General features: G+C 43.1%; 3 protein-coding genes and 1 pseudogene across 5 annotated transcripts in view; 3 read left to right on the top strand and 1 right to left on the bottom strand.

Moving 5' to 3' along the window:
• Positions 1-6,350, bottom strand: part of LOC106592868 (nectin-1) — a 25,426-nt gene extending 19,076 nt beyond the window's left edge. Inside the window, exons 1-4 of the mRNA XM_045707607.1 lie at positions 6,219-6,350; positions 5,453-5,525; positions 4,159-4,500; positions 3,665-3,970 (exon numbers count right to left, since the gene is read on the bottom strand). Coding sequence (XP_045563563.1) covers positions 3,665-3,970; positions 4,159-4,500; positions 5,453-5,507 — 703 coding nt within the window. The 5' untranslated portion in view covers positions 5,508-5,525; positions 6,219-6,350. The remainder of the gene's footprint in view (positions 1-3,664; positions 3,971-4,158; positions 4,501-5,452; positions 5,526-6,218) is intronic.
• Positions 6,351-16,003: 9,653 nt separating this feature from the next.
• Positions 16,004-46,346, top strand: LOC106586643 (nectin-3-like). Of its 3 annotated transcripts, XM_045707604.1 has the most exons (9): positions 16,004-16,225; positions 16,529-16,601; positions 17,129-17,476; positions 21,324-21,629; positions 23,909-24,011; positions 24,224-24,378; positions 31,057-31,159; positions 31,281-31,379; positions 45,221-46,346. In XM_045707604.1, exons 2-8 carry the CDS (start codon positions 16,547-16,549, stop codon positions 31,327-31,329), a joined length of 1,119 nt encoding a protein of 372 aa, XP_045563560.1. In that variant the 5' UTR covers positions 16,004-16,225; positions 16,529-16,546; the 3' UTR covers positions 31,330-31,379; positions 45,221-46,346. The 3 variants fall into 3 exon arrangements, with proteins under 3 accessions (XP_045563560.1, XP_045563561.1, XP_045563562.1); XM_045707605.1 differs by lacking the exon at positions 16,529-16,601 and having other exon boundaries at positions 16,008-16,225; XM_045707606.1 differs by lacking the exons at positions 16,004-16,225; positions 16,529-16,601; positions 17,129-17,476 and adding an exon at positions 20,850-21,069.
• Positions 39,863-44,805, top strand: LOC123730519 (uncharacterized protein K02A2.6-like; annotated as a pseudogene).
• Positions 45,908-48,249, top strand: pvrl1 (Poliovirus receptor-related protein 1). The gene is made up of 3 exons (NM_001146661.1): positions 45,908-46,616; positions 46,920-46,992; positions 47,560-48,249. Exons 2-3 carry the CDS (start codon positions 46,938-46,940, stop codon positions 48,006-48,008), a joined length of 504 nt encoding a protein of 167 aa, NP_001140133.1. The 5' UTR covers positions 45,908-46,616; positions 46,920-46,937; the 3' UTR covers positions 48,009-48,249.
• Positions 48,250-72,089: the final 23,840 nt, after the last annotated feature.

Genomic DNA, 72,089 nt, shown 5'->3' with positions numbered 1-72,089 from the left:
GGAGATGTGGGGGACAGGGAGTTGCTGGCTGTGGTAAAAGCCCTGAAGGTGTGGAGACATTGGCTTGAGGGGGTGCGTCACCCTTTTCTCATCTGGACCGACCACCGTAACCTGGAGTACATCCGGGCGGCGAGGAGATTGAACCCTTGTCAAGCCAGGTGGGCGATGTTCTTTATGAGATTCAGTTCACAATCTCATACATCCCAGGTTCCCGGTACACTAAGGCCGACGCACTGTCTCATCTCCATGACCCTGAGGAACGGTCCGCCGAGTCCACCCCCATACTTCCAGCCTCCTGCCTGGTGGAACCAGTGGTATGGGAGGTGGATGCGGATATCGAGCGGGCGTTACGGGCGGAACCCACTCCTCCTCAGTGTCCCGTGGGTCGTAAGTACGTTCCGCTCGGTGTCCACGATCGATTGATTCGGTGGGTGCACACGCTACCCTCCTCGGGTCACCCGGGGATTGAGCATACGGTGCGTGGTCTTAGTGGGAAATACTGGTGGCCCACCTTGGTGAGGGACGTGAGGCGCTATGTCTCCTCCTGTTCGGTGTGCGCCCAGAGTAAGGCTCCTAGGCATTTGCCTAGAGGGAAATTACAGCCCCTCCCGGTTCCACAGCGACCATGGTCCCACCTGGCGGTGGATTTCCTCACTGATCTCCCGCCGTCTCAGGGCAACACCGCGATCCTGGTCGTTGTGGACCAGTTCTCTAAGTCCTGCCATCTGCTCCCTTTACCCGGTCTTCCTACAGCCCGGCAGACCACCGAAGCAATATTCACCCACGTTTTCCGGCACTACGGGGTGCCTGAGGACATTGTTTCGGATCGAGGTCCCCAGTTCACGTCCCGGGTGTGGCGTGCATTTATGGAGCGACTGGGGGTCTCAGTCAGTTTGACCTCAGGTTTTCACCCCGAAAGTAATGGGCAGGATGAGAGGATAAACCAGGATGTGGGCAGGTTTCTGCGGTCCTACTGCCGGGACCGGCCAGGGGAGTGGGCGAGGTTCGTGCCGTGGGCCGAGCTAGCTCAGAACTCTCTTCGCCACTCCTCGACCAATCTGTCACCTTTTCAATGTGTGTTGGGTTATCAGCCAGTCCTGGGGCCCTGGCATCAGAGCCAGACGGAGGCCCCTGCGGTGGAAGACTGCGTCCAGCGCTCAAGGGAAACCTGGAACGCCGTTAAGGAGTCACTGGAACGGGCCAGGGGACAACAAAAAAAGAGCGCGGACCGTCGCCGCAGTGAGGCCCCAGTGTTTGCCCCAGGGGAGAGAGTCTGGCTCTCAACCCGGAACCTGCCCCTCCGCCTGCCCTGCCGGAAACTGGGTCCGCAGTTTGTAGGGCCATTTAAAGTCCTGAGGAGAATAAACGAGGTTCGTTACAGGTTACAACTTCCTTCTTATTATCGTATTAACCCCTCGTTTCATGTGTCTCTCCTCAGGCCGGTGGTAGCTGGTCTGCTGCAGGAAGATGAGGTGCTGGAGGTCCCTCCGCCCCCCCTGGACATCGAGGGGCCCCCGGCGTATACAGTCCAGTCCATCTTGGACTCCAGGCGCCGGGTGAGGCGTCTGCAGTACCTCTTGGACTGGGAGGGGTACGGCCCGGAGGAGAGATGCTGGGTACCGGTGGGGGACATATTGGACCCTACGCTCATCCAGGACTTCCACCACCTCCATCCGGCTCGCCCTGCGCCTCGTCCTCCGGGGCGTCCTCGAGGCTGGCGTCGGCGCGCTGCGGGAGCCGCGCGTCAGGGGGGTACTGTCACGACACTTACGGAAGGTGGCGCCCCTCGGCGGTCATCGTCGCCAGCCTACTAGCTGCCATCGATTTATGTTTCACGTTCTGTTAGGCCTAGATTAGTTGCGCACCTATTTTGTGTTAGTTGTTAGTGGGGAAGGGTATTTAGGCTAGCTAGTTAAGTTTGTTGTTTGTGCTGGATTGTTCGTTTGTCAGGGTGTGTTTTTGTTATGAGGTTCTGTATTTTGCCTTTTGGAGTTAAGTTATTCGTTTTGGGCTGCGTCCCTGGTTACGTTCTTTTAAGGGTGGTGCGTTTCTTTCTGCACACCTTGCACTCCATACCTTTTGCATATTTTCCGTGTGGATATTTTATTAAATTCATTCACGGAATCATTCTGTCTCCTGCGCCTGACTCCACAAGCCACCCATTGTGACAATTCCCTGTATATAACTCCACATTGATCTGGTACTGGTACTCCCTGTATATAGCTCCACATTGATCTGCTACTGGTACTCCCTGTATATAGCTTCATTATTGTGTGTATTATTTTATTCCTCTTTTGTTAGTTACTATTTCATTTATTTTTTTAACTCAGCATCGTTAGGAAAGGATCGTAAGCAAGCTCTTCACTGTAAAATCTACACCAATTGTGATAGTGTCACATTCTTCTTTGTCAGACGATAAAGAGAAATCATTGTCGAACCAATACGCAGCGAGATCGTATGTACTCATCTTCTTTATTAGGGAAAAGAAGGGAAACCAAAATAAACACGTACACAAAACACAATGACGAATAATAGTCTGGTAAGGCACAAGGCTATACACAGAACAATCTCTCATAATCTCCAAACACATACCTAATTATAGGACTCTCAATCAGAGGCAACTAGGAAACACCTGGCTCCAATTGAGAGTCCAACACCCAATACCTAAACATAGAAATACTAAACTAGAAAGAACATAGAAATACAAAAACATAGAACATAACCCAAAACCCGGAAATAATAAATCAAACACCCTTCTAAACAAACCACCACCCCGAACCACATAAAACAAATACCCTCTGCCACGTCCTGACCAAACTACAATAAGAAATAACCCCTATTACTGGTCAGGACGTGACAGATAGGCGCATGTGATAAGCAACATTCTATTTGATTAGAGAGAGAGAGAGAGAGAGAGAGAGAGAGAGAGAGAGAGAGACATTGAGTGAGAGCGATTGAAAGAGAGAGAGAGGTGGTTACAGTTACGGCAGGTATAGAATATAAATAGACCTACACTCACACACCCATACCAAGACAGATATATTACACCTATAACAATGACAATACAGTCTCTAAGCAGTGGGAAGGGATGGAACTTTCATCCACATATGAGGCAAAATTCTAAGAATTCTGTTATTTGTCAACCTGGTCTACTTTCATTTCTGTTTGATAGATTACTTGTAGTAGAGGAGCAGTACAATGAAAGTCTTGTAAAGGTCCATACCACTCTGTGCCTCAGAACTATGTTTAAGCTAAAGAAAATAACAGTTGTTACGGGCTAGATCAAAGGCTTTCCTCGGTTGAAAGGGTTTTACATGGAACCCAAAAGGTTTCGACCTAGAACCAAAAAGGGTTCTACCTGGAACTAATAGGGGGTTATTCAAAGGGTTCTCCTATGGGGCCTGCCGAAAAAAAAATGTGGTTCTAGGATAGCACCTTATTTTCTAAGAGTGTATAGACAGACATGGACTTGTTAGAAGGGCTACTAGGCTACAGCCAGTGAAGACAGAAACACTCTATACATACAGTGGATGTCTATGGTGTATGACATTGATAGTGGAGTATACATTTACAGTGGATGCCGAAAGTGTAGGAGAGTGGTAGTAGAATATATTTACATTGTCTGTCTATAGTGTAGGAAAGTAGTAGTGGAGTATATACTTACAGTGGATGTCTAAGTTGTAGTTGTAGCTCCTTTCTGTTGCCAGGGCAGACTGGTTGACCACACACTGGACCTGCTGCTGATTGGCTGCTCTGGTCGGTACCCCGAGCAGGTGGCTGAGTACTGTGGTGGTGCCGTTGGCGTGCTGGGTGGAGTTAGTCACTGTCCTCAACAAACTGCCCAATGTACCTGTCTTCCACTTTACATCTGCCTGTGGCTTGGCACCAGCAGCCATACAGGTTGCCAAGACAACCTCATTCTCCCCAGTGACAGGAGGAATATCAACTGTCACATTCACCACTGGAGGAACTATGACCAGAAAACAAACCAACAGAGAATAGAAAACATGAACAAGTCACTAATTATAAATGTGGAACTATACATGAAACAGCATTCACAGCCCAGTGATTATGGGAGAGGAATGTTTCTGGAAAAGTGGTGTATATATTCCCAAGTTATTTAACACTCGACCATTAGGGGAAATATATAGTTCTTACCAAGCACAGTCAGTGGTATCTCTGTAGTGTATGTTCCACTGGGGAAAACATTGAAGATACATGTGAAGGTGCCTTCATCCAACAGTCTGACAGATGTTATTCTAATAGATCCAAGGTTTTCTGATGGGTTCCCAATAAACTGGACTCTACCTTTTAATCCATTTGGTGCAACAAAGTCAGTAACCCCATTTGGATAAATATGCATCAAATTATGTTTTTCATCCTGAGTACTTTTCAGAAATGTTATCTGTTTAAGCTCCTGTGTTCTCTCTATCAGTCTGCAGGATAAATCCACATCCTCCCCCTGTACCACAGTCCTGCGTCCTCCAATCACATGTGTACCTGAAGAGAAAACACAAGCCAAAAAAAACAGTCCAAAAGATACCAGTAGAATAGATGTTTATGAACTCTAATAAACAGAGATGTTACATAAACACACAGATAAGACCATTATTAGTAGTTAGCTGTGATTATGAAATAAGTTATCCTATTCATGCTGAAATGTGGTTGGGCAGCCACAATCAGAGGAGATGGCTAAAGCACATACTGATCTGGGTCCAGTCTAGGCTGAAACTACTTAGTGAATATGTTATTAGAATAATAAGCCAAAGGCCCTGAATCTGTTCTTACACTTAATCAAGAGTCAGATATTCAAGACATTCCTAGATACTTGTGCCTGTTTACCATGTATCATAACTACTGAGTTAAAAACATAGTAAACACACTGAGTTAAAAACATAGTAAACACACTGAGTTAAAAACATAGTAAACATGCTGAGTTAAAAACATAGTAAACACACTGAGTTAAAAACATAGTAAACATACTGAGTTAAAAACATAGTAAACATACTGAGTTAAAAACATAGTAAACATACTGAGTTAAAAACATAGTAAACATACTGAGTTAAAAACATAGTAAACATACTGAGTTAAAAACATAGTAAACATACTGAGTTAAAAACATAGTAAACATACTGAGTTAAAAACATAGTAAACATACTGAGTTAAAAACATAGTAAACATTCTGAGTTAAAAACATAGTAAACATACTGAGTTAAAAACATAGTAAACATACTGAGTTAAAAACATAGTAAACATACTGAGTTAAAAACATAGTAAACATACTGAGCTGATGTGTGTGCCTTATTGTACCCTAAAAGGACAAGGACTACAGTTGAATGGTGGGATTGTGTGTTTGGTGGGTGTTATTGTTTTGCCTTGTGTCAATAAGAAAAAAGAGACAAAAACATGAGCTCAATAGTATGACATTTTATGACATCAATTGGAAACCTACTTTCTGTATCCCTCTGGATCATGAGTAGAATCACACAACACAGCTTCCGTAACATGCTTTGCTCTTCTCATTGCTAGGATCACAGGGGAAATGTAATTATGGAATTATATTACATTTTAAAATTGGTGATTTGTAAAAATGAGGACCTATTCATTGTTTATGTAAGACAGTTATGTAGGCTGAGCTGTATGTCAAATAATGTTGTATGCAATAATATGTATTCAAGCATTGGTCTGCAATCATCACACTTTGATGGAGACTATGCACATCTTGCAATGTAGCCCAAATAACTTCCGGCGCCGACAGAGATGGCCGCCTTGCTTCGCGTTCCTAGGAAACTATGCAGTATTTGGTTTTTTTATGTGCTATTTCTTACATTGTTACCCCAGGTAATCTTAGGTTTTATTACATACAGTTGGGAGGAACTATTGCATATAAGAGCAACGTCAAATCTTGCCTATGCCGTTCGACCATCACTCATTTCTATAATTTTATGTACATATTCATATTCATTCCTATACACTTGTGAGTATAAGGTAGTTGTTGTGAAATTGTTAGGTTATATTACTTGTTAGATATTACTGCATGGTTGGAACTAGAAGCACAAGCATTCCGCTACACTTGCATTAACACCTGCTAACCATGTGTATGTGACAAATACATTTGATTTGATTTGACCTTTTCACAAAAATAAACAACCATTCCTACATTGGTCAGTAATAATGGAACTAAACATTTGTATCTGTAAATGTAATAGACCACTAACCTTTGATGAATGGAAGCTCCTCTGCTGTAATAGCTGTGACATTTGTTTTTGACGTTTGTGCCGACAGAAAAATGTCCTCCTGCTGTAGGAAAACACTAATTCAGTAAGCCACAGCAGCTATAACACAATGGGGTGGATCATGGATGAGACAGTCTCCAACCCACTTGCTGACTCCTGGCTTTTCATAGGCTTCCTCTTTGAAAGGCTCTACCACCTTATACTGGTTATGAAACATACACATTGTTCTCATTACAAAATAAACAAGAATGATGGGACAAAATTATGTATTTTCTTTAAGAAAAACAAAGTTAAAAACAGCAACAGGCCAGAATCTGTATGACTTAGACCCCCCACTCTGATGATACACTATATACACTACCGTTCAAAAGTTTGGGGTCACTTAGAAATGTCCTTGTTTTCCATGAAAACACACATGAAATGAGTTGCAACATGAATAGGAAATATAGTCAAGACACTGACAAGGTTATAAATAATGATTTTTAATTGAACAAATAATTGTGTACTTCAAACTTGGCTTTTGTCAAAGAATCCTCCATTTGCAGCAATTACAGCCTTGCAGACCTTTGTCATTCTAGTTGTCAATTTGTTGAGGTAATCTGAAGAGATTTCACCCCATGCTTCCTGAAGCACCTCCCACAAGTTGGATTGGCTTGATGGGCACTTCTTACATACCATACGGTCAAGCTGCTCCCACAACAGCTCAATAGGTTTGAGATCCAGTGACTGTGCTGGCCACTCCATTATAGACAGAATATCAGCTGACTGCTTCTTCCTTAAATAGTTATTGCATAGTTTGCAGCTTCGCTTTGGGTCATTGTCCTGTTGTAGGAGGAAGTTTGCTCCAATGAAGCACCGTCCACAGGTTATGGCATGGCGTTACAAAACGGAGTGATAGCCTTCCTTCAAGATCCATTTTACCCTGTCCAAATCTCCCACTTTACCACCACCAAAGCACCCCCAGACCATCACATTGCCTCCACCATGCTTGACAGATGGCGTCAAGCTCTCCTCCAGCATCTTTTCATTTGGTCTGCGTCTCACGAATGTTCTTCTTTGTGATCGGAACACCTCAAACTTAGATATGTCTGTCCATAACAGTTTTTTCCAATATTCCTCTGTCCAGTGTCTGTGCTCCTTTGCCCATCTTAATCTTTTCTTTTTATTGGCCAGTCTGAGATATGGCTTTTCTTTGCAACTCTGCCTGAAAGGCCAGCATCCCGGAATCGCCTCTTCACTGTTGATGTTGAGACAAGTGTTTTGCGGGTACTGTTTAATGAAGCTGCCAGTTGAGGACTTGTGAGGCGATTGTTTCTCAAACTAGACACTCTAATGTACTTGTCCTCTTGCTCAGTTGTGCACCAGGGCCTCCCACTCCTCTTTATTTTCTGGTTAGAGACAGTTTGGGCTGTTCTGTGAAGGGAGTAGCACACAGCGTTGTACGAGATCTTCAGTTTCTTGGCAATTTCTCGCATGGAATAGCCTTCATTTCTCAGAACAAGAATAGACTGTCGAGTTTCAGAAGAAAGTTAATTTTTTCTGTTCCTTTTGAGCCTGTAATCGAACACACAAATGCTGATGCTGCAGACACTCAGCTTGTCTAAAGAAGGCCAAATATATTGCTTCTCTAATCAGCACAACAGTTTCCAGCTGTGCTAACATAATTGCAAAAGGGTTTTCTAATGATCAATTAGCATTTTAAAATGATAAACTTGCATTAGCTAACACAACATGCCATTGATGGTTGCTGGTGATGGTTGCTGGTAATGGGCCTCTGTACGCCTATGTAGATATTCCAATAAACAAATCAGCCGTTTCCAGCTACAATAGTCATTTACATTAACAATGTTTACACTGTATTTCTGATCAATTTTATGTTATTTTAATGGACAAAAATGTACTTTTCTTTTAAAACAAGGAGATTTCTGGATGACCCCAAACTTTTGAACGGTAGTGTACATATTACCTCAACAGCCCAAACTGACTAACCAGTGGCCCTACACATTGACTCTGTACCGGTACCCCCTGTATATAGCCTCTCTACTGATATTTTACTGCTGCTCTTTAATTATTTGTTATTTACATTTTTTACTTATCTATTTTTTACTCAACACTTATTTTTAATAAACTGCATTGTTGGTTAAGGGCTTGTAAGTAAGCATTTCACTGTAAGGTCTACACCTTTTGTATTCGGCGCATGATTGACAATACACACAGTATTTCAACACACTCATAGTTCTTACCAAGCACAGTCAGAGGTATCTCTGTATTGTATGCTCCACTGGGGATAACATTGAAGATACATGTGAAGGTGCCTTCATCCAACTATCTGACAGCTGTTATTCGAATTGATCCAAGTTTTTATTGATGAGTTCCCAATAAACTGGATTCTACCTTTTAATCCATTTGGTACAACAAAGTCAGTAACCCCATTTGGATAAATATGCATCAAATTATGTTTTTCATCCTGAGTACTTTTCAGCCATGTTATCTGATCAAGCTCCTGTGTTCTCTCTATCAGTCTGCAGGATAAATCCACATCCTCCCCCTGTACCACAGTCCTGCGTCCTCCAATCACCTGTGTACCTGAAGAGAAAACAAAAGCCAAAAAAACTGTCCAAAAGATACCAGTAGAATAGATGCTTATGAACTCTAATAAACAGAGATGTTACATAAACACACAGACAAGGCCATTATTAGTATTTAGCTGTGATTATGAAATATGTTATCCAATTCATGCTTAAATGTGGTTGGGCAGCCACAATCAGAGGAGATGGCTAAAGCACATACTGATCTGGGTCCAGTCTCGGCTGAAACTACTTAGTGAATATGTTATTAGAATAATAAGCCAAAGGCCCTGAATCTGTTCTTACACTTAATCAAGAGTCAGATATTCAAGACACATAACTACTGAGTTAAAAACATAGTAAACATGCTGAGTTAAAAACATAGTAAACATACTGAGTTAAAAACATAGTAAACATGCTGAGTTAAAAACATAGTAAACATGCTGAGTTAAAAACATAGTAAACATACTGAATTAAAACATAGTAAACACACTGAGCTGATGTGTGTGCCTTATTGTACCCTAAAAGGACAAGGACTACAGTTGAATGGTGGGATTGTGTGTTTGGTGGGTGTTATTGTCTTGCCTTGTGTCAATAAGAAAAAAGAGACAAAACATGATCTCAATAGTATGACATTTTATGACATCAATTGGAAACCTACTTTCTGTATCCCTCTGGATCATGAGTAGAATCACAGAGCACAGCTTCCGTAACATATGGGAAAGGTAATTATGTAATTATATTACTTTTTGAGATTGCCATTTTAAAATAATGAGGACCTATTAATTGTTTATGTAAAACAGTTATGGAGGCTAAGCTATATGTAAAATAATGTTGAATGCAATGCAATCTTTGATGTAGACTATGCACATCTGTCACGTCCTGACCAATATTTAGGTATTAGTTGTATTATATTTGGTCAGGACGTGGAAGAGGTATATTTGTTTTGTATTATGGGGTTTTGTGTGTGGTGTAGTGGGGTGTGTTAGTGGTTGGTATAGGTTCTAGGGTTGTTTTTCTATGTATAGTTAATTGGGGTTGGACTCCCAATTGAAGGCAGGTGTGTTGAGTTGCCTTTGATTGGGAGTCCTATATAGTAGGGTGTGTTTGTCTTTGTGTTTCGTGGGTAGTTGTTTTTTTGCACTGCTAGGTATAGCCTGCGATACTGTCCTTCGTTGTTCTTTCTTGTTTTTTGTGTATGCTGCTTTATATCTAATTAAAAGATGAGCATCCCCATTCCTGCTGTGTATTGGTCCTCCCTTCAACACAGGAATATTTGTGACAACATCTTGCAATGTAGCCCAAACCTTTTCACAACAGGCCAGATTCTGTATGCCTTGCTACCCCTCTATCTAATAATACACTATATATACAAAAGTATGTGACACCCCTTCAAATTAGTAGTTTCAGCTATTTCAGCAATGTAGCCCAAACCTTTTCACAAAAATAAACAAACAGGCTTATATTGGTCAGTAATAATGGAACAAAACAGATGCATCTGTAATTTAATAGACCACTAACCTTTGATGAATGTAAGTTTCTCTGCAGAAATAGTCGAGACATTTGTTTTTTGACGTTTGTGCTGACAGAAACATGTCCTCCTACAATTAAACAGGACATAAAGCAAAATATCAACAGTTAGTAAATAATAGTAAATTAATAGTTAATTATATATATTTAAAAATATAGTCTGTATTATTAAATTCTGAAGATGAATTTGATCGTGATCTTCACGATGGCAGTGCAGCATAGGCAAGATGCAGTAGATGGAATAGAATAGAAGTATATACAGTTGAAGTCGGAAGTTTACACACACTTAGGTTGGAGTCATTTAAACTTGTTTTTCAACCACTCCACAGATATCTTGCTAACAAACTATAGTTTTGGCAAGTCGGTTAAGACATCTAATTTTTGCATGACACAAGTAATTTTTCCAACAATTGTTTATAGACAGATTATTTCCCTTATAATGCACTGTATCACAATTCCAGTGGGTCAGACGTTTAAGTAAACAAAGTGCCTTTAAACAGCTTGGAAAACTCTTGAAAATTATGTCATGGCTTCAAAAGCTTCTGATAGGCTAATTGACATAATTTGACTCAATTGGAGGTGTTACTGTGGATGTATTTCAAGGCCTACCTTCAAACTCAGTGCCTCTTTGCTTGACATTGGGGGAAAAACTAAAGAAATCAGCCAATTGTAGACCTCCAAGTCTGGTTCATCCTTGGGAGAAATTTCCAAATGCCTGAAGGTACCACGTTCATCTGTACAAACAATAGTACGCAAGTATAATCACCATGGGACCACGCAGCCATCATATCGCTCAGGAAGGAGACACGTTCTGTCTCCTAGAGATGAACGTACTTTGGTGCGAAGAGTGCAAATCAATCCCAGAACAACAGCAAAGGACCTTGTGAAGATGCTGGAGGAAAAAATATATATCCACAGTAAAAATGAGTCCTATATCGACATAACCTGAGAGGCCGCTCAGCAACGAAGAAGCCACTGCTCCAAAACCACCATAAAAAAGCCAGACTACGGTTTGCACCTGCACATGGGGATGAAGATCGTATTTTTTTGGAGAAATGTCCTCTGGTCTGTTGAAACAAAAATAGAACTGTTTGGCCATAATGACCATCGTTATGTTTGGAGGAAAAAGGGGGAGGCTTGCAAGCTGAAGAACACCATCCCAACCGTGAAGCACGGGGGTGGCAGCATCATGTTGTGGGGGTGCTTTAATGCAAGAGGGACTGGTACACTTCACAAAACAGATGGCATCATGAGGCAGGAAAATTTTGTGGATATATTGAAGCAACATCTCAAGACATCAGTCAGGAAGTTAAATCTTGGTCGCAAATGGGTCTTCCAAATGGACAATGACCCCAAGCATACTTCCAAAGTTGTGGCAAAATGGCTTAAGGACAACAAAGTCAAGGTATTGGAGTGGCCATCACAAAGCCCTGACCTCAATCCCATAGAACATTTGTAGGCAGAACTGAAAAGCGAGTGTGAGCAAGGAGGCCTACAAACCTGACTCAGTTACACCAACTCTGTCAGGAGGAATGGGCCAAAATTCACCCAATTTATTGTGGGAAGCTTGTGGAAGGCTACCCGAAAGGATTGACCCAAGTTAAACAATTTAAAGGCAATGCTACCAAATAGTAATTGAGTGTATGTAAACTTCTGACCCACTGGTAATGTGATGAAAGAAATAAAAGCTGAATTAAATCATTCTCTCTACTATTATTGTGACATTTCACATTCTTAAAATGAAGTGATCATCCTAACTGACCTAAAGCAGGAATTTTTTTCTAGGATTAAATGCCAGGAATTGTGAAAAACGGAGTTTAAATGTATTTGGCTAAGGTGTATGTATACTTCCAACTTCAACTGTACATATGGGATGAGTAGTGTAGGATATGTACACATTATTAAAGTGTCGTTATTTCACAGTCTGATGGTCTTGAGATAGAATCTTTTTTTCAGTCTCTCGGTCCCAGCTTTGTTGCACCTGTACTGACCTCGCCTTCTGGATGATAGCGGGGTGAACAGGCAGTAGCTTGGGTGGTTGTTGTCCTTGATGATCTTCTTGGCCTTCCTGTGACATCGGGGCTGTAGATGTCCTGGAGGGCAGGTAGTTTGCCCCCAGTGATACATGTGCAGACCGCCTTGCACTTAAGGGCGGTGCGGTTGCCGTACCAGGCGGTGATACAGCCCGAGATGTCTGAGAACAATGGCGCCGACCTCAACCTTACAGCCAATGCACCTTGCCTTACCTTGCCAAGATGCGGGTGCCGCTACCAATCTTTTAGGCTGTGAGGGAGAAGCGGTTGAAATTGAGTCCCCACTGCTGTAGATCCTGTCACTACACACCATCAGAGATAAGACTTCAATGACAGGCTGTCTGGTATACAAAGCACCCTGCCTACACCCCTCAGAGGCAGAGTATTTTCAACTTTTCCTTGATGAGGAATTGGTGGAGAGTGTGGTGCAGGAAACCAACAGGTATTTCCGTTATCATATTACAGAAAAACCCAAGGTATTGTCTCAATGTTCAGAAAGCCTTTAGCCTACTAAATATGCATATTTGTTTGCAGGTATTCTCATGAACTGAAAGAGAAGACTGGCCTTGGCGTAAAATGGTAGCTCTTACCATCAGTGAAATGTATACCTTTTTGCTCACGGTGCTGCTGAAGGAGCTAGTGAAGAAGGGCTCTGTGAGGGACTACTGGACCACTGACCCCATGCTGCAGACCCCTTTTTTTCCCCAACGCTTTTCTCCCAGTACCACTTTCTTGTCTTGCTGAGAGCGCTCCACTTTGTGAACAACGCCACTGCCAACCTCGCCAACCCCATTCACAAAATGAGGAATGTCCTGGGCAGCTTGACCAGGGCATTTGGAAGACTGTGGATCACAAGGACTTGTGCATTAATAAGCCTCTCATTTCTTGGAAGGGAGGCTTGCATTCTGCCTATACATCCCTTCAAAGCACCACAGATTTGGAGTCAAGTTCTTTATTTTACGTAACAATCTGACAGGATGTGTACAGGACCTGATCATCTACACCAGCACCAGCACAAATATAATGCATGTTGAGGGTCTTGGCATATCTGGATCAGTTGTGATCATCATGCTACAGCCTTAGCTCGGAAAGGGGTACACTGCTACAGTAGCCCTACCCTTTTCCTGTACCTTTTTGAGGGAGAACACAGGGGCCTGTGGCACAGTGAGATCCAACAGGAAGGGAATGACAATATTTTTTTTTTTAAATAGCAAGGGGGAGGTGGAGTTCCAAATCAACGGGAAGATAATGGCAGTGAAATGTCACGACAAGCGCAATGTCCTTGTTCTGTCCACTGTGTTCACCTCCAAAATGTAGGACACAGGAAAACTGGACTATGTCACCGGAGGTAGGAAAATAAAGCCAGACTGTGTCTTGAAGTACAACGAGAAGATGGGAGCAGTTGACAAAGTGGACATGCAGAACAGTTTTGTTGAGGGTGCCAGAAAGTCCTTTAAATGGTACAAGAAGCAATTTTTCCAGCTAAGAGACATATTGTAGGTCTCTTCAACGGCCACATTGTTCAACGGCAGGTCACAGGACAGGTGATCTTATACCAGAAGTACAGGATAAACCACACCACACTTCTCGTTGTCCGTCTACTGCCTCTGACAATCCTCTACACCTCACTGGACACCACTTTCCAAGTGATGTCCCTCAGACCACCCTGCAAGAAAAAAGCACAAGGAGGCATTGCAAGGTCTGTCTAACATCTACCCGATGACAGAAACAAAGGAAGATGACCAAGTACAGGTGTGAGTCATGTAACACAGCCTTGTGTGCAGTTCCTTGCTTATTGCAAATACCACACCCTGAAGCACTACTGTGGAAAGTAGGCTTATAACGGCTGGTACAATAAATATAATTGTAAAATGTATTGAAATGTTTGACTTGGGGTGTTTGATGGGGGGGGATTGGGGAAATGTTCCCAAACAATTGAAAATGAACGTGTCACATTCTTCTTCGTCAGATGATAAAGAAAAATCATTGTCGGACCAAAACGCAGTGGGGTTATGTGCACTCATCTTCCTTTATTTAATTGGCAAAGAAGAAAAACCCAAAATAAACACGTACACAAAACACAATGACGAATAACAGGCCGGTAAAGCATTAAGGCTATACCTAGCACAATCTCCTACAAACTACCAACACAAACACATACCTATATATAGGACTCTCTATCAGAGGCAACTAGGAAACACCTGCCTCCAATTGAGAGTCCAACACCCAATGACCTAAACAAAGAAATACTAATACTAGAATGAACATAGAAATACAAAACATATAACATAGCCGAAAACCCGGAAATAATAATTCAAACACCCTTCTAAACAACCATCCACCCCAAACCACATAAAACAGATACCCCCTGCCACGTCCTGACCAAACTACAATACAAATAACCCCTATTACTGGTCAGGACGTGACAACATGATTGTTTACCTGAAATGAAATGCTTTTTTTGACTCCTGGGCTCTATTTCTGAAATAAATCAAATCAAATTTCACCTTACAGTGAAATGCTTACTTACAAGCCCTTTACCAACAATCCAGTAAAAAAAAATGTTCAGAGTAATAAATAGATAAGTAAAAAATGAAAATAACAAATAATTAAAGAGCAGCAGTAAAATATCAGTAGAGAGGCTATATACAGGGTTACGGGTACAGAGTCAATTTGCGGGGCCACAGGTTAGTCAAGGTAATTGAGGTAATATGTACACTACTGTTCAAAAGATTGAGGTCACTTAAAATAATAAAATAACATAAAATTGATCAGAAATACAGTGTAGACATTGTTAATGTTGTAAGTAAATGACTATTGTAGCTGGAAACGGCTGGTTTTTGTATGGAATATCTGCATAGGCGTACAGAGGCCCATTATCAGCAACCATCACTCCTGTGTTCCAATGGCACGTTGTGTTAGCTAATGCAAGTTTATCATTTTAAAAGGCTAATTGATCATTAGAAAACCCTTTTGCAATAATGTTACCTGCAAAACAAAGAAAAAGCCATATCTCAGACTGGCTAAAAAAGAAAAGATTAAGATGGGAAAAGAACACAGACACTGGACAGTGGAAGATTGGAAAAAAGTGTTATGGACAGACAAATCTAAGTTTGAGGTGTTCGGATCACAAAGAAGAACATTCGTGAGACGCAGACCAAATGAAAAGATGCTTGAGGAGAGCTTGACGCCATCTGACAAGCATGGTGGAGGAAGCATGGGGTGAAATCTCTTCAGATTACCTCAACAAATTGACAACTAGAATGACAAAGGTCTGCAATGCTGTAATTGCTTCAAATGAGGATTCTTTGACAAAAGCAACGTTTGAAGGACACAATTATTATTTCAATTAAAAATCATTATTTATAATCTTGCCAACGTCTTGACTATATTTCCTATTCATGTTGCAACTCATTTCATGTGTTTTCATGGAAAACAAGGACATTTCTAAGTGACCCCAAACTTTTGAACGGTAGTGTATATAGTGCATCATCAGAGAGGGGGGTCCCAAGTCATACAGATTCTGGCCTGTTGCTGTTTTTAACTTTGTTTTTCTTAAAGAAAATATATAATTTTGTCCCATCATTCTTGTTTTTTTGTAATGAGGGCTAATTGTATGTTTCATAACCAGTATAAGGTGGTAGAGGCTTTCAAAGAGGAAGCACACAGCCTATGAAAAGCCCGGAGTCTGCGAGTGGGGTGGAGACTGTCTCATCCATGAAATCACCCCATTGTGCTATAGCTGCTGTGGCTTACTGAATTAGGGTTTTCCTACAGCAGGAGGACATTTTTCTGTCAGCACAAACGTCAAAAACAAATGTCTCAACTATTACAGCAGAGGAACTTCCATTCATCAAAGGTTAGTGGTCTATTAAATTTACAGAAGCATCTGTTTTGTTCCATTATTACTGACCAATGTAGGACTGGTTGTTTATTTTTGTGAAAAGGTTTGGGCTACATTGCAAGATGTGCATAGTCTCCATCAAAGAGTGATGATTGGAGACCATTGCTTGAATACATTTTATTGCACACAACATTATTTTACATAGAGCTTAGCCTACATAACTGTCTTACATAAACAATGAATAGGTCCTCATTTTTACAAATCACCAATTTTAAAATGTTATATAATTCCATAATTACATTTCCCCTCTGACCATAGCAATGAGAACAGCAAAACATGTTACGGAAGCTGTGCTGTGTTATTCTACTCATGATCCAGAGGGATACAGAAAGTAGGTTTCCAATTGATGTTATGAAATCATGTTTTTGTCTCTTTTTTCTTATTGACACAAGGCAAGACAATAACACCCACCAAACACACAATCCCACCATTCAACTGTAGTCCTTGTCCTTTGTTTTGAGACATGCTGAGCATGCACAAGTATCTGGGAATGTATTGAATATCTTGGTCTTGATTAAGTGTAAGAATAGAGTCAGGGCTTTTGGCTTATTATTCTAATAACATATTCACTAAGTAGTTTCAGCCGAGACTGGACCCAGATCAGTATGTGCTTTAGCCATCTCCTCTGACTATGGTTGCCCAATTTGGCTTAGGGTAAAATATTGAGCAATTGGCACATTTGTTTTTACAATAGCCACATTTCAGCATCAATAGGATATCATAGTTCATAAGCACAGCTAAATACTAATAATGGTCTTATCTGTGTGTTTCTGTAACATCTCTGTTTATTAGAGTTCATAAACATCTATTCTACAGGTATCTTTTGGGCAGTTTTTTTGGCTTATGTTTTCTCTTCAGGTACACGGGTGATTGGAGGACGCAGGACTGTGGTACAGGGGGAGGATGTGGATTTATCCTGCAGACTGATAGAGACAACTGAGGATCTCGAACAGATAACATGGCAGAAAAGTACTTGGGAAGAAACACAGAACCATCATTTTATGCTGATTTATCCCAATGGGGTTACTAAGTTTATTGCACAGAATGGATTGGTAGGTAGAGTCCAATTTATTGGGAACCCATCGGAAAACCTTGGATCTATTCGAATAACAGCTGTCAGACTGTTTGATGAAGGCACCTCCACATGTATCTTCAGTGTTTTCCCCCGTGGAGCATACACTACAGAGATACCCCTGACTGTGCTTGGTAAGAACTCTTCCTTCACTCTTTGCATCACTGTTTCTATGATTGACAGTGTGGAAAGACTGTGATAATCAATACTAGAAAGGTAAGAAGTTGGTAGTTTCATAATTCAAGTGAAGCAAGAGCAGAGCCCTCATCTACAGAACCCTCATCTCTGCGCTTAGAAAAAAAGGTGTCCAACGGGTTCTTCTTTACTATTTATATTTTTGACAACTTTTACTTTTACTTCACTACATTCCTGAAGAAAATATGATACTTTTTACTCCACACATTTTCCCTGACAACGCATAGTACTTTTATTTTAAGGGGTAGATCAGCTTTAATGTTGCAGTTAGAATCTAACTTCCATCAATGTAATTGTCTGCATCACTTCCAATCCCCCATATATTCTTTGCTATATATATATATATATATATATATATATATATATATATATATATATATATATATATATATATATACACATACATACACACGTATATAAATACAGATCCCATTTTTTGTAATATATTTTACTTTGTTACTTTCTAATCCTATCACCCCTCCCCTAATTGGAGTAAACTAGTGAATACTATATACATTTTATAGACACAGTCAATTTCACAATTGTTCTATTTTGTTTGTTTTTACTCCTGTCCTTCCTCTACCCTCAACCTCTCCCTGTTCCGTGACAGGTGCATGATAATGGTCCATTCTAAATAAAAACTAATTTCCCACATATATTATTTAGTATATGAAAAGACAACACTAAATTAAGAATAGTCTGATGGGTGACAATATTAGCCTATCACTTGTGAATGATGTATTATCACTTAGGAATGAAGCCCAGTTTGTGCAGTAAGGCAAGACACAGCTTACCTTTTTTTCCCCAACTTTTTCAAATCATCAGTGGTGGGAAAAGTACCAAATTGTCATACTTGAATAAAAGTATAGATACCTTAATAGAAAGTTACTCGAGTAAAAGCGAAAGTTACCAAGTAAAATACTACTTGAGTAAAAGTCTAAAAGTATTTGATTTTAAATATACTTAATTATCAAAAGTAAATGTAATTGCTAAAATATACTTAAGTATGAAAAGTAAAAGTTAAAATATAAATCTTTCAAATTTTTTATATTACGCAAATCAGACTGCACCATTGTATTGCTTTAAAAATGTACGGATAGCCACGGGCACATTCCAACACTCAGACATTATTTACAAAAGATGCAATTGTGTTTAGTGAGTCCACCAGAACATAGGCAGTAGGGATTATCACGTGTTCTCTTGATAAGTGAGTGAATTTCACAATTTTCCTGTTCTGCTGAACATTCAAAATGTATTGAATTTATTTTAATTTATTTTGGGTAAACAGAATATAGTATTAATTAAAACGCTTGTTTCCAAAGTGGTCCTCAATGGTAAAAACAATAACACATATAATTATTAAATGTTAAGACAAACAAGCATGAATACATTCATTTATATTGACATCCTAAAAAGTGGCACTATTCCCTAAACTTAAAATAAACTCTACAAATTTCACTGTGATGTTTCACAAAAGTTCTGAACCGTTCTATTCTCATTGTTTCTACAGATTATACATTGAAAATACAATGTTTGCTGAAAGTATTATTATATTATTGATCGATTGACTTTTCAGATCACCCAGTAGTGCTATCTTAAGAGTTAGCTCCAGGTAAATATTGCAATTCTTCAGCCATTCCTGGACCTGTGACCAAAAACAAGCTACATATGGACAGTGATCTAAGACACTGCATCTCAGTGCAAGAGGTGTCACTGCAGGACCTGATTCGAATCCAGGGTGCATCACATCCGGCCATGATTGGGAGTCCCATAGGGAGACGTACAATTAGCCCAGCGTCGACTGGGCTTGGCCGGGGTAGGCCGTCATTGTAAATAAGAATTTGTTCTTAACTGACTTGCCTAGTTAAATAAAGGTTAAAATAAATACAGGTTATAAGTTAAATATACTTAAGTACAGTGGTATAAAAAGTACTCAATTGTCATACTTGAGTAAAAGTACAAAGTAAAAGTAAATGCTATACATCATATTCCTTATACTTAGCAAACCAGAAGGCACAATCTTATTATTATGTTAATAAGGGACAGACAGGTGCACACTCAGACATAATTTACAAACACAGTAGTTGTGTTTCGTGAGTCTGCCAGATCATAGGCAGTAGGGATGACAAAGCGTTATATTGATTGGTGCCATAATTCTGTCCTCCTTGAACATTTTAAATGTAAGGAGTACCTTTAGCTGCAAGGGAAAATGTCTGGAGTAAAATGTACATTATTTTCTTTAGGAAGGTAGTGGAGTAAAAGTAATAGTTGTCAAAAATATTAATATTAGAGAACAGATACCACCAAAAACGACTTAAGTATTTCTTAAAAGTATTATTACTTAAGTACTTTACACCACAGGTCTAGCCTATAGAAAGCTGATGGGATACTCCCTCCCTTTTTTAATAGAGGCCATCAAAACTCTGTTTTCTCATGCAATTGCATAGCCTATAGAAATGTGTTTGATTAGATTTTCAATTACCTTTGCAATGATGTCAGAGTGATTAGATGGACAATAGTGTGTAGAGAACCAAGCAGAAAGCAAGTTTGGTAGGCTACTAATGACCATCAGCAGCATCAGAGCTTGGAGAAGCCTAAACACCCAAAACCATGCCTATCATTATCATATTTCCCAGCATGCTCTATTGCAGGTAGATGTGTTTGTTTCAATATCTGTGTTTTTGTATGTGAATTGATTAGTTGATTAACCTTATGCTACAAGGAAAAAAATAACAATATTTGTCTACATTTTTCCAGTCTTTTAATAGTTCGACTTATTGCACCCGTTACTGAGATAGTTGTCCCAGTTTAGATTATTTAGGTAGATAATTTAACAGATTTCCCTAACCTAGCAGTCTTTCTAAAATGCATGTTGAAGGTGATTAAAAGTTCCAATTGTTAGATATCTTCATTCTGGCTGAGGAAGACACTTAACCCTAATTTGCCCCAGCTGTGATGTACTACTATGGCTGACCCTGTAAAACAACAATTTCACTGCAATTATCCGGTGTATGTGACAATAAAACATTTTAAAATATATGTTATTATTTATAGAGGGTTCTAGGCAGAACCATTTAAAGGGGGATCTTTGAAGAACCCATAGAGATCCAATTCTAATTTCTAATTATATGGAAGAACCCTACGTAGAGGGTTCTCCATAGAATTAGGCAGGAACCCTACGTAGAGGGAACCCTACGTCGAGGAAGAACCCTACGTAGAGGGTTCTAGGTAGAACCAAAAAGGGATCCCGTACAAACTAAAGAACTCTATGTGGTTGTACTTAGCAGCTTCCTTTCTGAGAGTGTATCCTCTTACTCAAGCTGTAACCAGGAGAGTACAGGCATCAACAGTTTCTCTAATGGTGGAACAGATGTTGGAATATACAGAATACACCACTATATACAGCATTCCTTAACAGTAGGGCTGTGAATGGGCTGTGAATGCTTTTCAGTGGAACTGCTAAAGCTGAAAAACAGATTTTGGGATGTGTGTGTGAAACTTAATTCCTCAGGTGCAAGTATCTCTCATCAGGGTGAGCTAAAACCTGTTAAAACTGGATTTGACCAAACCTCCAATACAGTAAATGTGTCGCTACTAATGATGTATGTTGCAATTGAACAAATAGTTAACATGATATGGTTTATTTAAAATTTGTTGGACATATAACATGAGCATTTCATGTGATGTGAGGTCTGTTTTGGTTGTTTTTCCATGTATAGTCTGACATTTACAATGAGTGACTTGTTCATGTTTTCTGTTCTCTGTTTGTTTGGTTTCTGGTCATAGTTCCTCCAGTGGTGAATGTGACAGTTGATGTTCCTCCTGTCATTGGGGAGAATGAGGTTGTCTTGGCAACCTGTGTGGCTGCTGGTGCCAAGCCACAGGCAGAAGTGACGTGGAAGACAGGTACATTGGGCAGTTTGTTGAGGATAGTGACCAACTCTACCCAGCACGACAACGGAACCACCACAGTACTCAGCCACCTGCTCGGGGTGCCAACCAGAGCAGCCAATCAGCAGCAGGTCCAGTGTGTGGTCAACCAGTCTGCCCTGGTAACAGAAAGGAGCTACAACTACAACTTAGACATCCACTGTAAGTATATACTACACTACTACTTTCCTACCCTATAGACAGACACTGTAAATATATTCTACTACCACTGTCCTACACTATTGGCATCCACTGTAAATGTATACTCCACTTCTACTGCCCTACCCTATAGACAGACACTGTACATATATTCTACTACCACTGTCCTACACTATCGTCATCCACTGCAAATGTATACTCCACTATCACTGTCATAGACCATAGACATCCACTGTATATATAGAGTCTCACTGTCTTCTCTGACTGTAGCCTAGTAGCCCCTCTAACCAGTCCCTGTCTGTCTATACACTCTTAGAAAATAAGGTTCTATCCTAGAACCAACTTTTTTTTTGTCTGTCCCAATAGGAGAACCCTTTGAATAACCCCCTATTAGTTCCAGGTAGAACCCTTTTTGGTTCCAGGTCGAAACCTTTTGGGTTCCATGTAAAACCCTTTCAACCGAGGAAAGCCTTTGATCTAACCTGTAACAACTGTTATTTTCTTTAGCTTAAACATAGTTCTGAGGCACAGAGTGGTATGGACCTTTACAAGACTTTCATTGTACTGCTCCTCTACTGCAAGTAATCTATCAAACTGAAATGAAGGAAGACCAGGTTTTGCCTCATCTTAGCGTTGGGCCAGTAACCAAAAGGTTGCTAGATTGAATCCCTGAGCTGACAAGGTAAACATCTGTCATTCTTCCCCTGAGCAAGGCAGTTAACCCACTGTTCCTAGTCCATCATTTTAAATAAGAATTTGTCCTTAACTGACTTGCCTCGTTAAACACAGGTTCAATTAAAATAATACAAAATCTGTAGATTAAAGTTCCACTCCTGTCATTGTTATAGTTGTAATATAGCTGTCTTGGTATTGGTGTGTGAGTGTAGGTCTATTTACATTCTATGCCGGCAGTAACTGTAACCACCTCTCTGTTTCTCTTTCTCTGTCTCTCAAATCAAAGAAAATAAAATGTTGCTTATCACATACGCCGAATACAACTGGTGTAGACTTTACAGTGAATTGCTTGCTTAAAATCCTTTCCCTACGATGCAGAGTAAAAAAAAAATGTTAAATAGTAACTAACACAAGAGGAATAAAATAAAATACGCAAGAATGGAGCTATATGCAAGGAGTACCAGTACCAGATCAATGTGCAGAGGTACGAGGTACAGGTAGTTGAGGTAGATATGTACATGAAGGCAGGGTAAAGGGACTAGGCATCAGGATAGATAATAATAATAATAAGAGTAAAATAAAGAACAGAGTAGCAGCAGCAAATGATGTGTAAAAGTATGTGTGTGTATGTTAGTGGGTGAGTGTGTGTGTTGTGTGTGTGTGTGTGTGTGTGTGTGTGTGTGTGTGTGTGTGTGTGTGTGTGTGTGTGTGTGTGTGTGTGTGTGTGTGTGTGTGTGTGTGTGTGTGTGTGTGTGTGTGTGTGCAAATGTAGTGTTTGAATGTGTGATGGATTTGTCTGGGAGTGACAGTGTAGTGTGGGTGTGTGAGTGAGTGTGTATATGGTGTGTATACATAGTCTAGTGAGTGTGATAAGGGTCAGTATATTTCAGGTCAGTGTATATATAAAGTGTAGAGTCAGTGCAAGACAGAGTCAGTGCAGATAGTTTAGGTAACATAATTGATTATTTAGCAGCCTTATGGCTTGGGAGTAGAATCTGTCTCTGAGCCTGTTGGTCCTAGAGCCGATGCTCTGGTACCGTTTACCGGACCGTAGCAGAGTGAACAGTCTCTGGTTTGGGTGGCTGGACTCTTTGGCAATTATTTGTGTCTTCCTCTGGGGCCATTTGCTATAGAGATCCTGGATTGGAGGGAGCTCGGCCCCTGTGAGTACTGTGCTGTCCGCACCACCCTTTGTAGCGCTTTGCGGTCAAAGGCAGTGGAATTGACATACCAAGCTATGATGCAGACAGTCAAGATGTTCTCGATGATGCAGCTGTATAATCTTTTGAGGATTTGAGGGCCCATTCTCTTCAGGACTGTGCGGGTGAGTGTGGACCATGTTATGTACTTACAGATGTGGACGCCAAAAAACTTAAAGGTCTCGACCCACTCCACAACAGCCCCATTGATGTGGATGGAAGTGTTCTCCCCTCTTTCTCCTATAGTCCACGAACAGCTCCTTTGTCACCACACTGTTAAGTCTTTGACTTCCTCCCTGTAGGCTGACTCTGACGCTCTCTCTCTCTCTCTCTCTCTCTCTCTCTCTCTCTCTCTCTCTCTCTCTCTCTCTCTCTCTCTCTCTCTCTCTCTCTCTCTCCCTCTCATAGATCCACCTCAGTCAGTGAACATCACCCTTAGTGAGGCCTCTAAAACCACAGTCTTACTATGTGTAACAGATGGCAACCCACATCCCAACTACACCTGGAGCAGGTACTCACTCCTATGTAAACTAGTTCAAACCAGTTTAAATGTAAATGTTATCTGCACTTGTTAAGACATGAGATCTAAATTAGCTAAAGGACAGTTGTTGAATTATGCTGGCAGTGAAATTATGCCTTTGTCTTTAACACACACATGCACACGCACACACACAGTCACACACATACACTCAGCCCCTCTCCTCCTCTCTCTCTCCCCCTCAGAGTGGTCCAGCCATGGCCTGGGTCTTCAGTGAAAGCAGAGGGAGACATACTGCACTTCCTCAGTCTCAACTCTGAGCTGAATGGTCTCTATGTCTGTGAGACCTCCAACCCCTACGGACGAGCAACTGGCTCCATCTATGTACACATATCCTCTGGTGAGATGCACCTGAGACACACACACACACACACACACACACACACACACACACACACACACACACACACACACACACACACACACACACACACACACACACACACACACACACACACACACACACACACACACACACACCCTGATTTATTGAATACTTTATTGTCCCATAGGGAAATTTGTCTGATAACAATACAGGCATTCCTGGTATACTCATAAAACACAAATATGAGGTTGAGAAATGTGATGTAGCATGGATAACAATGGTTGAGCAAGATGCTCACTTATCTTTCAATGCATGTGTTAATATAAGACTTATGGCCTCATTACCCTTTCTATTGGAAGTTACTGTATAACCACTAACTAAGATGGTCATGATACACACTTATCTCTTACTGCATATGTACATGTAGTTTAACTTAAAGTCGTGGCCAAAAGTTTTGAGAATGACACAAATATTAATTTCTACAAAGTTGGCTGCTTCAGTGACTAGATATTTTTGTCAGGTGTTACTATGGAATACTGAAGTATAATTACAAGCATTTCATAAGTGTCAAATGCTTTTATTGACAATTGCATGAAGTTGATGCAAAGAGTTAATATTTGCAGTGTTGACCCTTCTTTTTCAAGACCTGCAATCCGCCCTGGCATGCTGTCAATAAACTTCTGGGCCACATCCTGACTGATGGCAGCCCATTCTTACATAATCAATGTTTGGAGTTTGTCAGAATTTGTGGGTTTTTGTTTGTCCATCTGCCCGCTTGAGGATTGACCACAAGTTCTCAATGGGATTAAGGTCTGGGGAGTTTCCTGGACATGGACCCAAAATATCAATGTTTTGTTCCCGAGCTACTTAGGTATCACTTTTGCCTTATGTCAAGGTGCTCTATCATGCTGGAAAAGGCATTGTTCCTCACCATTTACATTTACATTTACGTCATTTAGCAGACACTCTTATCCAGAGCGACTTGCATATTGGTGCATTCACCTTATGATATCCAGTGAAACAACCACTTTGCAATAGTACATCTATATTTTTTTTTGGGAGGGGGGGGGTAGAAGGATTACTTTATCCTATCCCAGGTATTCCTTAAAGAGGTGGGGTTTCAGGTGTCTACGGAAGGTGGTGATTGACTCCGCTGTCCTGGTGTCGTGAGGGAGCTTGTTCCACCATTGGGGTGCCAGAGCAGCGAAGAGTTTTGACTGGGCTGAGCGGGAACTGTGCTTCCGCAGAGGTAGGGGGGCCAGCAGGCCAGAGGTGGATGAACGCAGTGCCCTTGTTTGGGTGTAGGGCCTGATCAGAGACTGAAGGTACGGAGGTGCCGTTCCCCTCACAGCTCCGTAGGCAAGCACCATGGTCTTGTAGCAGATGCGAGCTTCAACAGGAAGCCACTGGAGTGTGCGGAGGAGCGGGGTGATGTGAGAGAACTGGTTGACTACCAGACAAGCTGCGGCGTTCTGGATGAGTTGTAGGGGTTTAATGGCACAGGCAGGGAGCCCCGCCAACAGGGAGTTGCAGTAATCCAGACGGGAGATGACAAGTGCCTGGATTAGGACCTGCGCCGCTTCCTGTGTAAGGCAGGGTCGTACTCTGCGAATGTTGTATAGCATGAACCTACAGGATCGGGTCACCGCCTTGATGTTAGCGGAGAACGACAGGCGGTTGTCCAGGGTCACGCCGAGGCTCTTAACACTCTGGGAGGAGGACACAATGGAGTTGTCCACCGTGATGGCGAGATCATGGAAAGGGCAGTCCTTCCCCGGGAGGAAGAGCAGCTCCGTCTTGCCGAGGTTCAGCTTGAGGTGGTGATCCGTCATCCACACTGATATGTCTGCCAGACATGCAGAGATGCGATTCGCCACCTGGTTATCAGAAGGGGGAAAGGAGAAGATTCATTGTGTGTCGTCTGCGTAGCTATGATAGGAGAGACCATGTGAGGATATGACAGAACCAAGTGACTTGGTGTATAGCGAGAATAGGAGAGGGCCTAGAACTGAGCCCTGGGGGGATTCTTGCCACGCCACCTGGTAGGAGCGAACTGTCAGGTAGGACGCAATCCAAGAGTGAGCCGCGCCGGAGATACCCAACTGGGAGAGGGTGGAGAGGAGGATCTGATGGTTCACAGTATCAAAGGCAGCAGATAGGTCTAGAAGGATGAGAGCAGAGGAGAGAGAGTTAGCTTTAGCAGTGCGGAGAGCCTCCGTGACACAGAGAAGAGCAGTCTCAGTTGAATGACCAGCCTTGAAACCTGACTGATTTGGATCAAGAAGGTCATTCTGAGAGAGATAGCAGGAGAGCTGGCCAAGGACGGCACGTTCAAGAGTTTTGGAGAGAAAAGAAAGAAGGGATACTGGTCTGTAGTTGTTGACATCGGAGGGATCGAGTGTAGGTTTTTTGAGAAGGGGTGCAACTCTCGCTCTCTTGAAGACGGAAGGGACGTAGCCAGCGGTCAAGGATGAGTTGATGAGCGAGGTGAGGTAAGGGAGAAGGTCTCCGGAAATGGTCTGGAGAAGAGAGGAGGGGATAGGGTCAAGTGGGCAGGTTGTTGGGCGGCCGGTCGTCACAAGACGCAATATTTCATCTGGAGAGAGAGGGGAGAAAGAGGTCAAAGCATAGGGTAGGGCAATGTGAGCAGGACCAGCGGTGTCATTTGACTTAACAAACGAGGATTGGATGTCGTCGACCTTCTTTTCAAAATGGTTGACGAAGTCATCAGCAGAGAGGGAGGAGGGGGGAGGGGGAGGAGGATTCAGGAGGGAGGAGAAGGTGGCAAAGAGCTTCCTAGTGTTAGAGGCAGATGCTTGGAAGTTACAGTGGTAGAAAGTGGCTTTAGCAGCAGAAACAGAGGAGGAAAATGTAGAGTTGAGGGAGTGAAAAGATACCAGGTCCCCAGGGAGGCTAGTTTTCCTCCATTTCCGCTCGGCTGCCCGGAGCCCTGTTCTTTGAGCTCGCAATGAGTCGTTAAGCCACGGAGCAGGAGGGGAGGACCGAGCCGATCGGGAGGATAGGGGACATAGAGAGTCAAAGGATGCAGAAAGGGAGGAGAGGAGAGTTGAGGAGGCAGAATCAGGAGATTGGTTGGAGAAGGATTGAGCAGAGGGAAGTGATCATAGGATAGAAGAGGAGAGAGTAGCAGGAGAGAGAGAGCGAAGGTTGCGACGGCGCAATACCATCTGAGTATGGGCAGAGTGAGTAGTGTTGGAGGAGAGCGAGAGGGAAAATGATACAAGGTAGTGGTTAGAGACTTGGAGGGGAGTTGCAGTGAGATTAGTAGAAGAACAGCATCTAGTGAAGATGAGGTCAAGCGTATTGCCTGCCTTGTGAGTAGGGGGGGACGGTGAGAGGGTGAGGTCAAAAGAGGAGAGGAGTGGAAAGAAGGAGGCAGAGAGAAATGAGTGAAAGGTAGACGTAGGGAGGTTAATGTCACCCAGAACTGTGAGGGGTAAGCCATCATCAGGAAAGGAACTTATCAAGGCGTCAAACTCATTGATGAACTCTCCAAGGGAACCTGGAGGGCGATAAATGGTAAGGTTGTTAACCTCTCTAGAGTAGGTGGCACCAAATCGTCCCACCTACGTAACAGCCAGTGGAATCCTGTGGCGCGTTATTCAAATACCTTAGAAATGCTATTCCTTCAATTTCTCAAACATATGACTATTTTACAGCATTTTAAAGACAAGACTCTCGTTAATCTAACCACACTGTCAGATTTCAAAAAGGCTTTACAACGAAAGCAAAACATTAGATTATGTCAGCAGAGTACCCAGCCAGAAATAATCAGACACCCATTTTTCAAGTTAGCATATAATGTCACACAAACCAAAACCACAGCTAAATGTAGCACTAACCTTTGATGATCTTCATCAGATGACAACCCTAGGACATGATGTTATACAATACATGCATGTTTTGTTCAATCAAGTTCATATTTATATCAAAAACCAGCTTTTTACATTAGCATGTGACTAGCATGTGACTAGCATTCCCACCGAACACTGCCGGTGAATTTACAAAATTACTCATTATAAACGTTCACAAAAAGCATAACATTTATTTTAAGAATTATAGATACAGAACTCCTCTATGCACTCGATATGTCCGATTTTAAAATAGCTTTTCGGTGAAAGCACATTTTGCAATATTCTCAGTAGATAGCCCGGCATCACAGGGCTAGCTATTTAGACACCAGCAAGTTTAGCACTCACCAAAGTCAGATTTACTATAAGAAAAAATGTTATTGCCTTTGCTGTCTTCGTCAGAATGCACTCCTAGGACTTCTACTTCAATAACAAATGCTGGTTTGGTTCAAAATAATCCATAGTTATATCCAAATAGCGGCGTTTTGTTCGTGCGTTCAAGACACTATCCGAAAGGGTAAATAAGGGTGACGAGCATGGCGCAATTCGTGACAAAAAAATTCTAAATATTCCATTACCGTACTTCGAAGCATGTCAACCGCTGTTTAAAATAAATTTTTATGCCATTTTTCTCATAAAAAAGCGATAATATTCCGACCGGGAATCTGCGTTTAGGTAAACAGACAAAAGAAAATAAAGCATGGGGTCGACTCGGGCACGCGCCTAAGCCCATAGTACTCTGATCGGCCACTTGCCAAAAGCGATAAAGTGTTTAAGCCAGAGGCTGCCTCGATATCGTTCAGCTTTTTCCCGGGCTCTGAGAGCCTATGGGAGCCGTAGGAAGTGTCAAGTTATAGCAAAGATCCTCAGTCTTCAATAAAAAGAGCCAAGATGAAACACAACTTGTCAGACAGGCCACTTCCTGCATGGAATCTTCTCAGGTTTTGGCCTGCCATATGAGTTCTGTTATACTCACAGACACCATTCAAACAGTTTTAGAAACTTTAGGGTGTTTTCTATCCAAAGCCAATAATTATATGCATATTCTAGTTACTGGGCAGGAGTAGTACTGGGCAGGAGTAGTAACCAGATTAAATAAAAAAAAATATCCGGCCGTGGCAATACTGCCCCCTAGCCCTAACTGGTTAAGCTTCAATGGGCTAGTGATTGTGACAGCATGGAATTCAAAGGAGGAGATGGGTCAGGGGAGAAAGAGAGAATGTCCACTTGGGAGAGATGAGGATTCCAGTGCCACCACCCCGCTGACCAGATGATCTCGGGGTGTGCGAGAACACGTGGTCAGACGAGGAGAGAGCAGTAGGAGTAGCAGTGTTTTCTGTGGTAATCCATGTTTCCGTCAGCGCCAAGAAGTCGAGGGACTGGAGGGTAGCATAGGCTGAGATGAACTCTGCCTTGTTGGCCGCAGACCGGCAGTTCCAGAGGCTGCCGGAGACCTGGAACTCCAAGTGGGTCGTGCGCGCTGGGAGCACCAGGTTAGAGTGGCAGCGGCCACGCGATGTGAAGCGTTTGTATGGCCTGTGCAGAGAGGAGAGAACAGGGATAGACCGACACATAGTTGATAGGCTACAGGAGAGGCTACGCTAATGCAAAGGAGATTGGCATGAAAATTAACTCACCAAACTGTTCCTGGATGGTTGGGAGAAGTTGCTCTCGGAGGATGTGTTGGTACCATTCTTTATTCATGGCTGTGTTCTTAGGCAAAATTGTGTGAGCCCACTCCCTTGGCTGAGAAGCAACCCCACACAGGAATGGTCTCAGGATGCTTTACTGTTGGCATGACACAGGACTGATGGTAGCGCTCACCTTGTCTTCTCCGGACAAGCTTTTTTCCGGATGCCCCAAACAATCGGAAAGGGGATTCATCAGAGAAAATGATTTTACCCCAGTCCTCAGCAGTCCAATCCCTGTACCTTTTGCAGAATATCCGTCTGTCCATTATGTTTTTCCTGGAGAGAAGTGGCTTCTTTGCTGCCCTTCTTGACAAAAGTCTTTGCCTCACTGTGCATGCAGATGCACTCACACCTGCCTGCTGCCATTCCTGAGCAAGCTCTGTACTGGTGGTGCCCCTTTCCCGCAGCTGAATCAATTTTAGGAGATGGTCCTGGCGCTTGCTGGACTTTCTTGGGCACCCTGAAGCCTTCTTCACAACAATTGAACCGCTCTCCTTGAAGTTCTTGATGATCCGATAAATGGTTGATTTAGGTGCAATCTTACTGGCAGCAATATCCTTGCCTGTGAAGCCCTTTTTGTGCAAAGCAATGATGATGGCACGTGTTTCCTTGCAGGTAGCCATGATTGACAGAGGAAGAACAATGATTCCAAGCACCACCCTCCTTTTGGAGATTCCAGTCTGTTATTCAAACTCAAACAGCATGACAGAGTGATCCCCAGCCTTGTCCTCATCAACACTCACACCTGTGTTAACGAGATAATCACTGACATGATGTCAGCTGGTCCTTTTGTGGCAGGGCTGAAATGCAGTGGAAATGTTTTTGGGGGATTCAGTTCATTTGCATGGCAAAGAGGGACTTCGCAATTAATTGCAATTTATCTGATCACTCTTCATAACATTCTGGAGTATATGCAAATTGCCATCATACAAACTGAGGCAGCAGACTTTGTGAAAATTAATATTTGTGTCATTCTCAAAACTTTTGGCCACGACTGTAGTATTAATTCTTTGCTTTCTGCAGTAACGTGTTTGCATCAGAGCCATTATGTTTGCTAGGGCAACAAGATTACATGTAATTGTAAATGAAGACTGTTTCTTATATTAATTGTATCCCCTCTCTCTTCAAAGAGACCTCTGCTGCCTGTTGGGTTCTACTGGTTGTCATTCTCTCTCTGATTGTTGCTGCGGCTGCACTCATATGGTACCGCTGCAAATACAGACAGTTTCCTTGGTAATATCAACTACTGTAATATTATGAAGAGAATTTTCCATTATGAAAAAAAAATCATTTGATGATCATATATTTATTTGTATCAAATTCAGAATATATTTTTTTCTTGACGATATTCCAGGAGTCCAATCATAGCCAAACATCAGTTCCAGGCACCACAACTGTCATAAGTTTCGTCTTCTGATGAAGAGTAAGAAATATCGGACCAATACGCAGCGTGGTAAGTGTCCATACTTATATTTTTATTCATACGTGAACACTGAAAAAAATAAGAAAACGCACGACAGTCCTGTATGGTAACCTTGACTATACCTGGAACAATCACCCACAAACACAAGAGAAAATAAACCCATATAAATATGGCCTCCAATTAGAAGCAACGACAAACAGCTGCTTCTAATTGGAGGTTGTTCCCAAAATTAACATAGAAATACAAATACTAGAAATACGAACATAGAAATACAAAACATAGAACAATTCCCAAAAATCCCCGACAACACAAAACAAACACACCCCTGCCACGTCCTGACCAAACTACAATAACAAATAACCCCTTTTACTGCTCAGAACGTGACAGTACCCCGCCCCCCCCCCAAAGGTGCAGACCCCGGTTGCACCTCACACAAAAAATAAACCCCAAAACAAAAATCAATCCTAAACTAAAGGGAGGGAAGGGAGGGTGGCTACCGTCACCGACGGCTCCCGTGCTACACCCTCCCTCCCCAATCCTCCTCCTATGGAGGTGGCTCAGGCTCTGGCCATAGTCCCCACCCTAACCTGTCCACCCCCGCTGAAGACCTTGGGCTGAAGCGCGTTGCTGGAGACCTCGGGCTGGAGGGCGACTCTGGGAGCTCCGGACTGGAGGGCGACTCTGGGAGCTCCGGACTGGAGGGCGACTCTGGGAGCTCTGGACTGGAGGGTGACTCTGGGAGCTCTGGACTGGAGGGCGACTCTGGGAGCTCCGGACTGGAGGGCGACTCTGGAAGCTCTGGACTGTAGGGCGACTGGCTGCGCCGGTTCAGGACTGTAGGGTGACTCTGGCTGCGCCGGTTCCGGACTGTAGGGCGACTCTGTCGGTTCCGTATTGTAGGGTGTCTCTGTCGGTTCCGGACTGTGGGCCGTCTCTGTCGGTTCCGGACTGTGGGCTGTCTCTGTCGGTTCCGGACTGTGGGCCGTCTCTGTCGGCTCCGGACTGTGGGCCATCTCTGTCGGCTCCAGACTGTGGGCCGTCTCTGCTGGCTCCGGACTGTGGGCCATCTCTAGACGGGGCACTATCGCTGGAAGCTCTGGACGGGGCACTGTTGCCGGACACTCTGGACGGGGCACTGTTGCCGGACACTCTGGACGGGGCACTGTTGCCGGACCCTCTGGACGGGGCATTGTTGCCGGACACTCTGGACGGGGCACTGTTGCCGGACACTCTGGACAGGGCACTGTTGCCGGACACTCTGGACTGGGCACTGTTGCCGGACACTGGACGGGGCGCTGTTGCCGGAAGCTCTGGACGGGGACTGCGCACTGAAGGTCTGATGCGGGGGACTGGCTTAGGAGGCGCCAGACTAGGGACACGCACCACAGGGCTAGTGCGAGGAGCAGGAGCAGGACGAGCTGGACTGGGCTGACGCACTGGAGGCCTGGTGCGTGGGGCTGGCTTAGGAGGCGCCAGACTAGGGACACGCACCACAGGGCTAGTGCGAGGAGCAGGAACAGGGCGTACTGGACTGGACTGACGCACTACAGGCCTGGTGCGTGGGGCTGGCTTTGAAGGCACCAGACTAGGGATACGCACCTCAAGGCTAGTGCGAGGAGCAGTAACAGGACGTACTGGACTGGACTGACGCACTACAGGCCTGGTGCGTGGGGCTGGCTTTGGAGGCGCCAGACTAGGGACAAGCACCTCAAGGCTAGTGGGAGGAGCAGGAACAGGACGTACTGGACTGGACTGCCGCACTACAGGCCTGATGCGTGGGGCTGGCTTAGGAGGCACCAGACTAGGGACACGCACCACAGGGCTAGTGCGAGGAGCAGGAGCAGGATACACGGGGCCTTGACTACGCACTGGAGGTCTGAAGGACACAGCCTGCATAACCCGTTCTGGCTGGATAGTTATCGTAGCCCAGCACGAGCGGAGTGCTGGTATGAACCGCACCGGCCTTTAGGTGCGCACTGGTGATACAGTGCGTATCTCCGCATAGCATGGTGTTTTCTTCGTCCGACGCTCCCCATAATAAGCACGGGAAGTTGGCTCAGGTCCCAGTCCTGGCCTAGCCAACTTAGCCGTGTGCCCCCACCCAAAAATGTTTAGGGGCTGCCTCTCAGGCTTCCTTGCCAGCCGTGTTCCCGAATAACGTTCTCGATTCTCTCCAGTCTTCCTCCATGGTCCTTCTCCAGCCAGTATCTCCTCCCAAGTCCATGACTCCGTATACACCTCCTGTTGCTCCCTCCTCCGCTGCTTGGTCCTCGTTTGGTGGGTGATTCTGTCATACGTTTCATCTTCTGATGAAGAGTAAGAAATATCGGACCAATACGCAGCGTGGTAAGTATCCATACTTATATTTCTATTCATACGTGAACACTGAAACAAAATAAGAAAACGCACGACAGTCCTGTATGGTAACCTTACTATACCTGGAACAATCACAATGGCACATTGGACTGCTGGCTTAAGAGGCCGGCTTAAGAGGCCCTTCGGACATATTTCTTTGGCCTCTATAAATATTTTGCCAATTGGCCTGGTTTACCACACGGAGCCTTGCTGATCCGTCCGCTGATGTAACTGCACGAGGAGGCCACAACAGACTTTCCTCCGTCGCGTCGCCCCTCTAAGGCCTTTCTGTTAGACTGCTAGCCCGCCGCTAGCTGCCTGAAGCTATGCACTGGACTCTTATGATCTCCCGGGTACGCATACCTCTCACTAAAGTCACCATGCCTTGCCCATTGCTGTTTTGGTTTGTAACTATTGTTTTATTTCACTGTAGAGCCTCTAGCACTGCTCAAAATGCCTCGGCTAACAATTTAGTTCCACCTCCCACACACGCAGTGACATCACCTGGTTTAAATGCTATTTCTAGAGACAATATCTCTTTCATTATCACTATATGCACAGGTTTACCCCCACTGTATTCACATCCTACTATACCTTTGTCTGTACATTATGCCTTGAATATATTCTACAGTGCCCAGAAATCTGCTGCTTTTACTCTCTGTTCTGAACGTGCTAGACGTGCAGTTCTGTTAGCCTTTAGCCGTACCCTTATCCTACCCTCCTCTGTTCCTCTGGTGATGTAGAGGTTAATCCAGGCCCTGCAGTGTCTAGCTCCACTCCCATCCCCCAGGCTCTCTCATTTGTTGACTTCTGCAACCGTAAAAGCCTTGGTTTCATGCATGTTAACATTAGAAGCCTTCTCCCTAAGTTTGTTTTATTCACTGCCCTAGCACACTCCACCAATCCGGATGTCCTAGCCGTGTCTGAATCCTTGCTTAGGAAGACCACCAAAAACCTTGACATTTCCATCCCTAACTATAACATTTTCCGACAAGATAGAACAGCCAAACCCCCTTTGGCTGTACTATCTTGTCGGAATCTACTGCAATCTACTGCAAACTATCTGTTGCAATCTACTGCAAAGATAACCTACAGAGTTCTGTCTTACTATCCAGGTCTGTACCCAAACAATTCGAGCTCCTACTTCTAAAAATGAACCTTTCCAGAAACAAGTCTCTCACCGTTGCTGCTTGCTGTAGACCACCCTCCGCCCCAAGCTGTGCCCTCGACACCATATGTAATTTGATTGCCCCCCATCTATCTTCTGAGCTCGTGCTGCTAGGTGACCTAAACTGGGACATGCTTAACATCCCAGCCATCCTACAATCTAAGCTTGATGCCCTCAACCTCACACAACTTATCAATGAACCTACCAGATATAACCCCAAATCCGTAAACACGGGCACCCTCATAGATATCATCCTAACTAACTCGCCCTCCAAATACACCTCTGCTGTTTTCAACCAAGATCTCAGAGATCACTGCCTCATTGCCTGCATCCGTAATGGGTCTGCGATCAAACGACCACTCCTCATCACTGTCAAACGCTCCCTAAAACACTTCTGCGAGCAGGCCTTTCTAATCGACCTGGCCGGGGTATCCTGGAATGACATTGGCCTCATCCCGACAGTAGAGGATGCCTGGTTGTTCTTTAAAAGTGCCTTCCTCACCATCTTAAATAAGCATGCCCCATTCAAAAAATGTAGAACCAGGAATAGATATAGCCTTTGGTTCACTCCTGTCTGCCCTTGACCAGCACAAAAACATCCTGTGGTGTTCTGCATTAGGAACACACTGCATCGAATAGCCCCTGTGATATGCAACTTTTCAGGGAAGTTAGGAACCAATATACACAGGCAGTCAGGAAAGCTAAGGGTCGCTTTTTTAAACAGAAATTTGCATCCTGCAGTACAAACTCAAAAAAGTTCTGGGACACTAAAGTCCATGGAGAAAAAGAGCACCTCCTCACAGCAACCCACTGCTCTGAGGCTAGGAAACACTGTTACAACCGATAAATCCACTATAATTGAGAATTTCAATAAGCATTTCTCTACGGCTGGCCATGCTTTCCAATTATCTGCTGAAATTGTTGCAACCCCTATTACTAGCTTGTTCAACCTCTCTTTCGTATCATCTGAGATTCCCAGAGATTGGACAGCTGCTGCGGTCATCCCCCTCTTCAAAGGGGGAGACACTCTAGACCCAAACTGCTACAGACCTATATCTACCCTACACTGCATCTCTAAGGTCTTCGAAAGCCAAGTTAACAAACAGATTACCTACCATTTTGAATCACACCGTACCTTCTCCGCTATGCAATCTGGTTTCAGAGCCGGTCATGCGTGCACCTCAGCCACGCTCAAGGTCCTTAACGATATCATAACTGCTATCGATAAGAGACATCACTGTGCAGCTGTGTTCATCGACCTGGCCAAGGCTTTCGACTCTGTCGATCACCACATTCTTATTGGCAGACTCAACAGCCTTGGTTTCTCAAATTCTTGCCTCGCCTAGTTCACCAACTACTTCTCTGATAGAGTTCAGTGTGTCAAATCGGAGGGCCTGTTGTCCGGCCCTCTGGTGGTCTCTATGGGGGTGCCACTGGGTTCAATTCTTGGGCCGACTCTCTTCTCTGTACACATCAATGATGTCGCTCATGCTGCTGGTGATTCTCTGATCCACCTCTACGCAGATGATACCATTCTGTATACTTCTGGCCCTTCTTTGGACACTGTGTTAACTTCTTGGTGACAGGGGGCAGTATTCGGAAATTCAGATGAATAATGTGCCCAAATTAAACTGCCTGCTACTCAGGCCCAGAAGGTAGGATATGCATATTATTAGTAAATTCGTATAGAAAACACTCTGAATTTTCTAAAACTGTTTGAATGATGTCTGTGAGTATAACAGAACTCATATGGCAGGCAAAAACCTGAGAAAAAATCCAACCAGGAAGTGGTTTGTAGTTTTTCAACTTGTTGCCTTTCGAAACTACAGTGTATGTGGGGTTATTTTGCACTTCCTAAGGCTTCCACTAGATTTCAACAGTCTTTAGAACCTTGTTTCATGCTTCTACTGTTTCTGGAGAGAAAATAAGAGCTGTCTCAAGCCTTTGGACCACTGTGTTCTTTACTGCGCAGTCATGCAGGCACGCCGTTCCTTCTTTTTCCTCTGTAATGAATACGCTTTTGTCCGGCGTGAATATTATCAAAGATTTATGTTAAAAAGACCCTACGGATTGATTGTAAGCATCGTTTTACATGTTTCTACGAACGGTAATGGAACTATTTGACTTTTCATCTCGGGATGTGCGCTCGCTCATTATGCCTTTGGAATAGTGATCTGAATGCCTGAACAAAACGGATGTATTTGGACATAAATGATGGACTTTATTGAACAAAACGAACATTCTTGTGGAAGTGGGAGTCCTGGGAGTGCATTCCGACCAAGATCAGCAAAAGTAAGTGAAGATTTACATTACTATTTCAGAGTTTTGTTGACCTCAGAACTTGGTGGGTAACTGTATAGCTTGCTTTGATGGCTGAGCTCTGTACTCAGAATATTGAACAATGTGCTTTCGCCATAAAGCTGTTTTGAAATCTGGTACAGCGGTTGCATTAACCTCTATGGGCTAGGTGGGACGTAAGCTTCTCCCACTCTATTCAACAGCCAGTGGCATCGCGTGGCGCGAAATACAAATACCTCAAAAATGCAATCATTTCAATATTTCAAACATTCGACTATTTTACACCATTTGAAAGATAAGACTCTCGTTAATCTAACCACATTGTCCGATTTCAAAAAGGCTTTACAGCGAATGCAAAACATTAGATTATGTTAGGAGAGTACATAGACACAAATAACCACACAGCCATTTTTCAAGCTAGCATATAATGTCACAAAAACCCAGAAGACAGCTAAATGCAGCACTAACCTTTGATGATCTTCATCAGATGACACACCTAGGACATTATGTTATACAATACATGCATGTTTTGTTCAATCAAGTTCATATTTATATCAAAAAACAGCTTTTTACATTAGCATGTGACGTTCAGAACTAGCATACCCCCCGCAAACTTCCGGCGAATTTACTAACAATTTACTAAATTACTCACGATAAACGTTCACAAAAAGCATAACAATTATTTTAAGAATTATAGATACAGAACTCCTCTATGCACTCGATATGTCCGAATTTAAAATAGCTTTTCGGTGAAAGCACATTTTGCAATATTCTCAGTAGATAGCCCGGCATCACAGGGCTAGCTATTTAGACACCCAGCAAGTTTAGCCTTCACCAAAATCAGATTTACTATTAGAAAAGTTTGATTACCTTTTCTGTTCTTCGTCAGAATGCACTCCCAGGACTTCTACTTCAATAACAAATGTTGGTTTGGTCCAAAATAATCCATAGTTATGTTCCAACAGTGGCGTTTTGTTAGTGCGTTCTAGACACTATCCGAATGGTAAATAAGGGTCATGCGCACGGCGCATTTCATGACAAAAGATTTCTAAATATTTCATTACCGTACTTCGAAGCATGTCAAAATCTGTTTAAAATCAATTTTTATGCCATTTTTCTCGTAAAAAAGCGATAATATTCCGACCGGGAATCTGCAATTAGGTAAACAGCCGAAAGAAAATATATCACTTCGTCGACTCGGGCACGCGCCTAATTCCTTTGTCCTCTGATCGGCCACTTAGCAAAGGCGATAATGTGTTTCAGCCTGGGGCTGCCTCGACATCGTTCAGCTTTTTCCCGGGCTCTGAGAGCCTATGGGAGCCGTAGGAAGTGTCACGTTACAGCTAAGTTCCTGACTCTTCAATAAACAGAGGCAAGAACAACAACACCTTGTCAGACAGGCCACTTCCTGCATGAAATCTTCTCAGGTTTTTGCCTGCCATATGAGTTCTGTTACACTCACAGACACCATTCAAACAGTTTTAGAAACTTTAGGGTGTTTTCTATCCAAAGCCAATAATTATATGCATATTCTAGTTACTGGGCAGGAGTAGTAACCAGATTAAATTGGGTACGTTTTTTATCCGGCCGTGTAAATACTGCCCCTTAGCCCTAACAGGTTATAGACCACATGGGGTTCAAGGCAGATTAATTCCCTCCAGATCCATGAACTGTTTTAGCCTCAACCTCCTCCCAACCAAATCTTCCAAAATACGTTAATTCTTATCAAGTTAAAGCATTTCTAAAGATTAACCTAGTGTGCACTTCTGCCTTTTAATCAACAAGAAGAGACATGTCTGTGGGTTTAGGGGTGGTAGTGGTAGTGGTTAGTGTGTGTGTACTGTCATGACGTTGCCCTCTTTACATTACTAGTGTACATTTCTTTGTGTTGGTTTCATTCACACATACTGATTGGTTGGATGCTAATTAAACCTATACTATACTGAGTGGGACATGCATTTCGTTCTTCAGTGAAATTAAAAATAATCCAATACCTCTAGTGACCAGGCATTGCAATGAAAAGTAGCTGTTTGACCACTCAAAAAAGGAGAAGAAGAAAGAAGTCAGTGAAAACCACAGTTTGTTGCAATCACCAAACTTGCCTCAGAGATAAAGAATGATATTTAGAATGTCTATTAGACAGTTAGCAGTTGTTTCCTTCGTGAGAATATATTTTTAACTACTCTTTAGTTTCAGTGCTTTTGAACATATTGTAAACTGTTAAAAATCATTCAGAAGTTTGAGTCTGAGTCTACCCATTATTATAGTGTTATTGTATTATTATCATTATTATTATTATTATTATTCTGTATTATTGTTATTATTATTATATGTTTACGTGTTGTGTGCAGTATGTAAAGAATGGCTATTTTTATAATATTTTTATTGAAGCTTTATTCAACCAGGAAGTTCCATTGGGGCCTGAAAAGGGAGACCTGGCCAGGAGGCCAGCAGTAAATACAAAAAAGCACATACAATTCAACAGTACAGTGCATACACAGCAAAAACATGACTTCCTCACATTACTCTGTTCCTCTGAGATTGGGAGTTTCCCTTTGGGATGTGTAACCAGTGACAGAGGCGTGATACAGAGAGATTGATGAAAACAAAAAACTGTAAAAAGAACTACCAAGACAAAGAGATATCAGATAACGGACATTGAAGCTCTTTCTCTCATATAAGTAAGTAACTGTTTACAAGCCTTCTACACCAGAATCTGGACTAAATGCTAGTAGCTAAGCCTCCGGCCAAGTTCCTAAATTGATTAATGTGCTGTTACTCTGAGAACTAAGTCCACTCTTAGAATCGATGCAAAGGCACATTGAAGATGACCTGGCAGGTCGTGGTGGCCTAACACTTTGTTAAGACATATACAGTTGAAGTCGGAAGATTACATACACCTTAGCAAAGTACATTTAAACTCAGTTTTTCAAAATTCCTGACATTTAATCCTAGTAAGCATTTCCCTGTCTTAGGTCATGTTATAGTGTGGACACTATATAAATAATGACATGGTTATTATTGGTATTGACCGTGACCTTTCCCTTTTGATGATGTCATCACTAAGAGTGAGTTCTATGCAATGTGATTCTACCACCGGTGGAGTGGGCTATATAGTTCTGCTATATTTGTACCGTTTGTACCTGGCAATACACCTTTAGGTTTGGGTTGAAAGTAAAGGAAAGTAATATCGAAATGCGTGTGGGCATTCCTTGTCAAGTTACTACACCTTTTTGGCGACGAGGATAAAACTTTATCAACTTGTACAGGGCGAGGTGCTAGCTTGCTAAGAAACAGTGGAGGTAGTCAGTTAGCTAGCTAGCTTAATGAGCGACGGAGAGCAGGTGCCGCTGGACGGAAACGCCAACAGGGATAATCAGCAGCAAGTGAAAATCGCTAACGAGGATCAAGGACAAGTTGGGGTTATAATGGCAATGTTTTGGACTATCACTGAGTTTGTGGAAGAGAACGAGGACTGGACGGAATATGTGGAAAGGTTGGGACACTTTTTCTTGGCAAATGGAATCATAGATGAGGCTAAACAGCGCTCTATTCTCTTGAGTGTGTGTGGGGCTAAAACCTACAAGCTAATGAGAAATTTGGCTACACCACGGAGACTGGGAGAAATTCCTTTTGGGGATCTAGTTGCTCTCGTTCAGACTCACCACAATCCAAAGCCGTCAGTGATTGTCCAGAGGTTCAAGTTTAACTGCCATTTTCGGAAAACAGGTCAGTCTGTTGCTAACTTTGTTGCTGAATTACGTGAACTCTCTGAACATTGTGAGTTTAGGGCTATGTTAGAGGACATGCTCCATGACAGATTAGTCTGTGGCATTAATGAGGACAGCATACAGCGCCGGTTGCTGGGGGAAGCCACACTGACTTTCAAGAGAGCATTGGAACCATCTCAAGGGATGGAGATAGCCGCTAGTAATGTGAAAAATATTCAAAAGGCCAACAGTGAAAGTTGTGCAGTGCATCAGGTGACAAAAGAGGTGGCAGGAAAAAGGGGAAAAGCAGTGGAATGTTTCAGATGTGGAGGGACACATTATGGTAACAACTGTAAGTTTATGAAGACTGTCTGTCACAATTGCAACAAAAAGGGACATTTATCAAAAAAATGCAGGGGTCCTAGAAGCAAGCCAGAGGGTGGGCGGACTGGGCTGGGCAAGTTCACAGCACCAAAGCCTCAGTCAGCAGTGCACCACCTAGAGAGCACAGAGGAGGAGGAAGAGCATTGTTCCTACAACATATTTAAGGTGAGGGAGCCGTGCGCAGAGCCTATCTATGCTACAGTGGACGTAGATGGAAAGCAGATGAGGATGGAGGTTGACACGGGGGCCTCTGCCTCTGTCATAAGTGAGGAGACCTACAAACAAAAATGGGGCTCAAGACAGGTTTCTGCCCTCACACCGGCAGGGATCAGACTGCGTACGTACACCGGGGAGACCATACCATTGCTGGGGGCTCTAGAGGTGGACATTGCATACAACAGCCAGGAAGTGAGAGCACGGCTCCTGGTGGTGAAAGGGAATGAGCCTAGTTTACTAGGGCATGACTGGCTATAACAAAATACAACTGAGCTGGGGTGAGATAAAACACACCCGAGTGACTGAGGATGTCATTCAAAAGTACCCAGAGATTTTCAAAGATGAACTGGGCACACTGCAGGGTACTGCAGTTAAGCTGTTCGTGGATCCTCAGGCCGAGCCTCGCTTTTTCAAGCCCAGGACAGTGCCTTACGCCATGAAAAAGAAAGTGGAAGATGAGTTGGAGCGGCTGCAGGAAGCAAACGTCATTACTCCCGTTCAGTTCTCCCGCTGGGCAGCTCCTATCGTTCCCGTTCTGAAAAGTGACGGCACGGTGCGTATATGTGGGGACTACAAACTCACCAACAGGGCCTCTAAGCTAGACGCTTACCCGCTGCCACGGGTGGAGGACTTGTTCACGACACTGGCAGGAGGCAAGATGTTCTCAAAGCTTGACATGAGTCACGCCTACCAACAGCTCCTCCTGGACGAGGACTCAAAAGAGTATGTCACAGTGAACACTCACAAAGGCTTGTTCAGGTACAACCGCTTGGTTTTCGGAGTGGCGTCCAGCCCAGCCATTTTCCAGAGGACAATGGACAATCTGCTGCAGGGGATCCCTCATGTAGCAGTGTACCTGGATGACATGGTTACAGGGGAGACGGAGGAGGAGCACCTCCACCATCTGGACCAGGTGTTAAAGAGATTATCTGAGGCAGGGCTGCGCCTGAAGCGTAGCAAGTGCACATTCCAAGCACAGAGTGTGCCATACCTAGGTCACAAGATCACAGCGCAGGGTCTGTGTCCTGTGGAGGACAAAGTCAGGGCAATCAAGGATGCTCCAAACCCCAAGAATGGGTCAGAGCTCAGGTCATTCCTGGGCATGGTGAACTACTATGAGAGTTCCTCCCGGAGCGGTCAACAGTGTTGGCTCCACTTTATCAGTTGCTTCACAAAGACTGTAAATGGAAGTGGGGACCAGCACAAGAGAAAGCTTTCAAGGAAGTGAAAGCACTACTACAATCAGCACAACTTCTGGTTAATTTTGACCAAGACAAAGAGATCATCCTGTCATGTGACGCCTCACCCTATGGCGTCGGGGCAGTACTCTCTCATCAGATGGAGGACGGGTCAGAGAGACCCATTGGATTCGCATCACGTACGCTGACGAGTGCTGAGAAGGGTTATTCACAGTTAGACAAGGAAGGTCTGGCCATAGTCTTTGCTGTGAAACGCTTCCATCAGTACCTCTACGGTTGTCATTTCACCATATGTACTGACCACAAACCACTGATGAGCCTTTTTAGTGAATCAAGATGCATTCCGCCCATGTCTTCAGCAAGGTTTCAGCGCTGGGCCTCTGACACTTTCAGCTTACCAGTACACGATAGTGTATAGAGCGGGGAAGGACAATGCAAATGCAGACGCGCTCAGCCGTCTCCCGCTACCAGAGATGCCTGCCACAACTGTGGTGCCTCCCGAGACAATTTTCCTAATGGAGAGATTGTCAAACTCACCTGTGAATGCCAAACAGATCACTACATCTGTGGGAGTGGCCTGACCGCCCATGGTCCAGGCTGCATATAGATTTTGCAGGCCCTTTCATGGGTCACATGTTCCTTGTCATGGTGGACGCACACTCCAAGTGGCTGGAGGCGCACATCATGAGCAACATCACAGCGACCACAACCATCGAAAAGCTTCGGCAGGTGTTTTCACCCATGGTCTGCCGGACTCTCTGGTGTCCGAAAACGCAACAACGTTTACCTGTGACTTGTTCCAAGAATTCATGCAGAGAAACGGGATCCGCCATGTCCGCAGCGCCCCGTTTCACCCGGCCTCAAACGGCTTAGCGGAGCGGGCTGTGCAGACACTGAAAGAGGGGCTCAAAAGGATGACTGTGGGAACCATCACAACTAAGCTCTCTCGGTTCTTGTTCCAGTACCGCATCACGCCACAAACAATAACAGGACAGGCTCCAGCGGTGATGTTAATGGGCAGAAAGCCAAAAGCTCACCTGGATCTACTGCGTCCGAACATCAGAGCACGAGTGGAACGGAAGCAGGAGAAACAAAAAGAGAGACATGACCACCACGCAAGGAGAGACAGTTAAAACCCAATGACACTGTCTACATCCGCAACTTCACAAGCAGCCAACAGTGGTTGCCAGGTATCATTCTGAGTCAGAGTGGTCCCGTCTCCTTTGTGGTCAAACTGACTGATGGGCGAGTCATGCGCAGACACCAGGACCATCTCCGCCTGCGCTATGACAAACACAAGACCATGTTTTCAGACGGAACAGCTGTGGGTGGTAGTGTACAAGTTGAAATCCCACAGGAAACAGCATCTGAGGAACAAGGGCATTCAGTGGTTCCAGCAGAGGGTGATGGACATTCTCTCACAAACACCCAACCCACTCCTGTGCCCTCAGACCCAGCTCCACTGGGACACGCCTTACCTGTGTCTCGTAGCACACCAGGAGTACTGCGCAGATCACAGCGTAGTCACAAGCCTCCTGAAAGACTAACTCTGTAGTTGAGACTGAGAGACTCGTGGTGTTAGGGTTTGTTTGGAGCAGCAGACCTAGTTGAAAAGAAATAAGGACTGTCATTTTGTTGTTGTTGTTGTTTTGTTTACATTTACGGTAACACCAGCAGAAGTTCTACAGTGTGGTGTAGTAAAGAAAAGAAAACACTGATGTGGTTTACTTGTTAACCTTATGTTTTCCTTACAGGGGGGATTTAAATTGAGGGGGGAGAAGTGTTATAGTGTGGACACTATATAAATAATGACATAGTTATTATTGGTATTGAGCATGACCTTTCCCTTTTGATGATGTCATCACTAAGAGTGAGTTCTGTGCAATGTGATTCTACCACCGGTGGAGTGAGCTATATAGTTCTGCTATATTTGTACCGTTTGTACCTGGCAATACACCTTTAGGTTTGGGTTGAAAGTAAAGGAAAGTAATATCGATATGTGTGTGGGCATTCCTTGTCAAGTTACTACAGGTCAGTTAGGATCACCACTTTATTTTAAGAATGTGAAATGTCAGAATAATAGTAGAGAGAATGATTTATTTCAACTTTTATTTCTTTCATCACATTCCCAGTGGGTCAGAGGTTTACATACACTCAATAAGTATTTGGTAGCTTTGCCTTTAAATTGTTTAATTTGGGTCAAACGTTTCGGGTAGCCTTCCACAAGCTTCCCACAATAAGTTGGGTGAATTTTGGCCCATTCCTCCTGACAGAGCTGGTGTATCTGAGTCAGGTTTGTAGGCCTCCTTCCTCGTACACGCTTTTGCAGTTCTGCCCACAAATTTTCTATTGGATTGAGGTCAGGGCTTTGTGTCTCCTGACCCCTCCTGTCTCAGCCTCCAGTATTTATGCTGCAGTAGTTTAGGTGTCGGGGGGCTAGGGTCAGTCTGTTATATCTGGAGTTTTTCTCCTGTCTTATCCGGTGTCCTGTGTGAATTTAAGGATGCTCTCTCAAATTCTTTCTTTCTTTCTCTCTCTCAGAGGACCTGAGCCCTAGGACCGTGCCTCAGGACTACCTGGCATGATGACTCCTTGTTGTCCCCAGTCCAACTGGCTGTGCTGCTGCTCCAGTTTCAACTGTTCTGCCTGCGGCTATGGAACCCTGACCTGTTCACCGGACGTGCTACCTGTCTCAGACCTGCTGTTTTCATCTCTCTAGAGCCAGCAGTAGTGGTAGAGATACTCTGAATGAAAAACCAACTGACATTTACTCCTGAGGTGCTGACCTGTTGCACCCTCGACAACCACTGTGATTATTATTATTTGACCCTGATGGTCATCAATGAACATTTGAACACAATGTTTTGTTATAATCTCCACCCGGCACAGCCAGAAGAGGACTGACCACCCCTCATTGCCTGGTTCCACTCAACGTTTCTTCCTAGATGCTGGCCTTTCTAGGGAGTTTTTCCTAGCCACCCTGCTTCTACACCTGCATTGCTTGCTGTTTGGGGTTTTAGGCTGGGTTTCTGTAGAGCACTTTGAGATATTAGTTGATGTAAGAAGGGCTTTATAAATACATTTGATTTGATTTGATTTGACAATGACCCAAAGCACAGCTTCAAACTATGCAATAAGTATTTAGGGAAGAAGCAGTCAGCTGGTATTCTGTCTATAATGGAATGGCCAGCACAGTCCCCGGACCATTTTGAGCTCTTGTGGGAGCAGCTTGACCGTATGGTACGTAAGAAGTGCCCATCAAGCCAATACAACTCGTGGGAGGTGCTTCAGGAAGCATGGGGTGAAATCTCTTCAGATTACCTCAACAAATTGGAAACTAGAATGCCAAAGGTCTGCTAGGCTGTAACTGCTGCAAATGGAGGATTCTTTGACAAAAGCCAAGTTTGAAGGACACAATTATCATTTCACTTAAAAATCATTATTTATAACCTTGTTAACGTCTTGACTATATTTCCGATTCATGTTGCAACTCATTTCATGTGTGTTTTCATGGAAAACAAGGACATTTCTAAGTGACCCCAAACTTTTGAACGGTAGTGTATATAGTGCATCATCAGAGAGGGGGGTCCCAAGTCATACAGATTCTGGCCTGTTGCTGTTTTTAACTTTGTTTTTCTTAAAGAAAATATATAATTTTGTCCCATCATTCTTGTTTTTTTGTAATGAGGCCTATGTGTATGTTTCATAACCAGTATAAGGTGGTACGGGCTTTCAAAGAGGAAGCACATAGCCTATGAAAAGCCAGCAGTCTGCGAGTGGGTTGGAGACTGTCTCATCCATGATCCACCCCATTGTGTTATAGCTGATGTGGCTTACTGAATTAGTGTTTTCCTACAGCAGGACATTTTTCTGTCAGCACAAACGTCAAAAACAAATGTCTCGGCTATTTCCGCAGAGGAACTTCCATTCATCAAAGGTTAGTGGTCTATTAAATTTACAGATACACATGTTTAGTTCCATTATTACTGACCAATATAAGCCTGGTTGTTTATTTTTGTGAAAAGGTTTTGGCTACATTGCAAGATGTGCATAGTCTCCATCAAAGAGGGATGATTGCAGACCATTGCATGAATTCATATTATTGCATTCAACATTATTTTACATACAGCTTAGCCTACATAACTGTTTTACATAAACAATGAATAGGTCCTCATTTTTACAAATCACCAATTTTAAAATGTAATATAATTCCATAATTACATTTCCCCTCTGACCATAGCAATGAGAAGAGCAAAGCATGTTACGGAATCTGTGCGGTGTGATTCTACTCATGATCCAGAGGGATACAGAAAGTAGGTTTCCAATTGATGTCATAAAATGCCATACTATTGACCTCATGTTTTTGTCTCTTTTTTCTTATTGACACAAGGCAAGACAATAACACCCACCAAACACACAATCCCACCATTCAACTGTAGTCCTTGTCCTTTTAGGGTACAATAAGGCACACACATCAGCTCAGTATGTTTACTATGTTTTAACTGAGTATGTTTACTATGTTTTTAACTCAGTAGTTATGAGACATGCTGAGCATGCACAAGTATCTGGGAATGTATTGAATATCTTAGTCTTGATTAAGTGTTAGAATAGAGTCAGGACTTTTGGCTTATTATTCTAATAACATATTCACTAAGTAGTTTCAGCCTAGACTGGACCCAGATCAGTATGTGCTTTAGCCATTTCTTTTTACAATAGCCACATTTCAGCATCAATAGGATATCATAGTTCATAAGCACAGCTAAATACTAATAATGGTCTTGTCTGTGTGTTTATGTAACATCTCTGTTTATTAGAGTTCATAAGCATCTATTCTACTGGTATCTTTTGGACAGTTTTTTTGGCTTGTGTTTTCTCTTTAGGTACACAGGTGATTGGAGGACGCAGGACTGTGGTACAGGGGGAGGATGTGGACTTATCCTGCAGACTGATAGAGACAACTGAGGACCTCGAACAGATAACATGGCAGAAAAGTACTTGGGAAGAAACACAGAAACATAATTTTATGCTGATTTATCCCAATGGGGCTATTAAGTTTATTGCACCAAATGGATTAAAAGCTAGAGTCCAGTTTATTGGGAACCCATCAGAAAACCTTGGATCTATTAGAATAACAGCTGTCAGACTGTTGGATGAAGGCACCTTCACATGTATCTTCAGTGTTTTCCCCAGTGGAGCATACACTACAGAGATACCTCTGACTGTGCTTGGTAAGAACTCTTCCTTCACTCTTTGCATCACTGTTTCTATGATTGACAGTGTGGAAAGACTTAATGTGATAATCAATACTAGAAAGGTAAGAAGTTGGTAGTTTCATTATTCAAGTGAAGCAAGAGCAGAGCCCTCATCTACAGAACCCTCATATTCCATCTTCTCTGCGCTTAGAAAAAAAGGTGCCCAACGGGTTCTTTCCAGAGGGATAAGATTCAACCTATAAACTTTTTTTCTCCTAAGAACCGTTTTTGGAAGAAATAGTTATTTGATGATTCTGTGGCAGTAATGAAATTTTGTCTGTCGGTTATTGCCATGCAAATAAAGAAGGCATGTCTCACAGTAATTGACTGTTTCTTAACATAATCACGTTTAGCATCTCCGGACCTCCACACATACAAGCCGCTGATGATCTACATTAAAAAAAGTATAATAAATACATTTAATATACACCATCACAATACATTAATTAATTATTTTAATCAGGTCTAAATAAAAATTATGATATGAAGAAAATGTATTTCAGAATAACAAAATATGAGTTGACCTACTGCATGCTATCTGGCTATACTCCATGCCATATGCTGTAGGCTTGTTATTTAGCTGACAAGATATGCTTTAAGTCCCGTGCCATTATTTTATTTTATATGATTTTATATTATGAAGAGTACAATTGAAGGATATTTTTCTTGAAACACGTCCTATATACTGGATTTAGAGTTTAGTTGTGAATGATATCAACCTTAAAATGTTTTAGAAATCAGAACATATATGGGCTGCATGGTGCGACTATAGGCTATTGATGATTTGAGAAAGTAGCAAAAAAGCTCTGTTCTTAGGCAGCACAGCTGTTCTCTCGTCAAGCGATTTTCACATGAGACATTTCTCAATTTAATTTTGTCTTCACTAATGTGTAAAAAAAAATACATGTCGTCTGTATGCACTCGAATAGGGAATGGAGGCCGCGAGTTTTCCCGACGGGCTGATTTTCACTGATGATAGGTAGGCCACTTTTGTTTAAAGTGGAGCATGTGCTTAAGAGCAGCTGAGAAATAAATACAATAACACTTCTTTCAATCCACGCGTCAACCACTGTTTGAGGAGTATGCTCTCGCTGCCCGACAGGTGATATTTCACCTAAACGCTGTATGCCATGGGCTCTCCAACCTTGTTCCTGCAGCTACCCAGTTCTTAATTTAGGAAACCATAATGCTGATATACATATGCATAAGCTCTAATGTGCATATGGATGTTCTGAATTAATCATCACCTTGTGAGCTCTGTCCATTTCGTTACACTGTTTCAACCTGCTGTTGAACTTCTTTCTTCAAATTGATCATCACAGTGAGGTGAGTTTTAAAAGTATGAAAAAGCTGTTTTGATGATAAGTGTTTGGTGTGATTTTCGATTGCACTTGCACTGTTCTCAAAAGTGATGACAAACGCAATTATGCGTCTAATGGTTTATTATAAAGGTGCGTATTTATGGTGAAAATGATCTTCCCGAAACGTGAAACTCAAGCACAGCCTGTGTATGCCAGTAGGCTCTACCTGTTATAAAGCAAATGAATGTGCTTAATTTTAAGAAGTTATTTGACCACTTTAGTTGTGATACAAACCTTATCAAAACATATAGGTATATGGGCTAGGGTACATGAGGTGTGCGACTATGATTTGCATTGGTGTAAAGTATTTAAATATATGTACTTTAAAGTACTCCTTAAAGTAGTTTTGGGGGTATCTGTACTTTCCTTTACTATTTATATTTTTGACAACTTTTACTTTTACTTCACTACATTCCTGAAGAAAACGTTATACTTTTTTCTCCATACATTTTCCCTGACAACGCAAAGTACTTTTTTTTAAAGGGGTAGATTAGCTTTAATGTTACAGATAGATTCTAACTTCCATCAATGTAATTGTCTGCATCACTTCCAATCCCCCATATATTCTTTGCAAATATATATATATATATACATACACATCCCATTTTTTTTACACATCCCATTTAAAAAAATATGTTTTACTTTATTACTTTCTAATCCTACCACCCCTCCCCTAATTTGAGTAAACTAGTGAATACTATATACATTTTATGGACAAAGTCAATTTTACAATAGTTCTATTTTGTTTGTTTTTACTCCTGTCCTTCCTCTACCCTCAACCTCCCCCCTGTTCCGTGACATGTGCATGATAATGGTCCACTCTAAATAAAAACTAATTTCCCACATATATTATTTAGTAAATGAAAAGACGACACTAAATAAAGAATAGTCTGATAGGTGACAATAATAGCCTATCACGTGTGAATGATGTATTATCACTTAGGAATGAAGCCCATGTTGTGCAGTAAGGCAAGACACAGCTTACCTTTTTCCCCCCAACTTTTTCAAATCATCAGTGGTGGGAAAACTACCAACTTGTCATACTTGAATAAAAGTATAGATACCTTAATAGAAAGTTACTCGAGTAAAAGCGAAAGTTACCGAGTAAAATACTACTTGAGAAAAAGTCTAAAAGTATTTGATTTTAAATATACTTAATTATCAAAAGTAAATGTAATTGCTAAAATATACTTAAGTATGAAAAGTAAAAGTTAAAATATAAATCATTTCAAATTTCTTATATTACGCAAATCAGACTGCACCATTGTATTGCTTTAAAAATGTACGGATAGCCACGGGCACACTCCAACACTCAGACATTATTTACAAAAGATGCAATTGTGTTTAGTGAGTCCACCAGAACATAAGCAGTAGGGATGATCAGGTGTTATCTTGATAAGTGAGTGAATTTCACAATTTTCCTATTCTGCTGAACATTCAAAATGTATTGAATTGATTTGAATTTATTTTGGGTAACAGAATATAGTATTAATTAAAACGCTTGTCAAAGCGCTATATTGATAGGTGCCATAATTCTGTTCCGCTTGAGCATTTTAAATGTAAGGAGTACCTTTAGCTGCAAGGGAAAATGTCTGGAGTAAAATGTACATTATTTTCTTTAGGAAGGTAGTGGATTAAAACTAATAGTTGTCAAAAATATCAATAGTAAAGTACAGATACCACCAAAAACTACTTAAGTAGTACTTAAAAGTATTATTACTTAAGTACTTTACACCACAGGTCTAGCCTATAGAAAGCTGATGGGATACTCCCTCCCTTTTTTAATAGAGGCCATCAAAACTCTGTTTTCTCATGCAATTGCATAGCCTATAGAAATGTGTTTGATTAGATTTTCAATTACCTTTGCAATGATGTCAAAGTGATTAGATGGACAATAGTGTGCAGGGAACCAAGCAGAAAGCAAGTTTGGTAGGCTACTAATGACCATCAGCAGCATCAGAGCTTGGAGAAGCCTAAACACCCAAAACCGTGCCTATCATTATCATATTTCCCAGCATGCTCTATTGCAGGTAGATGTGTTTGTTTTAAGATCTGTGTTTTTGTATGTGAATTGATTAGTTGATTAACCTTATGCTACAAGGAAAAAAATAACAATATTTGTTTACATTTTTCCAGTCTTTTAATAGTTGGACTTATTGCACCCGTTACTGAGATAGTTGTCCCAATTTAGATTATTTAGGTAGATAATTTAACAAATTTCCTTAACCTAGCAGTCTTTCTAAAATGCATGTTGAAGGTGATTAAAAGTTCCAATTGTTAGATATCTTCATTCTGGCTGAGGAAGACACTTAACCCTAATTTGCCCCAGCTGTGATGTACTACTATGTCTGACCCTGTAAAACAACACATTTCACTGCAATTATCCGGTGTATGTGACAATAAAACATCTTAAAATAGATGTTATTATTTATAGAGGGTTCTAGGCAGAACCATTTAAAGGGGGATCTATGAAGAACCCATAGAGATCCAATTCTAATTCCTAATGATATGGAAGAACCCTACGTAGAGGGTTCTAGGTAGAACCAAAAAGGGATCCCATATGGGGACAAACTAAAGAACCCTATGAGGTTGTACTTAGCACCTTCCTTTCTGAGAGTGTATCCTCTTACTCAAGCTGTAACCAGGAGAGTACAGGCATCAATAGTTTCTCTAATGGTGGAACAGATGTTGGAATATACAGAATACACCACTATATACAGCATTCCTTAACAGTAGGGCTGTGAATGGGCTGTGAATGCTTTTCAGTGGAACTGCTGAAGCTGAAAAACAGATTTTGGGATGTGTGTGTGAAACTTAATTCCTCAGGTGCAAGTATCTCTCATCAGGGTGAGCTAAAACATGTTAAAACTAGATTTGCCTAAACCTCCAATACAGTAAATGTGTCGCTACTAATGATGTATGTTGCAATTGAACAAATAGTTAACATGATATGGTTTATTTAAAGTTTGTTGGACATATAACATGAGCATTTCATGTGATGTGAGGTCTGTTTTGGTCGTTTTTCCATGTATAGTCTGACATTTACAATGAGTGACTTGTTCATGTTTTCTGTTCTCTGTTTGTTTGGTTTCTGGTCATAGTTCCTCCAGTGGTGTGTGTGACAGTTGATATTCCTCCTGTCACTGGGGAGAATGAGGTTGTCTTGGCAACCTGTGTGGCTGCTGGTGCCAAGCCACAGGCAGATGTAAAGTGGAAGACCGGTACATTGGACAGTTTGTTGAGGACAGTGACTAACTCCACCCAGCACGCCAACGGAACCACCACAGTACTCAGCCACCTGCTTGGGGTGCCAACCAGAGCAGCCAATCAGCAGCAGGTCCAGTGTGTGGTCAACCAGTCTGCCCTGGCAACAGAAAGGAGCTACAACTACAACTTAGACATCCACTGTAAGTATATACTACACTACTACTTTCCTACACTATAGACAGACACTGTAAATATATTCTACTACCACTGTCCTACACTATTGGCATCCACTGAAAATGTATACTCCACTTCTACTGCCCTACCATATAGACAGACACTGTAAATACATTCTACTACCACTCTCCTACACTATCGTTATCGACTGCAAATGTATACTCCACTATCACTGTCATAGACCATAGACATCGACTGTATATATAGAGTCTCACTGTCTTCACTGGCTGTAGCCTAGTAGCCCCTCTAACCAGTCCCTGTCTGTCTATACACTCTTAGAAAATAAGGTTCTATCCTAGAACCAACTTTTTTTTGTCTGTCCCAATAGGAGAACCCTTTGAATAACCCCCTATTAGTTCCAGGTAGAACCCTTTTTGGTTCCAGGTCGAAACCTTTTGGGTCCATGTAAAACCCTTTCAACAGAGGAAAGCCTTTGATCTAGCCCGTAACAACTGTTATTTTCTTTAGCTTAAACATAGTTCTGAGGCACAGAGTGGTATGGACCTTTACAAGACTTTCATTGTACTGCTCCTCTACTAAAAGTAATCTATCAAACTGAAATGAAGGAAGACCAGGTTTGCCTCATCTTAGCGTTGGGCCAGTAACCGAAAGGTTGCTAGATTGAATCCCCAAGCTGACAAGGTAAACATCTGTCATTCTGCCCCTGAGCAAGCCCCTTGGTGTCACGTCCTGGCCAGTATAAGGTTAATTGTTTTTGTAGTTTGGTCAGGACGTGGCAGAGGGTATTTGTTTTATGTGGTTCGGGGTGGTGTGTTTGTGTAAAGGGTGTTTGATTTAGTATTTCCGGGGTTTTGGTTGATGGTCTATGTGTTTGTATTCTATGGTTAGTCTAGTGTGTGTGTTTCTATGTTTGGTTCATTGGGGTTGGGACTCTCAGTTGAAGGCAGGTGTTGTCTATCTGCCTTTGATTGAGAGTCCCATATATTAGGGTGTGTTTGTGTGTGTGATTTGTGGGTGATTGTTCTGTGTTTAGCCTAGTGCCTTACCAGACTGTCAGTGAATCGTTCGTTTTCTTGTTTGTTGTTTTTGTGTTCGTTTTGAAGTGAATAAATGTTCAAAATGAACAATCACATACCTGCTGCGTTTTGGTCCTCAATTTCCAACGACAAGCGTGACAGAATCACCCACCAACTATGGACCAAGCAGCAGAAGAAGGAGCAGAGGGAATTCGAGTTGGACTGGCGGGAGAAGTGGACCTGGGAGGAAATTCTGGACGGGGCCGGACCTTGGCACCAGGCTGGGGATTATCGCCGCCCGCAGTGGGAAATTGAGGCAGCCAAGGCAGAGAGGCGGAGGTACGAGGCCATGGACGCGCTGAAGGAGAAGCACGAGAGGCACCCCCAAGAAAATTTTGGGGGGGGGCACACGGGTAGTTTGGCTAGGCGTAAGAAGAGCCGGAAGCCAGCTACCCGTGGTTATATGGAGGAGCGTATGGGGTGGAGAGCGCTATGTTTCGCTGAGGAGCGCACTATCTCACCCATACGCACGCACAGTCCGGTGCGCGTTATTCCAGCCCCTCGCAGGTGCCGTGCTAGAGCGGGCATCCAGCCTGGTAGGAGGATGCCTGCGCAGCGCATCTGGTCGCCGGTACGCCTCCGAGGACCAGGCTACCCAACTCCCGCTCTACGCACGGCTACCATCAGGCCGCTGCACAGCCCAGTCTGCCCTGTACGAGCACCCCGCTCGTACAGGGCTACTAGTTCCATCCAGCCAAGGCGGGTTGTGCAGGAGGTAAGATCTAGACCGACTGTGCGCCTCCATAGCCCTGGGTTTCCAGCTCCTGTCTCTCGTGCGGACCCGGAAGTGCGTCAACCCAGTCCGACTCGTCCTGTTCCCGCTCCCCGCACTAGCCTGGAGGTGCGTGTACATAATCTGGTAAGCCCAGTACCAGCACCACGCACCAGGCTACAAGTGCGTCAACCCAGCCACGCCAGTCAACAGTCACCAGAGCTGCCCGCCAGTCAACAGTCGTCACCAGAGCTGCCCGCCAGTCAACAGTCGTCACCAGAGCTGCCCGCCAGTCAACAGTCGTCACCAGAGCTGCCCGCCAGTCAACAGTCGTCACCAGAGCTGCCCGCCAGTCAACAGTCGTCACCAGAGCTGCCCGCCAGTCAACAGTCGTCACCAGAGCTGCCCGCCAGTCAACAGTCGTCACCAGAGCTGCCCGCCAGTCAACAGTCGTCACCAGAGCTGCCCGCCAGTCAACAGTCGTCAGAGCTGCCCGCCAGTCAACAGTCGTCAGAGCTGCCCGCCAGTCAACAGTCGCCAGAGAGGTCAGACTGCGCTGAACTGCCGGAGTGGCCAGACTGTGCTGAACTGCCGGAGTGGCCAGACTGCCCTGAACTGCCGGAGTGGCCAGACTGCCCTGAACTGCCGGAGTGGCCAGACTGCCCTGAACTGCCGGAGTGGCCAGACTGCCCAGACTGCCCAGACTGTCCCGAGTTGCCAGACTGCCCAGACTGTCCCGAGTGGCCAGACTGTCCCGAGTGGCCAGACTGTCCCGAGTTGCCAGACTGCCCAGACTGTCCCGAGTTGCCAGACTGCCCAGACTGTCCCGAACTGCCAGACTGCCCAGACTGTCCCGAACTGCCAGACTGCCCAGACTGTCCCGAACTGCCAGACTGCCCAGACTGTCCCGAACTGCCAGACTGGCCCGACTGCCCCCCGGCGATGCCAGACTGGCCCGACTGCCCCCCGGCGATGCCAGACTGGCCCGACTGCCCCCGGCGATGCCAGACTGGCCCGACTGCCCCTCGGCGATGCCAGAGTGGCCCGACAGCCTGGAACGGCCGGAACCAGAGCCACCTCCAGAAATAGGTGGGTTGGGGAGGGGGGGTGTAGCACAGTGGCGTCGTTGACGGCAGCCACCCTCCCTTCCCTCCCTTTAGAAAAGGGGACTTTTTTTTGGTGTTGCTTGGGGTTATTTTTTGTTAAGGTGCTTCTGGGGTAGCACCTTTAAGGGGGGGGTACTGTCACGTCCTGGCCAGTATAATTTAATTGTTTTTGTAGTTTGGTCAGGACGTGGCAGAGGGTATTTGTTTTATGTGGTTCGGGGTGGTGTGTTTGTGTAAAGGGTGTTTGATTTAGTATTTCCGGGGTTTTGGTTGATGGTCTATGTGTTTGTATTCTATGGTTAGTCTAGTGTGTGTGTTTCTATGTTTGGTTCATTGGGGTTGGGACTCTCAGTTGAAGGCAGGTGTTGTCTATCTGCCTTTGATTGAGAGTCCCATATATTAGGGTGTGTTTGTGTGTGTGATTTGTGGGTGATTGTTCTGTGTTTAGCCTAGTGCCTTACCAGACTGTCAGTGAATCGTTCGTTTTCTTGTTTGTTGTTTTTGTGTTCGTTTTGAAGTGAATAAATGTTCAAAATGAACAATCACATACCTGCTGCGTTTTGGTCCTCAATTTCCAACGACAAGCGTGACACTTGGTGTATAGCGAGAATAGGAGAGGGCCTAGAACTGTGTCCTGGGGGACACCAGTGGTGAGAGCACGTGGTGCAGAGACGGATTCTCGCCACGCCACCTGGTAGGAGCGACCTGTCAGGTAGGACACAATGTTCCTAGTCCATAATTGTAAATAAGAATTTGTCCTTAACTGACTTGCCACGTTAAACACAGGTTCAATTAAAATAATACAAAATCCATGGATTAAAGTTCAATGTCATTGTTATAGTTGTAATATAGCTGTCTTGGTATTGGTGTGTGAGTGTAGGTTTATTTACATTCTATACCTGCAGTAACTGTAACCACCTCTCTGTTTCTCTTTCTCTGTCTCTCAAATCAAAGAAAATAAAATGTTGCTTATCACATACACCGAATACAACTGGTGTAGACTTTACAGTGAATTGCTTGCTTAAAATCCTTTCCCAACGATGCAGAGTTAAAAAAATTAATAAAATAATAACTAACACAAGAGGAATAAAATAAAATACGCAAGAATGGAGCTATATGCAAGGAGTACCAGTCCCAGATCAATGTGCAGAGGTACGAGGTACAGGTAGTTGAGGTAAATATGTACATGAAGGCAGGGTAAAGGGACTAGGCATCAGGATAGATAATAATAATAATAAGAGTAAAATAAAGAACAGAGTAGCAGCAGCAAATGATGTGTAAAAGTATGTGTGTGTATGTTAGTGGGTGAGTGTCTGTCTGTATTTGTGTGTTTGTGTTGTGTCAGTATGCGTGTGTGTTGTGTGTGTGTGTGTGTGTGCATATGTAGTGTTTGAATGTGTGATGGATTTGTCTGGGAGTGACAGTGTAGTGTGGGTGTGTGAGTGAGTGTGTATATGGTGTGTATACATAGTCTAGTGAGTGTGCGTAGGGTCAGTATATTTCAGGTCAGTGTATATATAAAGTGTAGAGTCAGTGCAAGACAGAGTCAGTGCAGATAGTTTAGGTAACATCATTTATTATTTAGCAGCCTTATGGCTTGGGGGTAGAATCTGTCTCTGAGCCTGTTGGTCCTAGAGCCGATGCTCTGGTACCGTTTACCGTACCGTAGCAGAGTGAACAGTCTATGGTTTGGGTGGCTGGACTCTTTGGCAATTATTCGGGTCTTCCTCTGGGACCATTTGCTATAGTGATCCTGGATTGGAGGGAGCTCGGCCCCTGTGAGTACTGTGCTGTCCGCACCACCCTTTGTAGCGCTTTGCGGTCAAAGGCAGTGGAATTGACATACCAAGCTATGATGCAGACAGTCAAGATGTTCTCGATGATGCAGCTGTATAATATTTTGAGGATCTGAGGGCCCATTCTCTTCAGGACTGTGCGGGTGAGTGTGGACCATGTTATGTACTTACAGATGTGGACGCCAAAGAACTTAAAGGTCTCGACCCACTCCACAACAGCCCCATTGATGTGGATGGAAGTGTTCTCCCCTCTTTCTCCTATAGTCCACGAACAGCTCCTTTGTCACCACACTGTTAAGTCTTTGACTTCCTCCCTGTAGGCTGACTCTGACGCTCTCTCTCTCTCTCTCTCTCTCTCTCTCTCTCTCTCTCTCTCTCTCTCTCTCTCTCTCTCTCTCTCTCTCTCTCTCTCTCTCTCTCTCCCTCTCATAGATCCACCTCAGTCAGTGAACATCACCCTTAGTGAGGCCTCTAAAACCACAGTCTTACTATGTGTAACAGATGGCAACCCACATCCCAACTACACCTGGAGCAGGTACTCACTCCTATGTAAACTAGTTCAAACCAGTTTAAATGTAAATGTTATCTGCACTTGTTAAAAGACATGAAATCTAAATTAGCTAAAGGACAGTTGTTGAATTATGCTGGCAGTGAAATTATGCCTTTGTCTTTAACACACACATGCACATGCACACACACAGTCACACACATACACTCAGCCCCTCTCCTCCTCTCTCTCTCCCCCTCAGAGTGGTCCAGCCATGGCCTGGGTCTTCAGTGAAAGCAGAGGGAGACATACTGCACTTCCTCAGTCTCAGCTCTGAGCTGAATGGTCTCTATGTCTGTGAGGCCTCCAACCCCTACGGACGAGCAACTGGCTCCATCTATGTACACATATCCTCTGGTGAGATGCACCTGAGACACACACACACACACACACACACACACACACACACACACACACACACACACACACACACACACACACACAGTATTCATACTAGTTGCTTATAATTGATTGATTGCCTGATTTATTGAATACTTTATTGTCCCATAGGGAAATTTGTCTGATAACAATACAGGCATTCCTGGTATACACATAAAACACAAATATGAGGTTGAGAAATGTGATGTGGCATGGATAACAAAGTTGTGCCAGATGCTCACTTATCTTTCACTGCATGTGTTAATATCAGATTTATGGCCTCATTTCCCTTTCTATTGGAAGTTACTGTATAACCACTAACTAAGATGGTCATGATACACACTTATCTCTTACTGCATATGTATATGTAGTTTAACTTAAAGTCGTGGCCAAAAGTTTTGAGAATGACACAAATATTAATTTCCACAAAGTTGGCTGCTTCAGATATTTTTGTCAGATGTTACTATGGAATACTGAAGTATAATTATAAGCATTTCATAAGTGTCAAATGCTTTTATTGACAATTGCATGAAGTTGATGCAAAGAGTTAATATTTGCAGTGTTGACCCTTCTTTTTCAAGACCTGCAATCCGCCCTGGCATGCTGTCAATAAACTTCTGGGCCACATCCTGACTGATGGCAGCCCATTCTTGCATAATCAATGTTTGGAGTTTGTCAGAATTTGTGGGTTTTTGTTTGTCCATCTGCCTCTTGAGGATTGACCACAAGTTCTCAATGGGATTAAGGTCTGGGGAGTTTCCTGGCCATGGACCCAAAATATCAATGTTTTGTTCCCGAGCTACTTAGTTATCACTTTTGCCTTATGGCAAGGTGCTCTATCATGCTGGAAAAGGCATTGTTCATCACCATTTACATTTACATTTACGTCATTTAGCAGACGCTCTTATCCAGAGCGACTTACAAATTGGTGCATTCACCTTATGATATCCAGCGGAACAACCACTTTACAATAGTGCATCTAAATCTTTTAAGGGGGGGGTTAGAAGGAATACTTTATCCTATCCTAGGTATTCCTTAAAGAGGTGGGGTTTCAGGTGTCTCCGGAAGGTGGTGATTGACTCCGCTGTCCTGGCGTCGTGAGGGAGCTTGTTCCACCATTGGGGTGCCAGAGCAGCGAACAGTTTTGACTGGACTGAGCGGGAACTGTGCTTCCTCAGAGGTAGGGGGGCCAGCAGGCCAGAGGTGGATGAACGCAGTGCCCTTGTTTGGGTGTAGGGCCTGATCAGAGCCTGAAGGTACGGAGGTGCCGTTCCCTTCACAGCTCCGTAGGCAATCACCATGGTCTTGTAGCGGATGCGAGCTTCAACTGGAAGCCAGTGGAGAGAGCGGAGGAGCGGGGTGACGTGAGAGAACTTGGGAAGGTTGAACACCAGACGGGCTGCGGCGTTCAGGATGAGTTGTAGGGGTTTAATGGCACAGGCAGGAAGCCCCTCCAACAGGGAGTTGCAGTAATCCAAACGGGAGATGACAAGTGCCTGGATTAGGACCTGCGCCGCTTCCTGTGTAAGGCAGGGTCGTACTCTGCGAATGTTGTATAGCATGAACCTACAGGATTGGGTCACCGCCTTGATGTTAGCGGAGAACGACAGGGTGTTGTCCAGGTTCACGCCGAGGCTCTTAGCACTCTGGGAGGAGGACACAATGGAGGTGTCCACCGTGATGGCGAGATCATGGAAAGGGCAGTCCTTCCCCGGGAGGAAGAGCAGTTCCGTCTTGCCGAGGTTCAGCTTGAGGTGGTGATCTGTCATCCACACTGATATGTCTGCCAGACATGCAGAGATGCGATTCGCCACCTGGATATCAGAAGGGGGAAAGGAGAAGATGAATTGTGTGTCGTCTGCGTAGCAATGATAGGAGAGACCATGTGAGGATATGACAGAGCCAAGTGACTTGGTGTATAGCGAGAATAGGAGAGGGCCTAGAACTGTGCCCTGGGGGACACCAGTGGTGAGAGCACGTGGTGCAGAGACGGATTCTCGCCACGCCACCTGGTAGGAGCGACCTGTCAGGTAGGACGCAATCCAAGAGTGAGCCGCGCCGGAGATATCCAACTCGGAGAGGGTGGAGAGGAGGATCTGATGGTTCACCGTATCAAAGGCAGCAGGTCTAGAAGGATGAGAGCAGAGGAGAGAGAGTTAGCTTTAGCAGTGCGGAGAGCCTCCGTGACACAGAGAAGAGCAGTCTCAGTTGAATGACCAGCCTTGAAACCTGACTGATTTGGATCAAGAAAGTCATTCTGAGAGAGATAGCAGGAGAGCTGGCCAAGGACGGCACGTTCAAGAGTTTTGGAGAGAAAAGAAAGAAGGGATACTGGTCTGTAGTTGTTGACATCGGAGGGATCGAGTGTAGGTTTTTTGAGAAGGGGTGCAACTCTCGCTCTTTTGAAGATGGAAGGGACGTAGCCAGCGGTCAAGGATGAGTTGATGAGCGAGGTGAGGTAAGGGAGAAGGTCTCCGGAAATGGTCTGGAGAAGAGAGGAGGGGATAGGGTCAAGCGGGCAGGTTGTTGGGCGGCCGGCCGTCACAAGACGCAAGATTTCATCTGGAGAGAGAGGGGAGAAAGAGGTCAAAGCATAGGGTAGGGCAATGTGAGCAGGACCAGCGGTGTCATTTGACTTAACAATCGAGGATCGGATGTCGTCGACCTTCTTTTCAAAATGGTTGACGAAGTCATCCGCAGAGAGGGAGGAGGGGGGGGAGGATTCAGGAGGGAGGAGAAGGTGGCAAAGAGCTTCCTAGGGTTAGAGGCAGATGCTTGGAAGTTACAGTGGTAGAAAGTGGCTTTAGCAGCAGAAACAGAGGAGGAAAATGTAGAGAGGAGGGAGTGAAAAGATGCCAGGTCCGCAGGGAGGTTAGTTTTCCTCCATTTCCGCTCGGCTGCCCGGAGCCCTGTTCTGTGAGCTCGCAATGAGTCGTCAAGCCACGGAGCAGGAGGGGAGGACCGAGCCGGTCGGGAGGATAGGGGACATAGAGAGTCAAAGGATGCAGAAAGGGAGGAGAGGAGGGTTGAGGAGGCAGAATCAGGAGATTGGTTGGAGAAGGATTGAGCAGAGGGAAGTGATGATAGGATGGAAGAGGAGAGAGTAGCAGGAGAGAGAGAGCGAAGGTTGCGACGGCGCAATACCATCTGAGTAGGGGCAGAGTGAGTAGTGTTGGAGGAGAGCGGGAGGGAAAAGGATAAAAGGTAATGATCGGAAAAAGAGAGAATGTCCACTTGGGAGAGATGAGGATTCCAGTGCCACCACCCCGCTGACCAGATGATCTCGGGGTGTGCGAGAACACGTGGTCAGACGAGGAGAGAGCAGTAGGAGTAGCAGTGTTTTCTGTGGTAATCCATGTTTCCGTCAGCGCCAATAAGTCGAGGGACTGGAGGTTAGCATAGGCTGAGATGAACTCTGCCTTGTTGGCCGCAGACCGGCAGTTCCAGAGGCTGCCGGAGACCTGGAACTCCAAGTGGGTCGTGCGCGCTGGGAGCACCAGGTTAGAGTGGCAGCGGCCACGCGATGTGAAGCGTTTGTATGGCCTGTGCAGAGAGGAGAGAACAGAGATAGACCGACACATAGTTGATAGGCTACAGGAGAGGCTACGCTAATGCAAAGGAGATTGGCATGAAAATTAACTCACCAAACTGTTCCTGGATGGTTGGGAGAAGTTGCTCTCGGAGGATGTGTTGGTACCATTCTTTATTCATGGCTGTGTTCTTAGGCAAAATTGTGTGAGCCCACTCCCTTGGCTGAGAAGCAACCCCACACAGGAATGGTCTCAGGATGCTTTACTGTTGGCATGACACAGGACTGATGGTAGCGCTCACCTTGTCTTCTCCGGACAAGCTTTTTTCCGGATGCCCCAAACAATCGGAAAGGGGATTCATCAGAGAAAATGATTTTACCCCAGTCCTCAGCAGTCCAATCCTGTACCTTTTGCAGAATATCCGTCTGTCCATTATGTTTTTCCTGGAGAGAAGTGGCTTCTTTGCTGCCCTTCTTGACAAAAGTCTTTGCCTCACTGTGCATGCAGATGCACTCACACCTGCCTGCTGCCATTCCTGAGCAAGCTCTGTACTGGTGGTGCCCCTTTCCCGCAGCTGAATCAATTTTAGGAGATGGTCCTGGCGCTTGCTGGACTTTCTTGGGCACCCTGAAGCCTTCTTCACAACAATTGAACCGCTCTCCTTGAAGTTCTTGATGATCCGATAAATGGTTGATTTAGGTGCAATCTTACTGGCAGCAATATCCTTGCCTGTGAAGCCCTTTTTGTGCAAAGCAATGATGACGGCACGTGTTTCCTTGCAGGTAACCATGATTGACAGAGGAAGAACAATGATTCCAAGCACAACCCTCCTTTTGAAGCTTCCAGTCTGTTATTCAATCTCAATCAGCATGACAGAGTGATCTCCAGCTTAGTCCTCGTCAACACTCACACCTGTGTTAACGAGATAATGACTGACATGATGTCAGCTGGTCCTTTTGTGGCAGGGCTGAAATGCAGTGGAAATGTTTTTTGGGGATTCAGTTCATTTGCATGGCAAAGAGGGACTTCGCAATTAATTGCAATTTATCTGATCACTCTTCATAACATTCTGGAGTATATGCAAATTGCCATCATACAAACTGAGGCAGCAGACTTTGTGAAAATTAATATTTGTGTCATTCTCAAAACTTTTGGCCACGACTGTAGTATTATCTCTTTGCTTTCTGCAGTAACGTGTTTGCATCAGAGCCATTATGTTTGCTAGGGCAACAAGATTACATATAATTGTAAATGAAGACTGTTTCTTATATTAATTGTATCCCCTCTCTCTTCACAGAGACCTCTGCTGCCTGTTGGGTTCTACTGGTTGTCATTCTCTCTCTGATTGTTGCTGCGGCTGCACTCATATGGTACCGGTGCAAATACGGACAGTTTCCTTGGTAATATCAATTACTGTAATATTATGAACAGAATTTTCCATTATGAAAAAAAAATCATTTTCATTTGATAATCATATATTTATTTGTATCAAATTCAGATTATATTTTTTTCTTGACGATATTCCAGGAGTCCAATCACAGCCAAACACCAGTTCCAGGCACCACAACAGGTATGTGACTATGTTAAAGTCCACCATTGTTGTGTGATTAACCTACCTCATCAGCCACTTTTTGCTATGTAATAATACTGTTATAATGTCTGATGACAAGGTTGAGGAAGATGAACTTGGGACGTCTGGGTTCTAACACTCCAAACCAGGAAGGCGAATAAGGGAGAAGGAACGTGATGTAAGGAACACACATTATTTGTATTATTATTTCGTATTTTTAATATTATTTATATCTTGTTTGAGGTATTGTCTATTCATGAGGTATGATTATTGTGTTATTTTAAAGAAATCACCGGACAGGCTGAGAACAGGTGCCAGAAGAATCGCAGACATGCACTGTGTGGGGAAGAATTACAGTCTGCACATTCTCCAACGCTACAGCCATTTGCAAAGAACAGGCACATTCTCCAACTTTTTTTATTTTTTTATTTAACCTTTATTTAACTAGGCAAGTCACTTAAGAACAAATTCTTATTTACAATGACGGCCTACTCCGGCCAAACTCAGACAACGCTGGGTCAAATGTGCGACGCCCTATGGGACTCCCAATCACAGCCAGTTGTGATACTGTCTGGATTCAAACCAGGTTGTCTGTAGTGATCTCTCTAGCACTGAGATGCAGTGTCTTAGACCACTGCGCGACTTGGGAGCCTAATGAACAGGGACCCTATGCAATATTTTCTGTGACATTAGAAACCTCAGCTAGGCCTCTCCTCAACCACAGCTTTAAATAGTGCTGGTCCTCATTTCAGTTTTTTGTTCCCCTCTCATGGACTCCGCCTTGCCGTGGTGGAGGGGCATTGTTGCTTCAGCAGGAACAACAACTCTCCTGTATGTATGTATGTATGTATGTATGTATATATGAATGGTGCATGTTGAAGCCAACTAATTGGAGGCCAGCTATAATCTAAATAACATGTACAAATGGAGAATATTGTCAGTAATGACTAGCCAAACCCTGACTGATGCTGGTGCTTGTAGCTGCTCAAACATGTGTTCCTTCATATTATGCAGCCTTATGTAGTCTTGGTACAGGGAGCAGTTATAAGAGGAACCATGAAACCAAAGGTGTGGCTATTTTTTTTTACCTAACTTGGCAAGTCAGTTAAGAACAAATTCTTATTTTCAATGACAGCCTAAGAACATTGGCTTAACTGCCTTGTTCAGGGGCAGAACAACAGCTTTTTATTTTGTCAGCTCTGGGATTTGATCTTGCAACCTTTCAATTACTAGTCCAATGCTTTACCCACTAGCCTACCTGCCACCCATAGCTAGTGAGCCACTGGGGACAGAAGCTACACTAACAGTTGCCTTATGATCCATGCATTAACTCTATCCCTAATGAACCCTGTATTATTTGTTGTTTTAGACTAGTATTAGTGTAGCATGGCATTTTTCGGCCACCAGTAGTTACTGTAAGTAGTTAGTAGCTAGAATGCAGGTCTAGTTACAATGCAGATCTTTTCACTAAGTTAATTGTTAGAATGCAGGTTAGAAAGAGAGTGTTATGTCATGTCTTGTTCAAAATGTACACACAATTTTCACAAGGCCTTGCTTCGTGCACTGTAAAGTCCTTGTATTTCAACCTTGGAACTAGGAACACACAGGGACAAGCTGTTTCCTGGTCGTTGTGGCTCTGTTCTGTCTGCTTGATTGATGATATGGGAGTGGCTCTTATAGACCACATGGGGTTCAAGGCAGATGAATTCCCTCCAGATCCATGAACTGTTTTAGCCTCAACTTCCTCCCAACCAAATCTTCCAAAATACGTTAATTCTTATCAAGTTAAAGCATTCCTAAAGATTAACCTAGTGTGCACTTCTGCCTTTTAACCAACAAGAAGAGACATGTCTGTGGGTTTAGGGGTGGTAGTGGTAGTGGTTGGTTTGTGTGTACATTACTAGTGTACATTTCTTTGTGTTGGTTTCATTTACACATACTGATTGGTTGGATTTTAATTAAACCTATACTATACTAAGTGGGACATGCATTTCGTTATTCAGTGAAATTTAAAAAAATCCAATATCTCTAGTTACCAGGCACTGCAGTGAACAGTATGACCACTCAAAAAAGGAGAAGAAGAAAGAAGAAGGAAGTCAGTGACAGTTAGCAGTTGTTTCCTTCCTGAGAATATATTTTTAACTACTCTTTAGTTTCAGTGCTTTTGAACATATTGTAAACTGTTAAAAATCATTCAGAAGTTTGAGTCTGAGTCTACCTTTTATTATAGTATTATTGTATTATTATCATTATTATTATTATTATTATTATATATTATTATTATTATTATTATTATATGTTTACGTGTTATATGTTTACACCTCTTTGGGATGTGTAACCAGTGACAGAGGGGTGATACAGAGAGATTGATGAAAACAAAAAACTGTAAAAAGAACTACCAAGACAAAGCGATATGAGATAACGGACATTGAAGCTCTTTTTCTCAAATAGGTCCCGTGTGGCTCAGTTGGTAGAGCATGGTGTTTGCAACGCCAGGGTGGTGGGTTTGATTCACATGGGGGACCAGTATGTACATTTTTTTTAAATGGAATGTATGAAATGTATGCATTCACTACTGTAAGTCGCTGTGGATAAGAGCGTCTGCTAAATGACGTAAATGTAAATAAGTAAGTAACTGTTTACAAACCTCAGCCCTCTACACCAGATTCAGAACTGAATGCTAGTAGCTAAGCCTCTGGTCAAGTTGCTAAATTTATTAATATGCTGTTACTCTGAGAACTGTTACTCTGTCCACTCTTAGAATTGATGCGAAGGCGCATTGAAGCTGACCTGGCAGGTCGTGGTGGCCTAACACTTTGTTAATCTATATACAGTTGAAGTCGGAAGTTTACATACACCTTAGCAAAGTACATTTAAACTCAGTTTTTCAAAATTCCTGACATTTAATCCTAGTAAACATTTCCCTGTCTTAGGTCATTTAGGATCACCACTTTATTTTAAGAATGTGAAATGTCAGAATAATAGTAGAGAGAATTATTTATTTCAGCTTTTATTTCTTTCATCACATTCCCAGTGGGTCAGAAGTTTACATACACTCAATTAGTATTTGGTAGCAATGCCTTTAAATTGTTTATCTTGGGTCAAACGTTTTGGGTAGCCTTCACCAAGCTTCCCACAATAAGATGGGTGAATTTTGGCCCATTCCACCTGACAGAACTGGTGTAACTGAGTCAGGTTTGTAGGCCTCCTTGCTCGCACAAGCTTTTTCAGTTCTGCCCACAAATTTTCTATGGGATTGAGGTCAGGCCTAGCCCCCCTCCTGTTTCAGCCTCCAGTATTTATGCTGCAGTAGTTTATGTATCGGGGGGCTAGGGTCAGTCTGTTATATCTGGAGTATTTCTCCTGTCTCATCCGGTGTCCTGTGTGAATTTAAGTATGCTCTCTCTAATTCTCTCTTTCTCTCTTTCTTTCTCTCTCTCGGAGGACCTGAGCCCTAGGACCATGCCTCAGGACTACCTGGCATGATGACTCCTTGTTGTCCTCAGTCCACCTAGCCGTGCTGCTGCACCAGTTTTAACTGTTCTGCCTGTGGCTATGGAACCCTGACCTGTTCACTGTGATTACTATTATATGATCATGCTGGTCATTTATGAACATTTGAACATCTCGGCCATGTTCTGTTATAATCTCTACCCGGCACAGCCAGAAGAGGACTGGTCACCCCTCATAGCCTGGCTACTCTCTAGGTTTCTTCCTAGATTCTGGCCTTTCTAGGGAGTTTTTCCTAGCCACCGTGCTTCTACACCTGCATTGTTTGCTGTTTGGGGTTTTAGCTGGTTTTCTGTACAGCACTTTGATATATCAGCTGATATAAGAAGGGCTATATAAATACATTTGATTTGATTTTGATTTGTGATGGCCACTGCAATACCTTGACTTTGTTGTCCTTAAGCCATTTTGCCACAACTTTGGAAATATGCTTGGGGTCATTGTCCATTTGAAGACCCATTTGCGACCAAGCTTTAACTTCCTGACTGATGTCTTGAGATGTTGCTTCAATATATCCACAATGTTTTCCTCCCCCATGATGCCATCTATTTTGTGAAGTGCACCAGTCCTTCCTGCAGCAAATCACCCCCACAACATTATGCTGCCACGCCCATTTTTCATGGTTTGGATGGTGTTCTTCGGCTTGCAAGACTCCCCCTTTTTCCTCCAAACATAACGATGGTCATTATGGCTAAACAGTTCTATTTTTGTTTCATCAGACCAGAGGACAAAAAGTATGATCTTTGTCCTCATGTGCAGTTGCAAACCGTAGTCTGGCTTTTTATGGCGGTTTTGGAGCAGTGGCTTCATCCTTGCTGGGTGGCCTTTCAGGTTATGTCAATATAGGACTCGTTTCATTGTGGATATAGATACTTTTGTATCTGTTTCCTCCAGCATCTACACAAGGTCCTTTGCTGTTGTTCTGGGATTGATTTGCACTTTTCGCACCAAAGTACGTTCATCTCTAGGAGACAGAACGCGTCTCCTTCCTGAGGGTATGAAGGCTGCGTGGTCGCATGGCGTTTATACTTGCGTACTATTGTTTGTACAGATGAGCGTGGTACCTTCAGGTGTATCGAAATTGCTCCCAAGGATGAACCAGACTTGTGGAGGTCTACAATTTGTTTTCTGAGGTCTTGGCTGATTTCTTTAGATTTTTCCATGATGTCAATCAAAGAGGCAATTAGTTTGAAGGTAGGCCTTGAAATTAATCTACAGGTACACCTCCAACGGACTCAAATGATGTCAATTAGCCTATCAGATGCTTCAAAAGACATAACATAATTTTCTGGAATTTTCCAAGCTGTTTAAAGGCACAGTCAACTTAGTGTATGTAAACTTCTGACCCACTGGAATTGTGATACAGTGAATAATACGTGAAATAATCTTTCTGTAAACAATTGTTGGAAGAATTACTTGTGTCATGCACAAAGTAGATGTCCTAACCGACTTGCCAAAACTATAGTTTGTTTACAAGAAATTTGTGGATTGGTTGAGAAATGAGTTTTAATTACTCCAACCTAAGTGTATGTAAACTTCCGACTTCAACTGTAAGACTCTCGTTAATCTAACCACACTGTCCGATTTCAAAAAGGCTTTACAACGAAAGCAAAACATTAGATTATGTCAGCAGACTACCCAGCCACAAATAATCAGACACCCATTTTTCAAGCTAGCATATAATGTCACAAAAACCCAGAAGACAGCTAAATGCAGCACTAACCTTTGATGATCTTCATCAGATGACAACCCTAGGACATTATGTTATACAATACATGCATGTTTTGTTCAATCAAGTTCATATTTATATCAAAAAACAGCTTTTTACATTAGCATGTGACGTTCAGAACTAGCATACTTCCGGGGAATTCGCTAACAATTTACTAAATTACTCACGATAAACGTTCACAAAAAGCATAACAATTATTTTAAGAATTATAGATACAGAACTCCTCTATGCACTCGATATGTCCGATTTTAAAATAGCTTTTCGGATGAAGCACATTTTGCAATATTCTAAGTACATAGCCCGGCATCACAGGGCTAGCTATTTAGACACCCAGCAAGTTTAGCATTCACCATAATCAGATTTACTATAAGAAAAAAATGGTCTTACCTTTCCTGTTCTTCGTCAGAATGCACTCCCAGGACTTCTACTTCAATAACAAATGTTGGTTTGGTCCCAAATAATCCATCGTTATATCCGAATAGCGTCGTTTTGTCTGTGCGTTCCAGAAACTATCCGAAATGGTAAATAACGGTCACACGCATGGCGCATTTCGTGACAAAAAATAGTCCTTTACCGTACTTCGAAGCATGTCAACCGCTGTTTAAAATCAATTTTTATGCCATTTTTCTCGTAGAAAAGCGATAATATTCCGACCGGGAATCTCCTTTTCGGCAAACAGAGGAAAAAATCACAAAGACGGGGGCGGCCAGTTCACGCGCCTAAGCCCACAGTCCCTTGATCGGCCACTTGAGAAAGGCGATAATGTGTTTCAGCCTGGGGCTGGGATGACGACATTCTGTTTTTTCCCGGGCTCTGAGCGTCCATGGACGACGTAGGAAGTGTCACGTTAGAGCAGAGATCCTTTGTAAAAGATAGAGATGGCAAAGAAGTTCCAGAAATGGTCAGACAGGCCACTTCCTGTAAAGGAATCTCTCAGGTTTTGACCTGCCATTTGAGTTCTGTTATACTCACAGACACCATTCAAACAGTTTTAGAAACTTTAGGGTGTTTTCTGTCCATATATAATAAGTATATGCATATTCTAGTTACTGGGTAGGATTAGTAACCAGATTAAATCGGGTACGTTTTTTATCCAGCCGTGAAAATACTGCGCCCTAGCCCCAACAGGTTAAACAGCCATCACTAACATTGAGTGGCTGCTGCCAACATACTGACTCAAATCTCTAGCCACTTTAATAATCCTCTCTAGGGGAGGTGGGACGAAATCGTCCCACACTATTCAACAGCCAGTGAAAAATCAGAGCGCCAGATTTAAAACCAAAAAATTTCATAATTCAAAGTTCTCAAACATAGGACTATTTTACACCATTTTATAGACACACTTCTCCTGAATCGAACCACGTTGTCCGATTTCCAAAAGGCCTTACAGCGAAAGCAAAACATTAGATTATGTTAGGAGAGTACATCGACACAATAACCACACAGCCATTTTCTAAGCAACTAGCATGCATCACAAATACCCAAAACACAGCTAAATGAAGCACTAACCTTTGACGATCTTCATCAGATAACACTCCTAGGACATTATGTTATACAATACATGCATTTTTTTGTTCGATTAAGTTCATATTTATATATAAAAACAGTATTTTACATTGGCGCGTGACGTTCAGAAAATATTTTGCCTCCAATACTGCCAGTGAATCAGCACAACAATCTACAAACATACTTGTCATAACATTGATAAAATATTAAAATGTCATTCAAAGAATTATAGATTAACATCTCCTGAATGCAACCGCATTGCCAGATTTCAAAATAACTTTACTGGGAAATCACACTTTGCAATAATCTGAGTACTGTGCTCATAAAAAAACACTAGGCGATACAGATAGCCGCCATGTTGGAGTCATCTAAAATAATAAATAGTATTAGAAATATTCACTTACCTTTGATGATCTTCATAAGAAAGCACTTCCACGAATCTCAGGTACTCAACAAATGTTGTTTTGTTCGATAAAATCCATAATTTATGTGCAAATAGCTTATTGTTGTTCACGCGTTCAATTCAGCTACTCCAAATGTGCGCGCGGAAAATGTTACGACGAAAAGTTTTTTTTTTTTTTATTTACGTTTGTTCAAACATGTCAAACGTTGTAAAACATCAATTTTTAGGGCCTTTAGAATGTGAAGATTCAGTAATATTTCAACCAGACGGTTCCTGTGTCTTGAAAAAGGTTTTCGAACGGAGGATCCACCCTCGTGAATGCGCCCCAATGAAGTGATGTCATTCCCTTGGTGACCAAGTTCCCAGCCTTCTCATTCGGTCTCTGTTCATCGTTTACGCTTCAAACAACTTCCTAAAGACTGTTGACATCTAGTGGAAGCCTTAGGAAGTGCAAAATGAACCCTAACTCACCGTGTGTTTGATTGGCAATGACTTGAAAGGACTACAAGCACCAGAATTCTCACTTCCTGCTTAGATTTTTATCAGATTTTTGCCTGCCATATGAGTTCTGTTATACTCACAGACATCATTCAAACAGTTTTAGAAACTTCAGAGTGTTTTCTATCCAAATCTACTAATAATATGCATATTCCAGTTCCTGGGCCCGAGTAGTAGGCCGTTTAATTTGGGTACGTTTTTCATCCGGCCGTGAAAATACTGCCCCCTACCCTAGAGAGGTTAATAATAAAAAAAATTGGATGTAATAAATGCATCACTTGTTACTTTAACCTGTTATGGCTTGGGGGCAGTATTTTCACGGCCGGATAAAAAATGTACCCGATTTAATCTGATTATTACTCCTGCCCAGAAACTAGAATATGCATATAATTATTAGCTTGGGATAGAATACACTCCAAAGTTTCTAAAACAGTTAGAATGGTGTCTATGAGTATAACAGAACTCATATGGCAGGCCAAAACCTGAGAAGATTCCATGCAGGAAGTACCCTGTCTGACAATTTCTTGCCCTTCTTGATTATCTCTATCCATTACAGGGGATCTCTGCTGTTACATGACACTTCCTACGGCTCCCATGGGCTCTCAGAAGGCGGCAAAAAGCTGAATCGTGGCTTTGCAGGCTCTGGCTGAAAAAAAGTAGCGCGTTTGGATAGTGGCTGGTTACAGTACTGTGAGACCCCATGCTTTATTTTCTTTCGTCTGTTTACCTAAACGCAGATTCCCGGTCGGAATATTATCGCTTTTTTACGAGAAAAATGGCATAAAAATGGATTTTAAACAGCGGTTGACATGCTTCGAAGTACGGTAATGGAATATTTAGAAATCTTTTGTCACGAAATGCACCATGCTCGTGACCCTTATTTACACTTCGGATAGTGTCTTGAACGCACGAACAAAACGCCGTTATTTGGATATAACAATGGAATATTTTGTACCAAACCAACATTTGTTATTGAAGTAGCAGTCCTGGGAGTGCATTCTGACGAAGAACACCAAAGGTAATCAAACTTTTGT

This window comes from Salmo salar, chromosome ssa25 (genome assembly GCF_905237065.1).
Source record: "Salmo salar chromosome ssa25, Ssal_v3.1, whole genome shotgun sequence".
NCBI classification, from domain to species: domain Eukaryota; kingdom Metazoa; phylum Chordata; class Actinopteri; order Salmoniformes; family Salmonidae; genus Salmo; species Salmo salar.
Note: the sequence above shows the minus strand (reverse complement) of the source record. Positions and strands in the feature narration are given on the sequence as shown.

Bases quoted from the DNA above. Each gene is read 5' to 3' on its own strand.
- LOC106586643 (XM_045707604.1), top strand. From the start codon at position 16,547: ATGTTACGGAAGCTGTGCTGTGTTATTCTACTCATGATCCAGAGGGAT. The intron at 21,630-23,908 runs GTAAGTATATAC...TCCCTCTCATAG, and splicing joins CTACAACTTAGACATCCACT to ATCCACCTCAGTCAGTGAAC. The intron at 24,379-31,056 runs GTGAGATGCACC...CTCTCTTCAAAG, and splicing joins CTATGTACACATATCCTCTG to AGACCTCTGCTGCCTGTTGG.
- pvrl1 (NM_001146661.1), top strand. From the start codon at position 46,938: ATGTTACGGAATCTGTGCGGTGTGATTCTACTCATGATCCAGAGGGAT. The intron at 46,993-47,559 runs GTAGGTTTCCAA...TTTTCTCTTTAG, and splicing joins GATCCAGAGGGATACAGAAA to GTACACAGGTGATTGGAGGA.